Raw genomic sequence first — 72,089 nt, 5'->3', positions numbered from 1 at the left:
TTATTGTTTTTATTGGAGTTGGAAGGTCTTGAAGGAAGTAGTATATTGATTGAGTTATTATAATGTTTCTCAGATTGAATATGGAAATTTTTAGTATGGTTGTTGTCATTGTGTTGATAGTTTGGCCGGGTTGAATTCCCGGATTGTTGTTGATTAAAAATTGGCTAAGTTGAATTTTGGGGATGGTGTATTTACAGGGGAAGTGCTGCCGAAATTTCGGTAGACAAGTGTTAGCTTAAGATTCCACTTCTAAATGTTCTAATTAAGGTTTGGCAAATGTTACCAATTTGTAGATTTTGGCGGATTTGCAACTTGAATTTGGAGTAGCATAAGGAGAGGAAAAAGGTATGTAAGGCTTTACTCTTTCTTCTTTGGCATGTCTTAGACATACTAGGTTGGATACGAGCCTCGGGAACAGCTCTATTCTCCGGAATCCGCGCCTAAAGTTTCCCCTTTTTCATTCAGTAGAATTGAATTAGACCTTTCATGAATAGTGGGAAGAATTGCCTAGATATCTAGAACTTGTACAAATGAGACCCGACTACCTTAAAACTCTCACAAGTGACGTCATGGAATGTAATATACGTAAATTGTGTATGCCGCCTCATTTGATCCGAGGGGGCCCATTGTTCCCGGATTTTCTCAATTGTTCCGTTTATAAAACGATAAGTGTTGTAATTATTCTAAAGAGAATATGTCTATGATGAGTATGACAAGAATGATTGTATGTCTAAAAGTCTTAAGTGAAGGATTCAATATGAATACAAGAATAATGAACTAGTTCTTGAGTCCAACTTTATTCCTTTGCCATGACTCTATTTTCTAAAAGACTCTAAAGTACATGAAGTAATGTTTTATGAGTTTTACGATCTTGTTCCATGTTTTCCCTTAATGCTATTCTTCATTGATAGTCTCGCCTTATAATATTAGTTCCTTCAAGGTGAGACATGACGATCATGATTATTCCATAATGTAATCGGGGGCTACCGACCTTACGTCACTCCAACGCGAACATGCTTTTCTTGGACTCTCATGCATGCCGTATATATGTTATAAGTACATGTAAATGTATATGGGGAAGATGGGGAAAGGTAAGGCGCTATAGACGCATAGCCACCTGATCAGTTGGAGTATGGTACATGATATCGTCCCGGACGCGGGATGCCCGGACGCGGGATATATGGTTAAATGGATCGGAGCCGACGCCTCGGCAATATGATATGTTCTATGTTATATATATATGAAAAGAAATATTTTCCAAGAAAGCAAAGTATTATATGTATATGGATCGGGCTGCACGTGCCGCAGCAATATGTTATAGTATATGCTCATATGGATCGGGCTGCACGTTCCGCAGCGCTAAGCATGCATGGTATCCCCCAACGTGCACTTATATGTACATGTTATGTTTCTACCTCGTGACATGCGCTATATCTCTTTTATGTCATTATCCCTGTTCTATATTTTCCGTATGTTATTATTCATGCCTTACATACTCGGTACATTACTCGTACTGACGTCCCTTCTTGTGGACGCTGCGTTTCATGCCGCGCAAGTCAGCAGGTAGACAGATTTGACTCTTAGGAGCTCCATCAACAGTACTGTGGCAACGCTCCAGTTGTTCCGGAGCCTCAGTTTCTTGGTACTACTTTTGTGTATATATTCGGGCACGGTAGAACCGGTCCTTCTTGTATATGTAGATATACTTTGTTTAGAGGCTCGTAGACAGATATGTACAGTTAGATGTTTTGCACTTTTGTTCATTTTGGGGTTGTATAACATGCTAGCAGTTTTTGTTTTTTAAAAAGATACGGTATAGTCTATACGGCCCACCTAGTAGTAAAAGTACGATACGAGATAAGGGGTGCTCGGTACAAGTATCGGGTACCCGTCGCGGCCCCTAGTTGGGTCTTGACAGGAACTTTGGACAGTCCGTACATCATTCAAAACAGTCCCCTATTCACGGCCAAACAACACACACAACATTACCATTTTCAATTCGCAATTTTCCAACTTCAACTACAACGACAACAACACGTTTACAACATTACTTATACGATTATTGGAACTGTTTTATCATCATATTTATTCTTACAACAGCCCACAAACCATTTTAATTTTAACTTGAATCATTAAACTTCACTTTCACTATACGTTCATAACAACAATAAACCTTCAAAACGCACTAATCTACTCCTATCATTAAAACAGTCCACGGTTTGGACTGTTTTCCCACTTCAACATAATTCATTTCTTTTACACCTCAATTCATATATTCATAATGCATACAATACACAACAATGTCCATAACAACAACAATTAAAACATGACACAAAACAATCCATAACTTCTCCTAAAGCAGTCCCCTACACGACTCCAACACAACTACAACAACTTCATGATTTTCATCCATTTATCCATACTACAACACATTCAATTCATTCCCAATACATGTACAAGAAGATTAAGCATCATTTCACCTAGGTCTATAGCACACGGCCCACTTCAACTTCAAGAAAAACAGTCCAATACCAACATGCACAATCATAAACATTCAATTCACCATAAAACACATGGGAAGGGATCAATTCTTACCTTGTAACTAAACACTTCAATCGGCTAGCCCTTCAATTTCACTTTTTGAATTTTAACACTTGTTCTTGCTATACCAATGAATGCTACACGTTATTGTACACCTATAAGGGAGTTAAATTGCTTGAGAAACTGAAATTTCTTGATCAATTTCACTTCACCATTCTCGGCTAGCTCTAGCCGAGAGCCTCTCTTTCTATCACTAAGTTTTCTACTTTGTAAAGATGTAAATGACTTGTTTAGTAGATAATGAATCAGAATTCTTACATATATATGAGTTGCATGGGTTGGACAAGTGTCCCACTAAATATTTGGGTCAATTATATTTGACCATTCCATTATAACTTACACGGCCACTATGGCTTATTTAATGGACTGATTTGTTTTTTTTTCCACTTAATAATCTAATCATGGTTAATTTAATCCCAATTTTCCATTAATGCTTCTATACCAAACGAAATTTATAGGCATTTTGTAACTTGAAACAAAATCGGAAGTTAAAGTCTCTACTTCGTACCTTAAAACAGTCTCGTCTTTAACTTGTTGCGTTTAGTTTAAAAATGTCCAAATGTACAAAAATACGGGATATAACAATTTCAATTAGGTTAAAGTACTTATTTGACTGAAGGTTTTCATAATCTGTATAAAGATAATAACCTCTATTTGGAAAAGTTTCATGTTTTTAAAAGTTTTTGAAATGACAGATTTTGATAGAGCGAATGTCAAAGGGTTCGCTCGACTCTGATGAGAGTCGGGTGCCCATCACGCCCTATCAAGATTAAGGTGTGACAAAGTGGTATCAGAGCGGTTCGTCCTAGGGGTTGTCTGCAAAGTCGTGTCTAGTAGAGTCTTGTTTATTAGTGTGTTGTGCACCACATTTATAAACAGGGGGCTACGAGACATTAATAGGGTGTCATTCTTTCTTTCGTATCTAAGATCGTGCGATAGAGCCCAGTCGTAGGAAATGAAGTCCCTTGTACTAACCTTTGATTTCAGCTAAAGGACGATATCGACAGAAGAAAGCGACCGATGACATTCGCAGTTACAAAGTACAGTGATAAGTAACGATGCGGAAGAGGCATGTTGGATAAGGTAAGAATATTGAAATATGATTGAAATGTAAAATCGAGGGAATGAAAGCGAAGGTAAATATTAGGGATTGAAAAGGTTAAATTAGTAATTGTTAAGGAGAAAGACGTGTTACGAGAATGTCTCGGAATCTGTAAGACTTCGACTTGGTCCAGGTCATGTAATTAAGGTCACGCGAAGAGGGGGACGCGATTATATCGGCATTAATGCACTGGATTTCACCGAAGTTTCAAGGTTAAGCGTTCTAGGGCGAGAGACATTTTGGGATGGGTGACCCCTTGGGAAGTGTACTAAAAGTTCTATAAATGTAGACATAAGAGACAAATAGGAAGAACATGTGGGAGAATGAAGGACAAGGATAATGAGTTGGCGCAGTTGATTAGAAAACCCAGGACATGGAATGAGGATTCATGTGAAGACCGAGGAGTTCGATTATAAAGAAAACAGGGTAAAAGATAAGGAAGGGACATGAAGGAAAGGACAACTATAAGAGAGACCCTCCCGAAGTATTATAACACCCCCATAAGGCCAGTTGAACATTCTAGGACGAATGTTCTAAAGGGGGGGGAGGATGTTATATCCCGTATTTTGCGTATTCGGATAATTCGAGATAATTGCGGGAAGTTAAGGGCAAGGCTATATTTTTGACCTTTTTTAGCACACAAGTTGTTCATGAAAGTTTTATTGTGGAAATATTAAGAAAGACTAGGGGCAAAAAGGGAAATTCGCAAGATGGCTCATAGAAAATACGGAGGAAGGTTAAGGGAAAATTTGGAAATTGAAAAAAAATAAATTTTCATGAATTGCAAGACAAAATACAAAATAATAATAATAATAATAATAAAAGTCTTGCAACAAAAGGCCAGGTGGGCCGTGCAACATGGAGTGGGCTTAGGCCCACATAGAGGGTTAATAAAAAAAACAAAGGATGATTAATTATATCACATTTTCATCATTCTCATCACTTGGAGAGTTCAAGAAACTTGGAGAACACAAGAGAGGGCCATTCGGCCAAGCCATGCCAAAATTGGCCCCTTGAAAATCTTGATCAAAAATTATTTTCTTCTAGCATTCCTACCAATTGGAAGGCCCTCTTTAACATGGAGTAGTTGTTGGAGCAAGCAAAACACTTATTGTGCCAATTACAACTCTAGCCAAGTTAAGAAGTGAAGTGAGAAAGGTAAGGTCTAATCTTCTTTTTCATAAGTTATGAATGTTTTGTACATGTCGTAGTGTGTGGAAATGGATGAAAACCATGAAAATTGTGTGTTGGGGGTGGTGACCGAATATAGGCTACCTTGTATGGCAAAGATGAATTAATTCTATCTAGTATTTTGGTTGTTGTCGTCATGGATTCTATGATGAAAATTAGAGTTTAATGATTCAAATTGAAGTTGAAATTGTTGTGGGCTGTTTTGGAAGCCAAAGTGGATTGAATGTAGTCTTCTTGTATTTATGGAAAATAATGTTGTTAGCATGTGCATTATTGGTGTAGTTCATGAATTTGAAAGAAAGAAATGTGTTGTTATTGTTCTTGTTGAATTTGGAAGGTTTCGGGTAGTATGTTGGTTTGGCCGTTTGGAATGTAGAGCGGATTGTCGAAGTGTTCTTGAATATTGTTTGAATGGTTTCGGATTAATACTTGAATATGTGAGCAATTGTGAATTGAACATAAGTGAAACGCCGTTGAAGTTTGTAGAAAGAAGTTGCTAATGTTAGTATGCGTTTTGAATCGATTGTGGATATTGTTATAACAATTGTTGGTATTGTTGTTGATATTTTGGCTGAGTTAAATTCTCGGATTTGTTGTTGATGATTGGCCGAGTTGAATTCTCGGGGTTGTTGAATGTACAAGGGAAATGCTGCCGAAATTTCTGTAAATAAAGTGTTGGTTTAGAATTGGACTCTTAAGTGTTTATGGCTAATATGTGGTATATACTAATATTGTTGTAGATCTTGCGAAGACAAAGACTTAAGTTCGAATTAGCGTAGGAAGCGGGCAAGGTATGTAAAGCCTAACCTTTCTTTCTTTTGGCATGTCCTAGTTGCAAGTAAGCTATGATATGATGCGTATCTTGGGGTAACTCTATTCTTGATTCCGAGCTTGTTTATGATTCTTATTCAGTTCTTGATGTGAGTATACTTGTTATAGCCGAGCTTATTGTATGATTGAATAACAAGAAAAGTTTAAAGAGTTCTGTAAGTGGTAATGTCCCTAACTTTCGTAGACGGTCTCGGATTGCTTTAAAATGGTCGTAGAGGTTTCTATAATGAATAACGATACTTGAAAGGTACTTGGTATGATTGTTGCTTTAATTTTCCAAAAATAGCTTCTGAAACGTTCGTAGAAGGTTCTGTACTTCAAACACTCATAAATTTCCTATACTAAGTCGGATTGACCCGAAACGTGTTTATGATCGTTGACAAGTACGAAGCGTAACGATACCCCTAATGAATCCATTCCTAGATGTAGGATATCCTGAGTTCTTTGACCTCTTAAGCCCGAAGGGGCATTCTCAAGTTGTGCGACTTCATAATGTTGTCTAAATCCCGAAGGGGACGTTCATAAGGTCTTTCTCTTACCTATGCATTTTTTTTACATTAAATTTTTTAGTCTCGAAGGAGACAAATGAAAAGGGTTTTATTTCATACATGACGTCCATAATAGTTTTTTTTTCTATATGATTTCATGACGCGACTGAGCGTGTTGTATAACGTATGGCCTCGGCTTAAGTCTGAGTGTGCGATGGCCTCAGCTGATCACTGAGTGAGCTATGGCCTCAGCTTATGTCTGAGCGTGCTGTATGACATATGGCCTCAGTTTACGTTATGCCACTTGAGTTGTGCATATGGTTTCACTAATAATTTCGAGGAAATCAGTTTTATACTAAAGGAAACATAAAGTTAGATTTTCAAAACCACTCCGAAAGGGGTGCGAGATTTTACTATTTAGATTTTCAAAACCACTCCGAAGGGGGTGCGAGATTTTACTAATTAGATTTTCAAAAATCACTCTGAAGGGGGTGCGAGGTTTTACTACTTCATTTCGTTTACGACTTATGTTTACTTTCCATATCATTATTATTATTATGCCCGAAGGGGCCAGGATCATTACTATTATGTCGGGACCGGCATGCCCGAAGGGGCCAGGGTAGTGTTATGTCAGAACCGGCATGCCCGAAGGGGCCATCATTATTATTGAGCCGGAAGCGGCTGCCCGAAGGGACCATCATTATTATTGAGCCGGAAGCGGCTGCCCGAAGGGGCCATCATCATTATTATGCCGGAAGCGGCCGTCCGAAGGGACTATTATGTTATTATGCTGGAAGCGGCATGCCCGAAGGGGCCATCATCATTATTATGCTGGAAGCGGCCGTTCGAAGGGACTATTATGTTACTGTGCCGGAAGCGGCTGTCCGAAGGGACTATTGTGATACTATATTTATATTGTGTATTCTAGAATTTACGTATGCTGTATTTATATTGTGTATGCTAGAATCTGGGTAAAGGCCACAGGACTTGGTTCAGAATGTTGTTTCAGGTTACTTACAGCTGGGCTTCTAAACTTGTTTACTGCTGCACTTTCCTTGTTTATGATTCAGTAACGCTTTACATATTCAGTACACATTCCGTACTGACCCCCATTCTTCGGGGGCTACGTTTCATGCCATGCAGGTACACCCAGATGAGTAGACGACAATGCTAGAAGATGTTCCAGTGGGATTGGCGAGCTCCATTTCCTTCCGGAGTGTTGCCGAGTCTGAGTATTCATGATTATGGTATTTCGTCTATATTAGAGACTTTGCAGACAGCGTCCTGTGGTACGTTTGTCGAGATATCGACAGAATGATGTCAGCTGAACCATTTGTGTATGTTAAAAGAGTATGTATTTTAGATGATTTCAATTGGGTTAAAGTACTTATTTGACTGAAGGTTTTCATAATCTGTATAAAGATAATGACCTCTATTTGGAAAAGTTTCATGTTTTTAAAAGTTTTTGAAATGACAGATTTTGATAGAGCGAATGTCGAAGGGTTCGCTCGACTCTGATGAGAGTCGAGTGCCCATCATGCCCTATCAAGATTAGGGTGTGACAAAAGGTATATGTATAGCGACCCGTTTGGTCGTTACTTCACTTTTGACCCATTTACCCCTATTGACCCTTCCCGAGCCCTATTAGTATGATTTTAACCAGCGGGGATGGGTGGCATGGTCTCCAAGGTAATCGAGCGAGATTTATGATGGCTTTTGTGAAATAGAGTGTTAAAGTGAAAAATGTTTGACCAATAGTTGACTTTTGGGTAAACTGACAATTTTTAGGAATCTGCCAATTTTGAGGGGTCCAGATGGTCGATTATGACTTGGTTGGATATTCAGTTCAGTTCCCGAGGCACTCGAAAACATTTTGGGTTATTGGTTGGAAAGCTGGTCCTTGGCCATTAGGTGTAGACTCGGTCAAATAGACCTCCGTTGGGAATTTCAAAACCACGAGTGAGTCTGTAGCGCGTTTTTATGTATGGTTGCATGTCTGGTTTGTATCAAGTAGGTATCAAGTGATTGTTGAATTTTGGGATTGAGTTAGTGAAAAACCAATATTTTTCTGGTGTCTCGTGTCCGTCGTAACGGCACCATATTTGTTGTAGGGGGCCCGCCTCAGCAAAGCCTTGGTCGACTATGGCGAGTATGTGTCATTCGTAGCGAGGCACTACAGCGGACAAGGATCCGCTGTAGTGGACTCGTGATAGCGAGAGTAAGGCAGCGGGTGCAGACCCACTGTGGCAGAGGCTTGACCGCTCCAACAAACAACGCGGACCAGATTCCTATTTAATGCCTAGTTAAAACCTTTCTTTCCCTATTCCTTCATTCATTGTTCCTAAGCATCTTTGAGGCAATTTGAGAAGGTTCTTAGCTGATTTCTCTTAGGGTTAAGTTCCTAACCTAGATTTCATTCATTTACCTTCCTTAAGCATGATTCCATGATAAAAAATCTATATAACCTGAAAAGAAAGATGAGTTTTGATGTTTGTAACTACCCTTTGGTCGTTATAGTCTCTTCGGCATTTTCTCCAGTTTTCGAGCATTTATTAGCTCACTTTTGACCCGAGGGGACCATTGACACGCTTCCCGAGGTGTCTAGATCGGATTCGGGCAACTTTGGTAAAAATATAGGCTTAAAGTGAAAAAGGGTTGACCCAAAGTTGACTTTTGGGAAAACGGACCGTTTTCATAACTCCATCGATTCCGAGATGTTCGGATGGTCGTTTAGAACTTGTATGTGTATTTGATTCGGTTCCTTATGCATTCAGATGCATTTCGGGACATAGGATGTGAAATTGGAATTAAGGCATTGGGGGTTGACTTAATCAACGAGACCCCCGTTAGAAATTTTGAGACCACGGGCGCGTTCGCAGCATATTTTTGTGTGGGTCTGTGTGTTTGGATTGTGAGCAGATGGCCTCGGGAATAACCCGAGATTTCAATTGAAGACTTAGAAAATTCGGGAGATTCTGTTATCTGTGGTGTGTTGGCCGCTGGGGTGGCTATGAGAATTGTTGGCCATACCGTTTTGGCGGTCTCCCAGCCGCCGTAGCAGTGCCGCTGTAGTGGCATATCTACAGCCGTGGCAGTGACGGGCAGTTATATTTCATTAAATATATCTTAAATAAGTCTTAGAATCTCATTATTTCCCATCTCGATATTTGAGCGTGAGGAAACTGTTCTTGGAGATAATTTGGAGAAATTCTTGGAGGTAAACCTTGCCTAATCCTTCACTCTTCCTTAATTACAATCATCTTAGATTTCCCTCTTCCTTTTAACAATCCCTTAGAGATGGAATTTGAAGGAGGGTTTTAGGGAACTTTCCCTTAGGATAATGTATGATAAATTGATAATGGTTATGCTAAAATTTGATGAATCTAAGCTTATTAATCATGTGTCTTCCACTTTTAACGTTGAATTTCGAATTTGGAGATTTAGGGTTTATATCCAATTTGGGGGTTTTGTTTGAAATCAGAATTTAGGCTAATCCTTGGGCTAAATCAACAATTAATGGTTGGGTTAGGATCACCTAGTACTTAATTTGGTAATTTGCCTCCGAATTTCCCGTTTTGACCTTGTGGGCCCGTTTCCCCAATTTCTAGGGTTAAAATGGACCGAATTGAAAATAATATTAGTATCATTCTTCATGATTTCTAATATAGAATTCGATTATACTTAGACTACTTTGGTTCCGAGGTTTAGCAGAAGGGCAAAGCAAAGGAGTGACTTGTTGGTGTTGCTGTTCGGCAGTCCAGGTAGGTTATGGTTTACCTTTGGTGAGACTTCGTATAGCGAAGCACATATTTAGATTATAATATCGAAGACAGCATGTGAACCTTCGGGTATGAAGTCAGGTTAGATATTGCCTTAGGTTGGGCCCTATTGTGTGTTATGACTAGCCACCTCGTTATCTGTGCTTTGATTGTTCTATTGTGATGGTTTGATGCCATGAGTAGTTGGTAGATATTGGAATCTGTGTTATCGTCTTGATTGAGATAGAATTGACATATCTTTGGTTGGTATTTGAACGATGATACGTTGTGGGCGTACCAATTGTCGGTACTTGTGATATTGATATATTGTTGGTATTGTGATATGATACATTGTTGGTGTACCCATTGTGGTACCTGTGATATTGATATATTGTTGGCGTACCATTGTTTGTATTGTGATATGATACATTGTTGGCGTACCCTTCGTTGGTACTTGTGATATTGAACTTGATTGCTAATAATTGATATACGCATTGCACGCATTCTCACACATTCATAAAGGCATGGCCGATACCCGGTGATGATTCGGTATCGATGATTGAGTAAACTGATATTTTGATAAACTCTTTACTTGAGTGATTGTGAAAAGGCCGATGTCCGAAGATCAATTTCGGAATCGTTGATTGTATGAAAATTGATATTTGATAAACTGTTTTTACTTGAGTGATTGTAAGAATGCCGATGTCCGAGGTTCAATTCCGGAATCGTTGATTGTGTGAGACTGATATTTGACAGACTCTTTACTTGAGTGATTGCGATATGGCCGATGTCCGATGATCTATTTCGGCATCGTTTGTATGGTCGATTCCGATGATATCCCGGAATCTTTGTTAGTGCATGGACTCCGCGGGTCCCCCAGGGTGGTGCCGGTGAGACTCCCTCTGTGAGCAATTAGCCAGGGTCCAGTCTGTTTGTTGAGCTAAGATCCGGGTCGGGTAGCACTTAGACTTCGCGAGTCACACTGGGTTGTGCTACCGAGACGTCGATATTTTCGTTCAGAGTATATGTGTACACCTCATTTGCATGGCATAACATCACATTCATACCATTATTGCACTGCATTGCATTATGGCTTGATTAAGATGTTTGATGATTGGATTGTGATGATTGGATTGGATCGGATGTACTCAGACTTGACATATTCGGGTTTAGATGCTTTACATAGGTGATGACGTGTCACGACCCAACTAGGGGCCGTGACGGGTACCCGAGGCTAACCGCCGAGCACCGCTCATATTAATACTTCTTAGACTTATTAACAATCAATTATCTAATACATGCTCAATTTAAGAAGAAATCCGTTTACATTTAGAAACAAAATGATTTTATACACATAAGCTCTCAGGCTAGCAAAACAATATATATATATATATATATATATATATATATATATATATATATATATACATAAAGACCCTGCCATGAAACCACACGACCCACATCGAGTATCTACGAGCCTCTATCAGATGACATCAACAAATGTACACAAAAGAATCATCATAGGCACCTCCGGAACAATGGAGGGCTTTCAGTCAGCTAGCCGCCTCTAAGAATCCGGAGCAAAATCTCCTCCCTGTCTACCTGTGGGCATGAACACAGCGTCCAAAGAAAAAGGACGTCAGTACGAATATTGTACTGAGTATGTAAGGCAGGAATGAAATAAACAATACAAGGAAAAATCATGCGTCAGGAGACAAGGATATAGCCTGCACAGATATCATAGTCAACTATATTACTTACTTATATCCCCTTTTTCATAATCATAGTATACATGTTAACACATCCCACACATCATCGTATACATCATCGCGTCATCATCTGTATCGTCATCTGTATCGTTACCCGCGTTCGGGTAACCCTCATATGCCGCCCACTAATGGTGATCATGCCCGGCCCTCGCGGCTCGGTGTATAGCAGCCCGCATTAGCGGTGACATGCCCGGCCATATAGGCGCGGTGGAAATCATAGCAGCCCGCATTAGCGGTGACATGCCCGGCCATATAGGCGCGGTGGAAATCTCGTCGCAACATCGATCATAACACATTACCATTATACATCACATACCATAACATCATGTTTCAAGTTAGCATTATTCATTTTCTTATCATCCTAGCATATATTAGCATTAAGAGCATACCATGGGCTCTAAGGCAATCACACTATGTCGGGGTGACGTAAGGTCGTGAACCCCCGAATGTATTATGGACACTTATGAGTATCATGTCTCACCTTGAAGGGAAGTAAAACATAAGGCGAGTGTTAACGATAGTAACATCATTAGCATTATAGGGACATCGTATCACAATTTCGTAAATCTCTATACTTTAGTTCATCGACATCATTATCATGCTCATAGGTGATTCAATAGGTAGGATTATGGAAAACTTGAAAGATTCATGCCTTTGAAAGAAGAGTTAAGCCCCACATACCTTTCTTGTTTAAGCGATTTAGCGTTTGCGTATTCTTCTTCAATGTCGCGCCTCTACCTTCAAAAGAGGGGTCGTACTAACATTAGTCAATTTTCCATAAGAACGTACTACTATTCTAGAGAAAATTGGGCAGCACTTCCTTTGTTTATACTACTCTTCCCGTATTCCATTTCAACTCCCAACATCCACAACAATAATTCACAATGTCGTACTAACATTCACCATTTAATCATATTCGGCAATTCCACCATTTCTCTCAAATTTTCCTCCCATTTATGGTTATACCTCGTTATCGCATTTCCGCATACATAATACTCACTTCGTGACCTGAACATCATTAACAACATATTCATAATCCTAACACTTCCACACTCATGATTCAATCCCACTATCCTTCAATGGTGGCACTATTCACTCATTCAAGACCCATTGTTCATGTCTTTCTACAATTCAAGTTTCTTAGTCTTCTAATACTTTAAATAACATGATAAATTCATGAAACATACCTTAGATAGTAGTTGAACAAGTCTTGAGTCGGAATGCTTCACCTTGACCAAACCCTAGTTCCACCTTCTATGGAATTTCTTGCCTTAGATGATCCTTTGATGTGTTCTTACACTAGGTCTTTGTGGATTGATGATATTGATCCTAAATTCCCACTTGAAGTCTTGCTTTGGAAGGGTGTGGAAGGTTCTAGAGAGAGAGAGAGAGTGTCGTGAAGTGTGAATGGGAAATGAAAATAATGAAACTTGGATCATATTTTATAAAGTGCAATTCAGTCCCGTTGCCATTTTTACGGTCCATTATACGGTCCGTATAATTGACCGTAAAACTAATCCAGTGATCACTCTTCTCTGTGTCAACTTGACGGTTCGTTTTACGGACCGTCAAACCATTTTACGATTCGTATTACCTACCGTAAAACTCACCCTTCAGCAGCCTGTTCTGTGACACTTCTACGGTTCATTATACAGCCGTAAAACCCTTGTACGGTCCGTATAGTTGACCGTATAACTCACCAGTTCACTGAATCGTATTTTCTTCACCTCGTTTCACCTCCGATTCTCATGGAGCTTTCTTGACAATTGTTCAACACCTCGATGCCAATCTACGGGACGTTAACACTCATTTCCAAAACACCGCATACGCTACGTCCTTTGTTATCCTATTCACTGTACACTGACGGGAAAATTCCCGAGGTGTAACATGACGGATACTCGGTTGTGATTATATTATCTCATGCATGGTTGGTTTATTTTCTTATCTGCTTATTTATCTAAATTTTGTTAACTATGCTTAGTCCGCCGATAATGCCTACCAGTACTGTTGTTTGTACTGACCTGCACTTGCTGCATTCGTTTATGAATGCAGAGTACCATGTTGGATCCATTTCTGTGACACGTGGCTGATCGACATTTCAGCTTTCTCTCGAGTTTCCTGGGTGAGCATGGCATCCGTTGACCTTGAAGAATTTCCTATCATATGTCTTATTTTTACTTCTGAGACCTAGACATTATGTATTAGTATTCCAGATAGTATTATTCTCCTTAGATGCTTTTGTATTATTCAGACTAGACCCTGGGGGTGTTTATTGTCATCCACACTTTTACTACTATCTATATATATATGTCGTGAGACTTACGTATCTGTTCATTTCCGCTACTTAACTTTCGTCAATTTATGTATTGGTTCATTGTTGGGATGAGGGTTCGCTTACCAAGGTGGAAAAGTAAGTGCCCGCACGGCCTAGGCTAAATGGGTCGTGACAAGTTAGTATCAGAGCCCTAGGTTACCCTGTCTTTAATACAAGAGCGTGTCTAGTAGAGTCTCGTGGATCGGTTGATGAGCTCCGTACTTATCTACGAGAGGCTACGAGACATTTAGGAAATCTCACTTTCTTTTTTCCGTTGTGCTACTTTATTCAAATTGGTATCTGACTCTTATCTCTTCTCTCACAGATAGTGAGGACTCGAGATACTATTACCCGAGGTCAGGTGCCAGAGCCCGCAGCTACGGCTGGCACCCGAGGGCGAGTGACAGTCAGAGGGCGCGGTAGAGCGAGAGGCAGCGGGGCTGCCCCAGCCAGGGGTAGAGCTCCGGCGGTAGGATAGCGCCGAGAGAGATCTCCATCCCCCAAGCTTGAGGATATGGCTCCAGCTCGGACACAGCCTGAGGTTACTTCTGATCAGGCCATGCATGACACTATGGCTAGAGTATTGCTTCATCTTGATGCAAAGCAGGCGGTAACCGGTGGTACTACACCCAGAGGTGGTTCACAGACTAGGGATGGGGCGCAGACCCCTGAGTAGAGACCTGCGAGGGTAGTACATCCCGCTGCAGCTATGGCTCCTCGCATGGATGCGATACCCACTGCTGGTGATAAGATTAGGCGCATGGAGGGCGCTGTTATGACTACTTCTGATCAGGAGCTTGTACGAAGATTCAGGACTCTTGGCTTCTGATTAGGCACATGGTGGGCTCTCTATAGATTCCTTGCCTTCAGATAGAGTCTATGGGGTCTTCCGTCCAGTCTATTATTGAGCATGCTTCTATGGGTGGGGCACTAAGGCCCTTGCTTTTGGTGGTGGTGACAAGAGGCCACGTTAGACTGGCAGTTTTGAGGGTTCTGGTACGAGGGATGCTGGTCAGTTTTCGAGGCCACCTCAGCCCTATTCCGGTCATCCCGTGCATTCAGCATTACGGCTTCCTCTAGTGAGCCACCTAGGTAGAGAGCTCCTGAGAGTTCGTTCTCCAGAGCCGTGGACAGGGCTGCTTCATCCGAGTTTTCACCTTTCGTATTTCAGCACTCGATTCCTCTTAACTATTACTTTTGTGGAGAGATTGGGCATGTGGCCAGGAGATGTCCCCGACCTAGGCGAAATTATCAGTCGCCGAGGACTCTTGTACCATCTCATGGATGAGGTGGGACTTCTCAAAGAGGCGGTGCTCAGTCAGGTCGCGGTGCTTCCTATGGTTCTAGAGATGGGTCTCAGCCAGCTAGAGGTGGTACTTAGAGTATAAGAAGGGGATCTCAGACAGGGCGTGGTGGAGCCCATTGTTACTCATTTCCTGGTAGGCCCGAGGCAGAGGCCTCAAATGTTGTGATCTCAGGTACTATTTGTGTCCATCATAGAGCTGCATCTGTCTTATTTGATCTTGGATCCACTTATTCATATGTATCTGCATTTCATGCCGTTGGTTGGGATTTTCCTTGCGATAGCATAGATATACCTGTTCATGTGTCTACTCCGGTCGGAGATTCTGTGATTGTTGATCGAGTCTACCGGTCCTATTTGGTTACTTTTATGGGGTACGCCACTTGGGTAGATTTGATGATTCTGAATATGGTGGACTTTGATATTATATTGGGTATGTCCTGGCTTTCTCCTTATCATGCGATCTTGGACTGTCATGCCAAGACAGTCACTTTAGCCATGCTGGGCATTCCTAGGCTTGAGTGGAGAGGTACTCCTAGTCCCTCTCCGAAGAAGATCATTTCCTTCCATCGGGCGAAAAATTTAGTACATAAGGGGTGTTTAGCGTATTTGACACATGTTCGTGATACGACTGTTGCAACTCCACCCCTTGAGTCTATCCCTATTGTGAGCAAGTTCGCGGAGGTATTTTCGTCGGATTTGCCGGGTATGCCACCCGATCGCGACATTGATTTTTGTATCGACATGGACCCGAGCACTCGTCCTATTTCCATTCCACCATATCGGATGGCATCTGCCGAGTTGAGGGATCTTAAGGAACAATTGCAGGATCTATTGAGCAAGGGGTTCATTAGACCGAGCGTCTCCCATTGGGGTGCCCCAGTGTTATTTGTGAAAAAGAAAGAAGGGACCATGAGGATGTGTATTGATTACCGCCAGTTGAACAAGGTCACTATCCGAAACAATTGCCCTATGCCTCGTATTGATGATCTGTTTGACTAGCTTCAGGGTGCTTCGGTGTTTTCGAAGATTGATTTATGTTTCGGATATCACCAGTTGAAGATTAGGGCGGAGGATATTTCGAAGATAGCATTTCGGACGAGATATGGCCACTATGAGTTTTTAGTGATGTCTTTTGGGCTTACAAATGCCCCGGCTGCATTTATGACCTTGATGAATGGCATTTTTAGGTCGTTCCTTGATTCCTTTGTGATTGTGTTTATTGATGACATCTTGGTGTATTCCAAGAGTAGAGAGGAGCATGAGAGCCATCTTCGTACCGTTCTTGGGTTGTTGAAGAAACATAGTTTGTTTGCTAAATTTTCTAAGTGCGAGTTCTGGTACGAGTCCGTGGCATTCTTGGGTCATGTAGTGTCCAAGGAGGGGATTATGGTTGATCCACAGAAGATTGAGGCCGTGAGGGGTTAGGCGAGGCCTACTAAGGTTACTGCATGTTTTGTGGGTTTGGCCAGTTATTACCGTCGCTTTGTGAAGGGTTTTGCTACTATTGCTTCATCCTTGACTAGATTGACTCAGAAGGATGTTCCCTTCCAGTGGACGGATGATTGTGAGGAGAGCTTCCAAAAGCTCAAACTTCTTTTGACCACAGCCCTAATCCTAGCCTTACCAGTGGAAGGTAAGGACTTCGCTGTCTACTGTGATGTTTCCCCTATAGGTTTGGGTGCGGTGTTGATGCAGGAGGGTAGAGTGATCGCTTATGCTTCCCATCAGTTAAAAGTTCACGAGAATAATTACCCTACCCATGATTTGGAGTTGTTGGTTATAGTCTTCGCCTTAAAGATTTGGAGGCATTACTTGTACGGTGTCTATTGTGAGGTCTTTACCGATCACCGTAGCCTTCAGCATGTGTTTACCCAGAGAGATCTTAATTCCAGGCAGCGCCGATGGATGGATCTCCTGAAGGAATATGGCATCTCTATTCTGTATCACCCTGGTAAAGCCAATGTGGTAGCTGATGCCTTGAGTCGTAAGGCAGTGAGTATGGGGAGTTTAGCTCGATTGATTGATTCCGAGCGTCTATTGGCCATGGAAGTTCAGACTCTAGCCAACAGTTTCGTCCGTCTTGATATTTCAGCCCCGGGCAGGATTTTGGCTTGTATAGAGGTGAGGTCATCATTGTTGGATCGGATCAAGGCTCATTAATTTGAGGATGCTCAGTTGAGCAAGATCCGAGATAGGGTTTCGGATCAAGGCTCATCAGCTTGAGTACTATTGATTGATTATGTGGGCTTGTTGCCTCGTTATATTATGATTTGGCGTGTCGCCATATTTGCTATCTTTGTGACCTGTAATTGCATTCATCTCTCTCTTGATATCTCACTTATCATAAAAAAAGGAAGATAATGAAGTTAGGCTAGAATTCTAATGGGTGTGATATTAGACTTCATACTTAGCTTTCTTATTGTGATATGTGTCCATGTGTGGCACGATTGGCTTGATATTGATCCTGTTATTGTAATATGTGTCCATGTGCGGCACGATTGGTATTGATATGATTTCACTTGGAATTGTTATTATGCATGGCAAAAGACTTGGTACTGATGATGATGAGAAAGATGAGAGGCTGATGCCTGAAGTCTTTATCGGGATCGAGAGAGTGTCTGATGCCTAAGGTCTTTACCGGGATCGTGAGAGTGGTACATGGACTTTGCGGGTCTCCCATGGGTCATGACTGTCGAGGCGTAGAGGTATTCTGTCCAGCATGTATGTACGGAGATTACATTGGCCATTGCATTGCATTGCATCACTTGCTTTCATATTACATCCATTCGCATCCATGATTCTAGTTGTTGTATTTATTGTATTTCTTGGTGCGTTTCAGTCTTGATTCTTTGGTTGTTGACTCATTTCAGATGTTGTGTGCTTGTTAAAAACTTACCTAGAAACTTGATAGATTCGAGGACTAGAAGTCCTGCCTAGGCTAAGACTGTAGACTACTAAGATCTAGTGTGGTTCACATTACTGTAAGTCTTACATAGATGTGCTTAGTGATTACTTCATTCTCACACGTCATGTTCCGACGTGATACTTCTATACTTGAGTTGTTGCTTTTGGACTGTGTTGTGAAACCTTACTTGGGCTGTGTTGTGAAACCTTACTTGGTTTGTGTTTTAAAATCTTGCCTGGACTTGCTAAATTGGGGAGTAGAAGCTTCACCTAGACTATGACTGTTATTATCGAAGACTTACTATGATTCTGATCACTTAGTAATATTGTGGAATGCTTAATTTCCTACTTGTTATGTATTTCTTTTATATATGCGAACTAACTGTTGTCGGCCTATGATGCCTACTCAGTCGCGTTATTTGTACTAATGCTACCTTGCTGCATTCCTTTTCGGGGTGTAGAGTGTGTGACAGGTTTTATTTCTGACCCTCGAGAGTGTTTCCCGAGATGGTGTCGATGGAGACTTAGGGTGAGCTATTGCCAGATCTGCAGCCTGAGTTTTCATTCTTCATATACTTTTCATCTTCTTCCAGACAGTATTCCTCTTGATGTTATGAGCCTTGTATGACAACAGTCAGATAATTTTTATTATATATTCAGACCTATGTGTTTATTAGTAGCTCTTGTGCTGACTTAGACCAGATGCCTTGGGTAGAAGATGGTTTCCGCACTTATTCTCTTTTATTTGATATTGAGATTTATTATTATTTATATTATTCTTCCACATTTATAGTTTGTATGTTGGGTAAGGGAAGGGTTCGCCCACCAGAAGGGGTAGCGTGGTGTAATGACCCGTCGGTCGTTATTGCGTTTTGAACATTTTGCCCCCGTTGACCCATCCCTAAGCTTTATTAGTACAATTTTGACCCGCGGGCACAGGTGGCACAGTTCACTAGGCATGGGAGTGAGTTGTGATGTGACTTTTGGAAAAATTGGCTTTTAAGTGAAAACCGTTCGACTCATAGTTGACTTTTGGGTAAACGGACCTTTTAAATCCGTTGATTTTGAGAGGTCCAGATGATCATTTGTGACTGATTGGTGGGTTTGATTCGATTCCCAATGCACTCGGTTGCGTTTTAGGTCTAGGGTTGGAAAGTTGCTTTTAGGATTTTGGGGGTTGACTTGTTCAACGAGGCTTCTTTTGAGAATTCTGAGGGCGCGGGTGAGTTCGTAGCGCGATTTTACATATGTATGCTTATTTGGTTTGTGTCCGGGAGGTTCCGGGTGTCAATTCAGGTAGCCGCAAAAGCGGTGGCGGAATCGCAGTAGCGGTGCCGCAAAGGCGGCCTCTTGAACTCAAGAGCGGTGCCGCAAAAGTGGCCTGTTAACCACAAAAGCGGCCGATGGGGCAGTTTCTGATTTAAATGCCCTTTTAAAACCCTTATTCCTCCCATTCTTAATATAACAATTCCTTAGCATCTTGGAGGTGATTTGATGAGAGTTGGATCTGATTTCTCTTGAGGGTAAGTTCCTTAATCTCTATTCCTTTCATTTATCTTCCCAAAGTATGAATCCATGGTAGTAAATTCATAGAACATGATGAATAAAATGGGGTTTTCATGGTTTCTTTTTTAAAGGGTTTTAGCGTTCTCAATGGGAAATTGATGATGAAATTGGTTAGTTTAAACATAGGAAATTGAGGAATTCATTATTGATAAGCTTATACCTTCCATTATTGGTGATTAACTTGAAGATTAAAGGGGGTTTTTGGGTTTCTTCCTCTAATGAGTTTTTGATTATAAAACCTTGAATTGTTGGTGGATTCGTCTTGATTAAGTATGAAATTGTTGATTAGCAACTACACAAGCATGATTCCTTTATTACTAGTGACCAATTTGTGGGATTTTAAGTTAGGGTTAATACCAAATTTGGGGGTTTCATCTATAACCTGAATTCCCCTAATCTATGAGTTAATCTAGCTAATGTTTGATGAGAATTGATCACCTACAGTATGAATTTCATATTTAGCCTTCGAATTTCCTACTTTACCCTTGAAAGGCTCGTTTTCCCATTCCATGAGTTAGGATTTGGGACTTGAATAGAAATAAAGTTGTGAGTATTGATTCTTCTTGATTCTAATTCCATATTCGAATATGATTAGACTTTCACTATCACGAGGCACAAAGGAAGGGAAAGACTAAGGTTTGATCGTTTGACTTTCCAGGTAGGTTCCGGTTTACCTTATAGTGAGACTTGGATTAGCGAAGCGTATGTTTAGATGATATTATCGGAGAATGCATGTAAACCTTCGGGTATAAATTTTGGGATGGATATTGTCTTAGGTTGGGTCTTGTTGCATGATTTGGGGGCTAGCCACCCCGTTGCATTGTTGAATTATCTGTTCTATGTACTTGTTGGCTCGTCGCCACGTCGAGATATAGGATATTGGTGGTTAGTTATATATCATGATTATGATACTGTGGTACCTTACTTTGTTGATATTGAGATAAGAATTGTGAATCTGTTGTGGCTTATTGTGTAGCCTTATTGATAATATTACTTGTGTGCTCATGTGTGATACTGTTTGGGATTGATTTGGTTTATTTATATTAGACTTGTATTTCATTCATACTAATTTCCATGATATATTGATAGTGTCTTGATATGGCACTGATGATGGGAAATGAGAAAGAAGTACAAATGCATTGAGACATATTGATACGAGTCACCTATGGGCTGTGTGCGGAGTGACCAATATTCTTCCGAGACATATTGGATATTAAGTCATCTCTGGGCTGTGTGCGGAGTGACTGATATGGAAACACTTATCTATCTGACGCATATTGGATATTGAGTCATCTCTAGGCTGTGTGCAGAGTGACTGATACGCAAACACTTATATATCTGACCTATGTTGGATATCGAGTCATCTCTGAGCTGTGTTCTGAGTGACTGGTATTGCACGTTGAGTCATCCTTGGGCTGTGTGCTAAGTGACCGGTACATGGACTGCGCGGGTCCCTCATGGGTTGTGCTGCCGAGACGAGATGTTCCGTCGTCGGAGCACATGTGTGTGTGTATATACATTGCATACATATCATATACATCTTGCATTGCATCTTATCATCTTCCTTGGTTGATTATGATATGGACTTGTGATTGAAATCTCTGAGACTTGACACAATTGGGTTTAGATGAGTGAGATGGTTATGATTGATGGAATCGGAGTTGATATACCGAGACTTGTCATATATTTCTATTGCATTTTGTTGTCTCTCTTATGTGCTGAGCGTGATTTGGAATGTTGTTGGATTTGATATGGATTGTGCTGGGATCCTTGTATGTGACTAAATGGGGACGGGATACTATAGTCATAGTTTGGTCTTGGGTGATTATTCTAAAGCTTGGAACATTTGGGCTTAGATGCTATACATAGGTTGTGATTGGTATTGTGGATACTTGTCTAGTAATGACTTGCACTTTACTGTTTGCGTGTTATTCTTACTTTATTGTCTTCATATACGTTAGCTAGTCTTAGTCGGCCTATGATACCTACCAATACTTGTCGTATGTACTGACATACACTTGCTGCATTCTTTTATGAATGCAGAGTACTTGCTAGGCTTCACTTCTGTCATATCCCAAATTACCGATCGTGCCGGCACCTACCTTATTATCACTAGTAGGCGAACCTTTACCCATTAACCCATTAATCACTAGCCAATTTTAACTTCTTTAATCATTTATACTTAAACAATCAATGAACATGTGAATGAATAAATAGTCTACCAAGTCATAAATAATAAATAATACAAGTGTGGAAGTCTAACTATTACATCCCCAGAATCTGAAAGTCATTGTACAAGGACTCTAACCAACAACGTCTAAAGAATGAAGTATATCTCAAATATAATAACAAATAATGTCTAGAATGAAAGTAGACATCTTCAAAGAGAGATCTTCAGGTGGCATGTCATGGATAGAAGCTCACCCTCGGATCCGATCAAGCTAACTAGCTTCAAGCTAGAGATGTGGGCTGGATGAAATCTCTGGAACACAATCTGCACTCAAAAAGGGTGCAACAAGATAGTATCAGTACAAACACTATGTACCGGTAAGCATCATAGGCCGACTAAGATTAGTTCACACATATAAGTTTAACTAGTTCAGTTGAAGCCCGTGCCCAAGATTAAGATAATATGCACTTCATAATGGTTTTAATTGAAAAATAATAATTTGTGTACGTTTCTTAGGCACAACTTTTTAAGAGCACGTTTTGATGGGCTTATGGCTTTGGACTTATAAGTCAAAAGTAGTTAGGAATGCTAACTTATGACTTTTGGCTTATTTTTATTATTTTGGCTTAAAAACAAGTGCTTATAAGCATTTTTTTTATCTTACCCAAACACTACAAAAGTACTTAAAAGCACCTAAAATAAGTCAATCCAAACAGCCTCTAAGATAGTCGCTTCTTAATCATGTATTATTCATTAGTTAAGTGTTTTGATCAGACAATTAGATAATTTACTAAAGGAATTGTTATAAAAAAGCAAGTTTGCTAGGGATAAACATATATCAAAGAGACATAGATAACTTGATGTTTAGTAACAGAATTTAAAGTATGCAAAATGATATATTTCATGTGACATTTATTGATTAACTACTCATAATTTCATGTGACAATGGTTTATGCAAAAACAAAAACGGTGATTAAAGTCTAGGGTTAGATGAAATCCAAAAAAAAAAATGAATTCTTTGAAACAAAGTTTAAGAATTAATTTAGTTTGTCATTAACTCATTGATGCTTTATTTTTAAAAGAGAATTCCCTTACGCAACCAATTAAGGATTACATGATTTCTGAAAAATTAAATTGTTTGCAAGAAAAAGAAGGATGCAATTATCAATATTTAATAAATATGGGATTGAGGAGTTGATCACTTAGTAAGCATCTTTTCCTCTTTTCTATCCCACTTAATTAAGCAAATTGAATAAAATTTAAAGGTTCTTCTTCTTTTATTTTCCAAGATTTTAATCTATTAATTGTTACAAAGTTTTAAATTTTATCTACTATTGCATAATTGTGTTAAATCTTTAAATAAGATCAAGAGAATGTGACTTTATATTTTCAAAATATGTTTTTCACTAAAAATAAGTTTAAGAGAAATTTACTGATAGTTTAAGAATTACTAAAGAAACTTTGATCGACAGAGTACTCTTCCAGTACTAATGAGTTCTTCAAAGTCATTATCATCACCACCACCACCAACAACAACAACATATCCAGTAAATTCCCACAATGTGGGGGCTGGGAAGGGTAGAGTGTACGCAGACCTTACCCTCACCTTGAAAGGTGAGGAGGCTGTTTCCGAAAGTCATTATCATCACCATTTTAGATTATCTTTGAGCATAATTATTTTTATTTGATGTCATCATCACTATTCACAACTTTTTCTTAGCATTTTAAAGGGCTAAAAATTGATTATATCTACCAAATTCATTTTGTCAGCCTAAGTAAAATGAAATAAAGTAGGGGCAGAACTAAAACATAGAAAAAAGATATGCTATCAAAAAGGATTTGAAAATATCTTGATTTATTGGAAAATATTTTGGTACATGAAGTAATAAATAGCAAATCCAAGGGTAATTTTAAAGAGCAAACCATTTTGGTTGGGCGAACCAAATAGTTACAAGGTAACTAGGTACTACAAAACTCATTACATTGTCTCTTATATATAATAGTAAAATCAACAAGATAAATAGATAGGCACGTAATACTGAAATCCAAGTCACAGAACATCCCATAACTAAGTCTCAGCCTAAGATGAAGCTTATAAACCACAAGTCTGTCAAGTCTCAATAATCTCACCTGATAATCACGAGTTCAAGTTCCGACCCCAGGTAGAATCACTACCCCACAATTTCACTTAGTCAATGATCATATCTATATCATATAGCCATTCAACAACCATATCAAAATCACAACTAAACGAGCATATAATAATGCAGAATAAAATGTAATGATGTGCAATGAGAAATATGATGAAGTGCATTTAATGCAATGCAATGTACTGGCCAAATACCTCATTCCTCAGTCACTCATCACTCGTGTACACAAATTCTTTGGTGTCTTTGCCCAATAATCATGACCTGCAGGGGATCCACCCTCGCTTCGAAATTTTACCTCGGATCACGAGCCTTTAACTTAGGCCACATCCTCACCCTGTTACACCTCGAAAATTTTCGCGTCATTTGCATCGTGAGTAAACTAACGTAAGCTCGGAGAGGTCATGGAACCCATATAAGATTAAGGAATACTCTTAACAAGTGTTAACCAAGTGTCTAAAGGTTCTGGGATTGAGCAAATCGAAGAAAATAAGTTTGTCAAAAATTTGGGAAAAATTTGGCTGAATTTTGGGCAAAATCAGAAATTTTGGGTCAACTTCAGAGAGGTATATCTCCTGGGATATCAGGAGTTTTGAGGTGTTTCAATAGCCTAAAATGAAGTTCATCGAGTGTAGTTATCAATGCAACAAACTGTTCATCAATACAACATCAGACTAGGGAGTTATGAAAATTTTAAAATGGACTGTCAGAAGCCTGCGAACCTACGCGAAAATTCTAGAAACTACTTAAAAGGCCCACCAATTTCGACCCATCAGCCAAACCCGATTTGGACTAGTATATATACCCCCTTAAGTCACCTAAATCACTTAATTTTTCACCATTTCTCATCTCCATACCTCTCTAGAACCTCCCACAACATTCATCCAATACTAAACCCCTCTAAACATATCCCAAATCCTCTAGAACATTCCTCCAACTTCCACAACATGCACACATATTCCTACAAGTCTATATGACAATTTCGGTCATTTTTATTTCATTTTAACCTAGCCCCAAGTCCTAGGAAGTCCTAGAAACCTCTCCAAACATATTCCAACATATTTCCCAGCCCAAACCAATGATCAAAGTGAAGATTAAAGTGGTTAAGGGTTCCAAGTGAGGTCTACACTTGTCTCCTCTTTTGAAGATGTTTGGGTGAGTATTTTTAAGGTGGAGTAACCATGGAATTGAAGTGTTTTTGAATTTTGAGGTAATATTCCATCTTAGTTTCATGTTTACGAGTTTGTTTGGTAATTATGTTGAGATTTGAGGAGAAGAAAATTGGAGGAAAAATTCAAATATGCATTTGATGATCTTTTAAGTTGTGAATTAACTTGAGTTATAAAAGGGTTTAATTTGAAGGCTTAAGATAAGCATACAACGATAAGCCTAACAATTGTATGCATGGTTTTGTATGTAGATTGCTAGACCAGAAGTAGGTTGGAAAGTTGAGAAGTGAACTTCCAGGTATGTTAAGGTTGTTCCTTCTTTTCTTGGCATGATTCCATATATGGTAGGAGCGTAAAGAACCTTATGACTAGAGATTTGTCATATTGTGGCATAGTTTCTGAGTGTTATGTTGTTCTTTCTGAGGGGCCATATCCCCTCCCTATGTCCTTGAGTTTATAGAGAGACATAAGAGACATGTTACAGTATCAATGTTTTTCAGCATATGCATGATATACTGCATGATATACATAAATATATTTCTTTAGCCTGGCCACTTGGTCAGTGAGATATTTTTTTTTAGCCTGGCCACTTGGTCAGTGAGACAGATTGTTTGGCCTATGGGTCGATGAGACAGATTGCTTGGCCGACGGGTCTGTGAGATTTTTCAGTTGCCTGGCCACTTGGTCAATGAGATATATTATAGCATTATATTGCATTTCATATGAGACAGGTCAGGTGAGATATTTAGGGCATTCTTTGGCCTCCAGATTGTATTGTTTTCAGTTCAGTTTCAATTACCCTTTGCCTTACATACTCAGTACATTATTTCATACTGACGTCCTTTTTGCCGGGGGGTACTGCTTTCATGCCCGCAGGTTCTGGTAGCTAGACAGGAGATCCAGCTTAGTAAGTCTTCCGCTCAGCTACAGACAGTGTCCTCCACTTGGCTCGGAGCTGCAGTCCCTTTTGGTATGCCATTTTGACATATATATATATGGGTATGACAGGGCTTTGTCCTATTCTTTCTACAGCTCGTACTCCATAGAGGTCTGTAGATATTTGTATGTAGTTGAGATGTTATGTCACCTTGTCAGCTCTTATTTTTGTTGTACAACATACGTTGCAGCCGAGTCGGCTTGCACTGTTATCCTTAACACGTATGTTCATATATATGTGTTAGTTGTGAGTTTTCGATGCAGAGTCTATGGTATTAATCTTACAAGAGATGGTATAGCCTAGTTATATATTATTTATAGGCCACCAGGTTGCTCAGTAAGATGCAAGTACGAGATTAGGGGTGCTTGGTGGGTAATGGTCGGGCACTCGTCACGATTCATCAGCTTGGTTAATGACAGAAGTGGTATCAGAGCAGTTCTGTCCTAGGGTTTTCTGCAAAACGTGTCCAGTGGAGTCTTGTGTTTGGGTGTGAAGCGCGCGGGCATTTAGGAATCATTGACCTTCCTTTCTATCTTAGATCGTGCAATAGAGCCAGAGTCTAGAAAAGATCATTCCTGACCTTCTTTTCTTGTAGGTAAGTGCAGATTGATATAGATGTAAAGGTCGGCTTTTGATAGTGGGGGTGCAAGGAAGGCCCCCAGGGTGGACTCCGAACCACGAGAACCAGGACATATTAGGAGGAGTCTTATTTACTCCATTGAGACAGATCCTTCTGAGGATATTGAGACGATTCCTCCAGAGCCTATGACTCCTATGGAGGAGGATCCGTCAGAGGATAACTATGAGGAGGACCCGTCTGAGGGTTCGTATGAGACACCAGCGGAGCAGGAGGCTCCTGAGGCTACACCAGAATTGGCCCCTCCAGTTTCTCCTCTGATTGAGCATTATGTCAGAGCAGCCACAAATGTAAGTGTTACGGAGTATTCTAGCCCTCAGTGTTGGCCTTCAGTTAATCAGGAGTTGCCAGAGTACTCATATACTTCGAACTATGATGGGGGAGATGGGGAGGGTCAGACGAGTAAATAGTGGGATGATGATGAGAGGGATATTTCACTTTACAGTCTCCAAGACCAGGATCAGGACAGGCTGGTCACAGTTACGCGGATCATCTTACTAGAACTCTTTATGTTATGTGCGATTACTATGGGATATCCTCTAATGGTCGATAATCGGGGTTTTTAAGGAAATCAATAATTGAAGTATCTATGGGTAATTGCGACTAAGACATTTCTGCTACCACTAGGAACCTCGAGACTAGGAATGAAAGGCAGTCGCGTGTGTTGACTTGTGGTTACGACAATTTTCTAGATATTGGGAGTTCCAAAGGCTACGATGGCATTTATCCAACCAGGAGAGTAAAGGACTTTTCCAACCGTAGGGGGAATGCATTATAGAGTTTTATTTGGGTTTCCATTAGAATTTCAAATTGATTTTTAAAAGATATGTGATGAAAGACCATGCAGCAGTAAAAAGGACGGGTGTGATCCTTATAAGAAGGCTTACCTTGATTTTTCAGATAGATATGGTGAAGGTCACCTGACAACAGAAAAATGAGAGCGATGTCGGCTTATGAATAAAAAGAAAAGAAGAGTAGGTGTTCGAGAGGAGATCATTCGTTAAGTCTATATTGCTAGAAGCTCATAATTAGAAAATATGAGAAACCAGAATAACAGAGGGAAATTAGGAGCATATGAGCCTTACGATTGGAATTTTAAATGATCGTAAGCTATGAGTTTGATTAGCTAGGCAAAAAGAGGGGGAGGATCCAGCTTGAGCAGTCCTCAGAACCGTATCTATGCACTAGATGGATGACAGGATCTTGAGTCCTCCCTCGATGTTGGTACAGGTATATTGCCAGCATTTTCTGAAGATCTGTATGCATTGATTGATCCGAGCTCCACGTTGCTATATGTTACTCCTTATATTGCAGGTCGGATTGGCCGAAACTTGAGTCGATTAAACTTTTCAAAGTGTTTCATTAATAAGGTATTAGTATGACCAGATGGGGGTTGTAACTTCTTCTCGAAGTAAGAAGTAGAAGGGATAGGTATATGTATAAATATGACCCTTGATTATAAATATGCTAATGATTTTTGAGTATAAAGGGGTAGAAGAAGTAAGAGAACGATGTACGTTACTAGAAGAGCCAGATATCGACAAGAGCTTTTTATCGTATAAAGTATATTGGCAAGGATGTTGTACGGAGGTACCAGTATAAGGATATATGGATATAAGACAAAGTTAGGACTAAGGTACAGAAATATTCTTTTTCATAAATCCTTTTGACATAAGATTATTGAGTTAGTAACATAAGGCTGAATAGCTAATGAAGGATGTGAACAATGCTTTGAAGGAATCGGTTATATGATAGTAGATGAATGATTTGGAAGTCAGGAGTTAATGTAAGATGTAACCATCATTAAGGAGACGAATTTAATTTAAAAGAGGTTTGTCTAAAGATCAAGTGTTTATGTGGCAAAGATAAGAAGGAACATTAGAAATCAGGGCAGATTTTGAGAATAAAATTGGCGTTGATACCATCACAGTGATGAAATGGGGAAGAAAGGTAATCTTGGAAGAACAGTAAAGAAACTATGAAGATCCTTTTGATGAAAGCTTAGGACCATCCAGGATCAGTACATCTACAAGAATATGTGACTCGTTACAAATATGTGGAACTGACTAGATAAATTCAGACGATGAATAGTCACAACTAAGATTAGTTATGGATTCGTTGAGAGTATGTACTAATAAGGATAAGGATAAATCTAGCACCAAGATGGATACATTCATTTTGGGAGGTAACAGAACGGTATAGAATTATGTATCCCAAAGATAATACAAGTATATGAGAAGCTTGCCAAGATTATTATAGGGCTTCAACTGGTGAAGCGTAGCGTAGTCGAGGATAGAAATGGAAAATAATATGATATAAGTCAAAAAACTTGAGTAAAGATGTAGTATTCTAGATATGGCATATCTCTAAAAACCGAAGCTTGAAAGGGTAGTTAGAAAAAAATATCTCAGTAAGGTGGATTCCTAAGATATCAAGGTCGAGCCTATATCAAATGTAGCAAAGGTAGCTGATCTATTCAGAGGTAATAAAGATGTATCATGGCCTTGATGGATCAAAAGAAGAAATATTGCAGAGTTCATAGTCCGCTAATAAATAAACAGAAAGCCGGAAAGACCAAGGAACATATAGATATGTCATTGAGGAACGAAGGAATGATCAGTATGGATATTATAACTATAAGGAAATCGAGATAACCAATTAGTGTCTTCTAGTTACCATTCCAATATTCAGATCGCCCCGTATGAAGCTCAATATGGGAAAAAGTGTAGATCACTAATTGGATGGTTCGAAGTAGGAGAGACAAAGTTAGTGGGGCCAGATTTGATCCAGCAAGCAGTGGAGAAGATTAAGCTTATTCAAGACTGGTTATTAACAGCTCAAAGCCGTCAGAAATCCTACGCGGACAATCATCGACAAAACATGGAATTCAAAGTTAATGATTGGGTATTCTTGAAGTGTCGCCGATGAAAGGTGTAATGAGATTTGGCAAGAAGGGCAAGCTTAGTCCCCGGTATATTGGGCCTTACAAGATTCTGTGCAAGGTGGGCCAGATAGCTTATGAGTTAGATTTACCTTCAGATTTGGAGTCGTTCCACCCATTCTTTCATGTGTCAATGCTTCGTAAGTGCGTTGGAGATCCTTCCAGAATTGTGCCTGTAGATGATGTCCAAGTTGCTGAGAAATTGTCCTATGAAGAAGTACCCATTGCTATTCTAGATAGGTAGGTTCGGAGACTCAGAATCATAGACGTAGCTTCAGTTAAAGTCCTGTGGAGAAACTGTCGTGCCCCGAACCTGGGCCTGGACGTAACACGGCACCCTGTGCCTGACTGCATGTGACCGAGCGAACCAACTGGTTGACTGAATCAACATGTGATATCAAAACATAATTGAATGTGGAAACAACTAAACACATGCTGATATACTAAAGGTCTGACTGAAATCATAATGCGGAAATACAAAGACAATCTTAACATATATCTAACAGTAGCCAACATGGCTAAACCAAAACGACTGAACAACTGCCATCAAGGCTAACATAATAAATATTTGACTGTCTGAACTGTGTCTATGAATCCTCTAAGAGCACTGAATAATAAAACTGTCTATAAACTGAAATGACTGGATAGCTGACAACGCCCCGAAGGAATTTGGGGCTCACCAGTAGCTGATACGTGCTCCTAAATAGCTGAGTCGTCAAACTGTATATCATTGCCTGCATCACGAGATGCAGGCCCCCAAGCAATAAAAAGGGACATCAACACATTTGAATTGTACTGGTATGTAAAGCAACTGAAGCAATAAAATACTGAAACTCAAACTGAAACTGAAACTGATAACTGTAACTGTAATAGCAAGAAAGTAGAGATATGAATACTCCCTGCTCTGTATCTGAATCTTCTGTATTATCTGTGTTTGTATATGTGGGGCCTCGGCCTAATAATAAATGAACGCTATGTCCTCGGCCTAGTAGTGCGTCAGTCAATGGCCTCGGCCATGTATACGTATACACAAGACTGTGCTGTGCCCTCGGGCAAAATCACATATGTATAATTATGGTTAATTAATAAGGACTGAGACCATAACAACAAGGAACAATGCTGGACTGAAATAGGCATGCTAGACTGAATTGAAAACACTGACTGTTTCTGAGCATACTGAATTTCTAGACTGAGACTCATGTGGTAACAATACATAAGTCTACAAAGATTACGTGTTGAGTTCATGATATTCAAATTGATAACCATGAACGAATTATGTAACTGTAACCCTAGAAGATAACAGTTCAACAACATATCATAAAACTGGGCTAAACTATATTCTGAGTCAAATTACTAACAAGTATGAAGAATGAGGCGTAGGGAGAATCATGAACATTCCCTAACGTAGATACTTAGCCTCACATACCTTAATTCCAGCCTTTGAGCGTAATACAATGTTCGTCACCCCTTTCAACTTTGATCTATATCAATGCAAGTCAAAGGGATTCTATATTAGCAATAATATTCATGCTTTGGTCATCTAAGCATTTTATCAAACACTTAGTGGGCATAAAGCTCCAAAATCTCCATTAATTGTGTTTCTTCACCCAATTCCCATTCTATTACTTCTAGGTGATTCTGCAATCTCAATTAGATGTAATTAACATCATTCTCCATCACCTATATCATTATAACAATCTCAAGTCAACAATTCAAAACCCTACTATAGTTCGTGTAATTCTCTTTACTAAACCCATTTACTATTCTCCCAAGAACTCATAAATTCTCTATTATGAATGATTAGAGTGTAGAAACATTACCTTTTTGACATTCAATCCTCTTGAATTCAAGTTCTAGGGTTTCCACGCCCAACAATAATGTTCCACTCACAACTCTACTGATTAGAAGGGTTTACTCAAGTTAGAAAGAGATTAGGGACTTGAATTCAACCTAGAATCATGATAAAACTTACCTTGGAGGGTTCTTGAGGCTTGGGAATTGTTCCCTCTGACTTTAGGGTGTTTTTTCGTGACTAGGGGTGTTAGGAAAATAAACCTCAAGGTTAAATGTAACTTAAAACGCGAAATCCCAACTATTAACCTGAAATCGACCTGTTTTGCGATGGTTCCGCGATGCGGGTGCATCGCGCAACATTCTGCAGCTAAAACCTCAGATTTGCGCTATCGGTCCGCGAAGCGGGGCCATCGCGCGCTCTCCCACGGGCTCTCACGCGCCCCGAGAACCGACGGGTGTCGGTTCTGCACAGTATTCTGTTTGGAATCCATAATATACCGTTGGAAAGATATTTCAAATGGCTACAACTTTCACGTTTTAGGTTTCCTTAAATGCCCAACGGATTTTCACCAAATTGGACTGGAAGGCAGATATATCGAAAACTTAGCCGATTCTATAGAATTTTAAGTGCCTTACTATTATCCATATTGAGACGATCATATCTCCTTGCTCTGATCTCTGATTGGACTGGTCCTTATATTGTTAGAAAGGTATTTCTATATACTACAACTTTCATTAAGGGTACTTTCCTAAATTCCCAACTAATCAAGGAGTTATCACTGCCCGAAGTAGGCCTATCAACCATTTTCGCAAAACGTTCAAACCTTCAGTTTTTCCACTAAAACTCTAATGATATGAGTCCAAACTTAGTTCCAAGATACGGGGTGTTACATTATCTCCCCCTTGGGATCATTCATCCTCGAATGATGGTCTTGGTTATAATCGCGATTAAATCTGAGACTCTATGGAAGTTTTGCAGCGTTTATTCTGTAACTAAGATACCTAAAACTAACTGACTGAGCCACATGATCACTGAACTGACTGAATGAATACATGATTTCTAAACTGAATCTCTACTGAACTGTCTGAATACTGAAAACATGGAGATTATACTATAAGGATCTAAATAAAAAGGTTAGTTACCTTCAACATTTTATGCTTGCTCTTCAAAGAGATAGGGATACCTAGACTTCATGTCCTCTTCGGCCTCCTACGTAGCCTCTTCAACTTTTTAATTTCTGTATAGTACTTTCACTGAAGCAATCTCTTTAGTTCTCAACTTGCGGATTTGACGATCGAGAATAGCCATGTGATGTCTTCATAGGACAGACTATCTTTAACCCCTAGGATTTCTATAGGAACAACTAGAGACGGGTCTCCCATGAACTTCTTCAGCATAGATACATGAAATACTGGGTGTACAACAGCCAAATGTTGTGGCAATTCTAACTCATAAGCCACTTGCCCGATCCTTTGCAGGATTCTATATGGCCCAATATAGCGGGGGCTAAGCTTCCCCTTCTTCCCAAATCTCATAATGCCTTTCATAGGCGAAACTTTCAGGAACACCCAATCATCAACTTGGAACTCCAAGTCACTGCGCCGCATGTCCGAATAGGACTTTTAGCGACTCTGAGCCGTTTTCAAACGCTCTTGAATCAACTTGACTTTCTCCATATCTTGATAGACCAAGTCTGGCCCTAACAACTCTACTTCACCAACCTCAAACCAACCAATTGGCGACCTACATCTCCGCCCATACAAGCCCTCAAACGGTGCCATATGGATACTAGAGTGGTAACTGTTATTATAAGAAAACTCAATGAGTGGAAAATGGTCATCCCAATTACCTTTGTAATCTAAGACACATGCTCTCAACATGTCCTCAAGAGTCTGAATAGTACGCTCTGCCTGGCCATCTGTCTGAGGATGAAAAGTTGTGCTGAGGTTCACCCAGGTGCCCAATCCTTTCTGAAAGGATTTCCAAAAGTCCGCAGTAAACTGAGCACCACGGTCTGAAATTATAGACAAAGTAGTCCCATGCAATCGAATGATTTCTTGAATATATAACTTGGCATAATCTTCTGCCGAATCTATAGTCTTTACTGGTAAGAAGTGAGCTGACTTGGTAAGTCGATCTACAATCACCCAAATCGAATCATGCTTTCGAAAAGAGCGAGGTAAACCTGTTATGAAATCCATGTTAATCATCTCCCATTTCCAGACGTGAATGTCTATGTTCTGAGCCAACCCACCTGGCCTTTGGTGTTCGGCTTTGACTTGCTGGCAATTTAGACACTTAGCCACAAAATCTTCTACATTCTTCTTCATGTCATTCCACCAATAAATCTCCTTAAGATCATGATACATCTTTGTGGAACCTGGGTGAATGGAATACCTGGAATTATGGGCTTCAGACATAATCCGATCTCTGAGCCTATCTATGTCTGGAACGCATAGTCTGCCTCTGTACCTCAAAGTACCATCATCTTCCCCTTGTTCAAAGGCCGTAGTCTTGTGTTTGTGAATTCCCTCCTTCAGCTGTAATAGGCATGGATCACTAAACTATTTTTCTTTCACTTTTGCTACTAAAGAGGATTCAACCCTGTTCTGAACAACAACTCCACCATCTCCAGAGTCTAGAAGTCGAACTCCTAAGTTTGCTAAGCGGTGGACTTTCTTTGTCATAGTTCGCTTGTCTGCCTCGACATGAGCTAAACTTCCCATGGAACGCCGACTGAGAGAATCAGTGTTAGACCCCGTATTTTATACGTCGAGTTATTCGCGAAGGAATCGACGTGAGATAGAAACCTCGGATTTTTTATTTCTAAACTAGAACTAATCGGTTATAAATTTTACTTAGTATAAGAATGTTGTTGGAAAATTAGGAACTACTTAATTGTGGTGTTAAGTAAAAATTAGTGGCAACAATGAGCCAATATGAACATTAACATGCCATGTCCAAAAGACGACTCAAAGTCATCTAAAACAAGGCTATTATGGAAGACATAAAAATATACATTTAATGGTGATTCATCCACTACACTTTCATTATATTATGGACAACCAAATGGAAAGAAAAAGGGATGAGAAATTCGACCAAGATGGCTGAAAATAAGAGGAGAAAAAGTTGAGGCATGTATTTGAATATTGAAAGTATTCATTATTTTATGAAGGCATGCATTATTTTATGAAGGTATACAAGTTGGATGAGTCATTGCACATTTAAATATTGACCATTCATCTTTGTATGATTGCAATGGACAAGGTTAGTGTATGAATCATCCACTACACATGCAATTGTCTTGTAAACAATTAAATAGAAAGAAGAAGAAAGGAGACAAAGAAGTGAGGTTGGCCGAAAGTATAGAGAAAAAGAATTGAATTTTAGTGTAAAGTTAATTGAGTTCTCAATGTCATGAGTGGAGCATGTGTTGTGTCATGCCCGCAGGTGCAGATACTCGCTTTGGTGATCAGCCAGCTTAGGATTTCCCTTCTGCTATCTTGGAGAGTTCCGTTGTTCCGGAGCCCAGACTTTGGTATAGATCCTTTTTTATCTAAATATATGCATATGTTGTTTAAGGGTACGACGGGGCCCTGTCCCGTCATATTTCACTGTTGAAACTCTTAGAGGTCTGTGGACATATGTGTGGGTTGTGTATGGGTTCTGTTCAGCTGTGTCAATACGATGTGCTGTGATATGATGTTCACCTATAGTGTCAGCCTTGTCGGCTTGCATATGATATTGATATGTGATGGCAGCCTTGTCGGCTTGCTTTTATATGTATAATTATGCGACAAATTTGAGACCATGGTTTGGTCGTTATGAATTCTATATGGTGTTTGTTGTGGACTGAACATTTAACTAACGGGTGTGTATACGAGTGCCCAGTTCGGCTACTTAGTCACGGCCTACGGGGTTGGGTCGTGACAAAAGTGGTATCAGAGCAGTTCATCCTCGGAGTGTCTACAGACCGTGTCTAGTAGAGTCTTGTTTATCGGTCTGTTGTGCACCACATCTATAAATAGGAAGCTACAGGACATTTAGGATGTTACCTTTCTTTCATATCTGAGATCGTGCGATAGAGCCCAATCATAGGAAATGAAATTCCTTATACTAACCCTTGATTTCAGCAGTAGAACGGCATCGACAGAAGAAAGTGACTGATGATATTGGAAGTTACAAAGTACGCAGGTAGGCAACGGTACGAAGAATGTATGTCGGGTAAGGTATTTGAAGTACGATTGAAATATAGAGTTAAAGATTGAAAGGGAAAGTAAACAGGAAAGTGTAACAGGTGTAGTTTAGATTGGACATACGAGGTAAGTTCATCATTTTCATACTGTTGTTAATATTGGGAGCCCTCTGTGGCTATGATTTGATATGATGTATATATATATATATATATATATATATATATATATATATATATATATATATATATATATATATATATATATATATATATATATATATATATATATATGTTGGCCCTGTGAGGCATTGTTGGCATTTCCTGCGTGCAGGTTTTGGGATAGGGAGAAATACAGAGGAAACTCTACCAAAATTTTCCTAGAAATAAAAAGAGAATGAGGTATAAGTTTTTAATATTCTTGAAAGGTCGTGTCAATAGTGATGATAAGATTTGGCTAAGTCGCGAGTACGACCGACTTCGAGAGATAAGTTAACCATTGAATTGATGGTAATAGTGATTATGAGATCGGTATCAATATGGTAAAAAGGGAAATGCTGGGATAATTTGGAAAGGGCTTGTGACCACTAAAGGATGATTTAGGAAAAGGTGGCAAATCTTAAAAAAACATTTTTGAGGTATCGAGTGAACTGATAAGTAGGGATAGTATGATTGGGATAAAAGTACGAAGGAGGACGAATTATGACAAATATGAAGGTATTAATAAGACAGCTTGTGAGATATTAAGGATAAGATTGATCAGAAAGGGTGAAGGGTTAAGTACGCCTACTCCACAGAGTGTAATTAAAACATAGTAAGAATCGCGAATAAGGTTAAGAAGGGTTACACTATAGGATTGGTTACGACCAGAATATAATGCGAATATAATAAGGATTATTATGAAAATGAATGAAGCTTAGTGAGGAAGCGACTAAAAGATATGATGTGATCTATGTGACTAGAATATAAAGGTAAGTGTGAAATGGAAAAGCGAGTTATAGAGCGAATAAGAAAGATTTATCAAGTTGAAAGTTTAGAGTAAAGGTTATATGATAACGGAAATGATAACGAGTACAGGAAAAAAGTAATTGAAAGAAGGAGATAAGAAGGGAGCGAGATAACAGTATGGTAATAGGTCATGACATCTGTAGCCAAGCACCCGAGTACTATAAGTGACGGAACTGTGAAAGACCAAGTTATAGAAAAATGAGCAACGACGTAGAATGAATGCTAAGAAATGACTAGTATGACAAGAATAAACAGGGATGGACAAAATACGCTTTGAAAATAAGAAAGGGGTTATGCACAAGTGATATTTTCCGAAGGGTACAAAGGTAGCATAAGATTCTTCGTGCTCAGAATAAAAGATAGACATAGGCGGGAGAAATGATAAGGGAATTCTAAAGGAAGCACCTAAGATAGACATAATTAATTGAGAATTTGGAACGACTGCAAGTACTTATTAATTATTGATTGGGGTGAGTGGAATGTGGCCTTGGATGAGTTGCTACATTGGTCGCATTACTCGAGTACAGATTATCAGATGAGATCTTATACTATATATATAGAAAGGCTCTCGTCGCTTCATGATTTTTGTTAAGGTTTCGAATGTGGATAATCGAAGCTATAAATTATAAAGAAAGACATGGATATGGTACAGTATACCAAGCGAATTGAAAAAGGGATCAGATGAATTTGAGATTGGAAATAGGGACATAGAGCAGGATATAAATAGATAATGGTATAAGTACACCCTTAAGGGGGAAGCGGATAAGAGAAATGCAAGTGTGAGATGGAAACAATGGACACTACAATATATTTAATATGAATGCTTAAACCTTAAGTGAGATCCCTCGCTGGGACAAGTTAGTAAGATCTAAAAGCCAATAATAAATGGATAGAAGTCAGGATGGTACCTGAGGCAGTGCTGAGAATTATTTGTAAAGACCTTGGATAATATGACATTAGAAAGTGGATGCTTATGAAAAGAAAGAGAATGACAAGAGATATTATAAAGGATAGCAATGCTATACCGGATTAGAGGCCAAGATGTTGGCAATGGAGTTGTTCGTTATCAATATTGTGACTTATAAGTAGCAAAAGGAGAAAGGGTAGAAAATCTCGTATAGTAGGATACAAGAAAATCAAAGGGGTGAAAAAAGAAAGGAAAAGAAGTATGACAAGATAGACAACAAGTGAATCTTTGTACAAATAAGACATGCAAAGCAGAATGAACCAGGAGAATGAAAGACTATGATTAAGATTGGATATACTTTATACGAGTTGAACAGGAAGGTTATGCAACCTACGAATATTTGTATGCTAAATATACTTGATAAATAAATATACTTGATAAGAAAAGTAAGGATTCAGTAATAACCATGCGGTTGCGATATTCTGGACACATTAAGGAAAGGTGTAAGATGGTTTGAACCAAAGTACCAAGATAGAATTAGTACTGAGGGCAAAAGCCATAGTTGATCCCGATATCAATTGAAAGATATAAGAGAAGAACATAAGGTCTGCATAAATACTGATGAGACGACGCCAAGATATTTCTCAGGCTGATTTAACCTCCTTCGCATATTCTTGTAAAGATTGCAGCATAATGGGTAATAGGAAAACTAAAGACGAAAATCTAAGTAAAGAGGCAATAGAATATGCCTAAAGTGTTACAAGTCGGGTTAAGGGAAATTGTGAAATGGTTTAAGTAAGACGATCAGAATGAGCTGATTATTAGAAGACGGTGAATTTAGATGTCAGATTAAAAAAAATTCAGAATTATACCAGTTAATAATAGTCAGATCACAGAGAGACTATGTAGAGTTACTATAAGAGGAAGCTCCAGCGCTACTTGATAGCCAACTCTAAAGATTGAGATCAAGAGCGAGAAGCAAAATGATAGCTAAAATCTTTTAAAAAGAAAGTCGAGGAGTGACACATGATGCGGAAGATTCCAGAATATGGACTTCATTATAAGCTTACCTCGCACTCCACTGAAGTATGACTCTATATGAGTTATTGTGGATAGGCGGACAAAATCAGCCCATTTTCTGCCAGTCAGGACTACATATTCAGCAGAGGATTATGCCAGGTTGTACCTTAAGGAGATAGTGAGACTTCACGGGGTTCCCACAGCTATTATCTTCGATAGAGGAACCCAGTTTACAGCTAACTTCTGGAGATCCTTCCAGGAGGGATTTGGGACACAAGTGAGTCTCAGCATGACATTTCACCCTCAGACTGACGGACAGGCCGACGGTACCATTCAGACACTACAAGATATGTTACGGGCTTGTGTTATGGATTTCCGGGGTAGCTGGGATGATCATTTTCCACTTATTGAGTTCTCCTATAATAACAACTACCATTCGAGTATTCAGATGGCACCGTGTGAGGCCTTGTATGAGAGGAAGTACAGATCACCTATTAGATGGTTTGATGTTGGTGAGACCAAGCTGATAGGCCCAGATATGATTCAGCAGGCTGTAGATAAAGTGAAGCTTATCCAGGCGAGATTAGTGGCAGCCCAGAGTCGGCAAAAATCATATGCAGATAACCGACGACGACACTTAGAGTTTCAGGTTGGTGATTGGGTGTTCCTGAAGGTGTCGCCCATGAAAGGTGTCATGAGATTTGGCAGGAAAGGGAAGCTAAGCCCGAGATATATTGGACCTTATCATATTGTCCGTAGAGTAGGCCAGGTTGCCTACGAGTTAGATCTACCGGCTGATTTGGAAGCAGTGCATCCAGTCTTTCACGTGTCAATGCTTCGCAAATGTATAGGCGATCCTTCCAGAGTATTCCCCGTAGATGATGTCCAAGTGACAGAGGAATTATCTTACGAGGAGCAGCCTATAGCCATACTTGATCGACAAGTTAGGAGGTTACGAACTAAGGACGTGGCTTCTGTCAAAGTATTATGGCGAAACAACAATAGGGAAGAGATGACTTGGGAAGCCGAGGAGGAGATGAAATACAAGTATCCTTACTTGTTCTCTACGCCTACAGGTAACTTCGACTCCTCACTTGATTATATTGATTGTCCGATAAGACTCTATGTTATGATGATAAGGGAAACTTTTCAAAAACTTCTTATAGGACCTTACGGGACCAATTCGACATTCGAGGACGAATTTTCTAAAGGGGAGGGGGGGAGAATGTTAGACCCCGTATTTTATACGTCGATTTATTCGCGAAGGAATCGACTTGAGATAGAAACCTCGGATTTTTTATTTCTAAACTAGAACTAATCGGTTATAAATTTTACTTAGTATAAGAATGTTGTTGGAAAATTAGGAACTACTTAATTGTGGTGTTAATTAAAAATTAGTGGCAACAATGAGCCAATATGAAGATTAACATGCCATGTCCAAAAGATGACTCAAAGTCATCTAAAACAAGGCTATTATGGAAGACATACAAATATGCATTTAATGGTGATTCATCCACTACACTTTCATTATATTATGGACAACCAAATGGAAAGAAAAAGGGATGAGAAATTCAGCCAAGATGGCTGAAAATAAGAGGAGAAAAAGTTGAGGCATGTATTTGAATATTGAAAGTATTCATTATTTTATGAAGGCATGCATTATTGTTTGAAGGTATATAAGTTGGATGAGTCATTGCACATTTAAATATTGACCATTCATCTTTGTATGATTGCAATGGACAAGGTCAGTGCATGAATCATCAACTACACATGCAATTGTCTTGTAAACAATTAAATAGAAAGAAGAAGAAAGGAGACAAAGAAGTGAGGTTGGCCGAAAGTATAGAGAAAAAGAATTGAATTTTAGTGTAAAGTTAATTGAGTGCTCAATGTCATGAGTGGAGCATGTGTTGTGTCCAACTTGTAGTCATCTTAGTTTAATCAAATGGATGACTAAGGGAGCTCATCTTCTCATTTCAACTTCACAACACAAAAATAGAAAGATTGGAGAAGGAGAGAAAAGCTCTCGGCCAAGGGGCTGAATTTTGAGCTCTTTGTGTGTAGATCAAAAAAATATTTCTTCAAGCATTTTAACCCTTTAGAAGGTTCCTAGAAACGTGAAGATAGTCATTGGAGCAACAAGAACCATTATCATTTCAATTCACAAACTCTAGCCAAGTTGAGAAGTCGGATTGTCAAGGTAAGATCTAACTTTCTTTTAACACACGGTGATGTAGACATGTGAATATAAGTTTCATGCATGAAATGATGTGTGTTGATGTTGGAACATGATAGTAGACATGAACTTATATATGTTGATGTTGAAGTATGGTTGTAACTTGATGAACATGAATTGCATGCATAAGATCGTGAATGTTGGTGTTGGAATGTTAATGTGGCCGTAGGGACTGTTTTAGTGGCCATGGTGGACTGATTTTCTTTAGTAATTATGGATGATGCTATCATATATTTCATGGTAAAAAGAATGAAAATAATTGGAAGGTTAAAGGTGAAGATGTGTTAGTATGAATCTAAATTGAATCCATGAAATCTTGTGTGTGATGTTGAAGCATGTTGAAACCGTGTAGGGACTGTTTTGTGTGGAAGATAATGAACTTATTTTACTTGATATTTTGATTGTTGTTGTCATGAATTTTATGACGGGAATGAAGGTGTTTAATGGTTGGAGTTGGAACAAAAATCGTTTGTGGGTTGTTGTAAGGATTATAGTGATGACAAGGTAGCTTAGTTGCGTATGAAGTGATGATGTACATGTCGTGTGGTTGCTGGTCGTAACTTACTGAAATTATATGAAAAGAAGACATGAAATAAGGTGTAAGAATCGTATGTGGTTCGCTTAATATGTTCGTAAACGTTTGCAAGAATTCCGCGCATCTTTATGTTGTTGGATTGGGGATTGTTTTGGACGTGTTGTTGTTTTTGTTAAGTTGGAAAAACTAATTATAATTAAGAGTATACATCATGTTGTCATAGTAATTGGGCTGTTATAGAATCATTTTGATGAAGTATTACGACTATAGACTAATGAGAATAAAATAGAGGTGTCATAACCGCATGTAAACTATTATCGAATGTTGTAAGGAATGGATTGATTTGAAATCGCATACGGACTGTTTTGACACGTTGTTGTTGTTCTTATTGAACTTGGAAGATTAATGATAATTAAGATTATGCATTGTGTTGTATGTTGAATGGGCTGTTATAAAGTTGTTACATGCAAACGTTAAGGCTACAAACTATTACGAATAACTTGAGAATGTAGTAGCCGTATGTGAATCGCTATTGAATGTTGTGAATGCGGACTGTTTGGAATGTTGTGTGGGCTGTCCGGATTGGTATTGAATGTATAATTATTGATGTGGGATTGGTTGTATGTAGTTGGTTTGGCTACAAGAGAAAACGTTGTCTAAACATCTAGAAAGGAGTTACTAACGTTAGAATACGTTTTGAATCTCCCCGTAGCTTAACCGTAGTTGTTGGCGTCTTAATATAGGTTGAAGTATTATTGGGCAGCGTATACATATTGTGTGACAAATAAGCGCAAAAGGTATGTGAAGCTAAACCTTCTTTCTTTTTGGCATGATCGTTGTGAAATGAATATACGATATATATACGATTCCAAAGGAATTCCTATTCCTAGAGCCACTAGGATGGCTAATGATCTTGATTCTCATAACTTACATTTGATATATATATTTTGATATGTACATATGATTTCAAAGTTCCATTTTGATATAATCCACAGGGACATCAGAAAGGTAAATGATATGACTATTATTTGAAATTGCGAACGATGGTTCGTGTTGACTATTCTATTGAGTCCTTAAAAACGTTTTGAATTGCATATAGTTTCTCATTACTCTGCTCGTGCATACCTCAATATATCTTTCACCGAGTCCCGGGCCGGGTATGTTATCGCGCACACTTCCGATTGCATTGTTCACCGAGTCCCTCACTAGAGGGCCGGGTACGGTATATATATATATATATATACATATGGTGTTATGGTGTTATGATGTGTTATGGTGTTATGCTGTGTTACGGAGTTATGCTGTGTTACAGAGTTATATTATATTCTGGAGTATGCTGTGTTATGGCGCCAGAGACGGGGTAGCGACCATGTTCACCGAGTTCCATAATGGGGCCGGATATGATATATGATATTGGCATGCATGAGTTATGTTTCAAAAGCAAGTATTTGGTATTCTAGTTATTGTACTCGTTTCCTATACTTCTTATTCAGTTATGATCCTGTTTACTGTATTTCATGCTTTACATGCTCAGTACATATTCTGTACTGACCCCCTTGCTTCGGGGGGCGGGGGGGGGGGGGGGGGGGCTGCGTTTCATGCCCGCAGGTGCAGATACTCGCTTTGGTGATCCGCCAGCTTAGGATTACCCTTCTGCTATCTTGGAGAGTTCTGTTGTTCCGGAGACCAGACTTTGGTATAGATCCTTTTTGATCTAAATATATGCATATGTTGTTTAAGGGTACGACGGGGCCCTGTCCCGTCATATTTCACTGTTGAAACTCTTAGAGGTCTGTGGACATATGTGTGGGTTGTGTATGGGTTCTGTTCAGCTGTGTCTATACGATGTGCTGTGATATGATGTTCACCTATAGTGGCAGCCTTATCGGCTTGCATATGATATTGATATGTGATGGCAGTCTTGTCGGCTTGCTTTTATATGTATAATTATGCGACAAATTTGAGACCATGGTTTGGTCGTTATGAATTCCATATGGTGTTTGTTGTGGACTGAACATGTAACTAACGGGTGTGTATACGAGTGCCCTGTTCGGGTACTTAGTCACGGCCTACGGGGTTGGGTCGTGACAATCAGCTACAATATTCGCCTTCCCTGGATGATAGAGAATATCCACATCATAGTCCTTAAGAAATTCGAGCCATCTTCTCTGCCTAAGATTCAACTCGCTTTGCTTGAAAATATATTGCAGGCTTTTATGATCGGTGAAAATATCCACATGCACTCCATATAAGTAGTGCCGCCATATCTTGAGTGCAAAAACCACAGCTACTAACTCTAAGTCATGGGTTGGATAATTATTCTCATGAGTCTTAAGCTGTCTGGACGCATAAGCAACAACCTTACCATGCTGCATTAAAACACATCCTAGACCAACTCCCGAAGCATCGCAATAGACAACAAATCCCTCGGTTCCCTCTGGTAGTGTCAAAACTGGAGCAGAAGTCAATCTCTTCTTCAACTCTTCGAAACTCTGCTCACATACCTCTGACCATTGGATTTTGACTTTCTTCTGAGTCAGCTTAGTCAGCGGAGCTGAGATAGAGGAAAATCCCTCAACAAAACGCCTATAATAACCTGCCAGACCCAAGAAACTTCGGATGTCTGATGCTGAGATGGGTCTGGGCCAGTTCTTGATAGCGTCAATTTTCTGAAGGTCCACCTTAACACCTTCACCTGAAATTACATGGCCTAGGAATTCCACTGACTTGAGCCAAAACTCGCACTTTGAGAATTTTGCATAAAGCTCACGATCCTTGAGTGTCTGCAACACTATTCTGAGATGCTCTGCATGATCTATCTCACTACGGGAATACACCAATACGTCATCAATAAATACAATGATGAATAAATCAAGATAAGGCTGGAAGACTCTGTTCATCAGATCCATGAAAGCTGCTGGTGCATTCGTCAACCCGAACGACATAACAAGAAATTCAAATGACCATAACTGGTTCTGAAAGCAGTCTTCAGAATGTCAACTTCTTTAACTTTTAACTGATGGTAGCCTGATCTGAGGTCAATCTTGGAATAACACTGAGCACCCTGAAGTTGATCAAATAGGTCGTCTATTCTGGGAAGAGGATACTTATTTTTAATGGTGACCTTGTTCAACTGGCGGTAGTCTATACACATACGCAAGGATCCATCCTTCTTTCGGACAAACAAGACCGGTGCGCCCCAAGGTGAGACACTTGGCCTTATAAATCCCTTATCAAGAAGATCCTTCAACTGAACTTTTAACTCATTTAACTCTGCTGGGGCCATCCTATACGGTGGAATAGATATCGGCTTAGTGCCGGAAAGTAGGTCAATTCCAAAGTCAATTTCCCTATCGGGAAGGACTCCGGGTAGGTCATCTGGAAAGACTTCTGGAAATTCACTGACAACTGGTACTGATTGAAGAGTTGGAGCCTGGGCATCTGTATCCCTGACTCGAACTAAGTGGTAAATATACCCCTTGGAGATCATCTTTCTAGCTCTAAGGTAGGAAATAAATCTACCCCTAGGTGCTACTGAATTACCTTTCCATTCTATAAGTTCATCGGGAAAATCAAATGTCACAGTTTTGGTTCTACAACCCACAGAGGCATAACAGGACTCTAACCAATCCATACCCATAATTACGTCAAAATCCACCATCTCCAATTCTATTAAGTCTGTTATGGTGCTGCGGTGGTAGATTAATACTGGGCAACGCCTATAGATACGCCTAGCTATAACTGATTCCCCAACCGGTGTGGATACTTCGAAATATTCATGCAACTTTTCGGATTCTATCCCAAATTTCTTAGCAATATACGGGGTTACATAAGATAGAGTGGATCTTGGGTCCATAAGAACAAATACATCGAAGGTGAAGACTGTTAGCATACCTGTGACAACATCTCCACGAGCCTCAGTATCCCGCTGACCTGAAAGTGTATACAGACGGTTCTGACCACCGCCCGTATTACCGGACTTTGTTGCTCCGCGCACCTGCTGGGTTGGGGAATTTCGGGGAGCTGTTGAATTTGTGGACTGAGCTACATTACCCCCAGTATTCTGTCTTGCAGATGGGCAATCCTTCAGATAGTGGCCCTGCTGACCGCACCTGAAACAACCATCCGTGCCCGAACGACACACCCCTGGGTGTCTCCTCCCACACTTACTGTAGGGAGGATATGTAGTTGCTCCAAAATTTGGACTATTCTGGCTAAACTTGGACCTCTGAGATGGGACACTAACTGTAGACTGAGCAGGTCCTGATGACCTATTCTTGAAGAACTGGCGGTTTCCTCCTCCCTGAGTTCCTTCCTGACTGAAATTTCCTGTAGACTTAGCCTTCTTACTAAATTCCCTATCTTTCTGCTTCTGCAGGGCTTCTTCTTCCTTCAGCGTAGTCTCATTACCTTGCACGAATGCCAGTATTTTGGAAATAGTCATCTTGTCATTCTGAGCAGCTGTATTGGCATCCCTGTGCAACTCGGGTTTAAGCCCAAGTACAAATCTTCTAACCACAGCCCTCATATCAGGGACCATGTGAGGAGCATGTCTGGACAATGACACAAACTTGAGGTAATAATCCTGAACAGTCATGTCCTTCTGCCTTAGATTTTCAAACTCTGTAGCCTTGGCTTCCCTGACCTCAATTGGCATGAAGTGCTCAATGAATGCGTCTGCAAATTCATCCCAAGTAGCGGAAGGTGCATCCTCCCCTTGGGACCGTTCCCATGTCTCATACCAAATATGGGCCACATCTTGCAGCTGGAAAGCTCCTAGTTCTGCTGCCTCTGTATCCGTAGCATGCATCACACGAAATATTTTCTAGAGTCCATCAATGAAATTTTGGGGGTCTTCCTAATGCTTATTTTACTCATTAAATACTTTTTCCGGCTTCATTCGCATAAATACCCTGTGAACACTGGCGGCTTCATTCGCATAAATTCCTGATTCCTAGAACTGTTTGACCCACTACTAGCACCTGAGCTAGGGGCCGTTTTGTCACGACCTGGCTAGGGGCCGCGACGGGTACCCGGGGCTAGCCGCCGGGCACCGCTCTTCTTAATGCTTATTTTACTCATTAAATACTTTTTCCGGAATTTTAGACGAAATATATGAAAATCATACTTTACAAAGAAACATAATTGCTTTATATACATTTTCCATACGGCTACCAAAATAACATATACATATAATAATATCTTGTGGAACCATCTAACCCACACTGCGCATCTACGAGCCTTTACTGACATACTATACACTGGACGGAACAAGACTCCGTCATGCCTAAAATGGATATATATATATATATATATATATATATATATCTATATATATGTACACAAAGGAATCATAAGCACCTCCGAACAATGGAGTGCTCTCCACAGCTGACTGCTACTATGGATCTGGATCTAGCTCGCCTCCCTGTCTACCTGTGGGCATGAACACAGCGTCCAAGGAAAATTACATCAGTACAAATATTGTACTGAGTATGAGAGGCATAATCAATGAAAAGAGACATTAATAATGTAGTGGAAACACCAATACGAAACATCAGGATCTGACTGATAATCATAAAAGAAGTAATTCATGCTGTCTTACTCATATTCATCATCATAACATGTATGCATCATATGCAAGCTGCCCGTTCATATCGGAACGGTGTAATAATCAATAATGTAAGCCCGCATCCAGGCCTCCCGCGTCCGGGGTACCATCTCATGCCGCCCACTAGTGGTGTTTGCCCATGCCCAGAAGGGTCATGGTGTATCCGTATAGCTGCCCGCCGTAGCGGTGACTGCCAGGCCAACTAGGTTCGGTGTAATGCAATCATGACATGCTTATCGTAAAATACTTATAATCATATGCTTTTCAAAATATGCTTATCTTGTCATAGTATATACATAAGTCCATGATCAACTGTACTCTATCGGGGTGAGGTAAGGTCGTGATCCCCCGATCCCATTATGGAGTAATTACTGACATTCTGCCTCACCTCGAAGGAATTAGTACATGAGGTGAGTGTAAGCAATGAAGACATAATCATCAATTTAGCATCATTATATCGTATCTCTTGGCTTATATAGATAGTCATGAATATAGGCTTCTATATCATCGGAGTATAAAAACTAATGAAAAGAAAGGGATTCATGCCATTTGGAAGAAAGGACTAGCCTCACATACCTTGGTCGCTTAGCTAAAATATCGTTCACTTGCTCTTCTGCAATATCGCGTCGTTACCTTTATAATAGAATTCGAATTATCATTAGTTAATCGACTACAATGACGCATCGCTAATTCTAGGAAGAATTGGGTAGCACTTTCTTTGTTTCTACTACCTTCCCCATGTCAATGTCGACTCTCAACATTCATAATATTACTCACAATATCACAATCAACAATCGTCATTTACATACCCTCATCACATTCCACCAATTTCCCCATATTTATCCATATGGCTTATTATCGTGTTTTTGCACCTTTAATACTTATTTCATGGTAAAATCATCATTTCTAGCATATTCATAATCTTAACACTTCCACTTCTATGATTCAATTCCATCATCATTCAATAGTGGCACTATTCACCCATTCAAGACCCATTTTCTATGTCTTTCTACAATTCAAGTGTCTAAGCTTTCCAATACTTCAAACAACATGAATTAATCATGAACTTACCTTGGATGATGGTTGAACAAGTCTTGAGTTGCAATTCTTTACTTAGACCAAAACCCTAGTTCCACCTTCTAGGGAATTCCTTGATTTAGATGACCCTTTGATGTGTTCTTGCACTTAATTTCATGAATCTAGTGTTGATGATTTAAGGTTTCCTTGGATTTTCTTGGTATTCTTATGGTTGAAGTGTTGGAAAACACACTAGAGTTTTCTTGAAGTGTTTGGGTGAAAAATGACGTGAAATGGGCTTAGATCTCTTTTTAATAATCACAAAACTGGTCTCTAATGAATCCTCGTCGGGATGAACAGTGTTCGTAAACCACCATATATGGACTGTATTCTGATTTACGGCCCGTCCATTGTGGTCGTTTTTAAGCATATACAAAACAGAAAGTTTTGGCTAAGGAGCATGGTAGTTTACGACCTGGTTTACGGTCCGTAAACCAGTTTACGAGTCGTATTCTGGGTCGTATTTAACCATGTTACACTGGACAGAAAGTTGAATCTTTGGAATGATGGAAGATGATTGCACTATACGGTCCGTAAATCACTTTACGGGCCGTATAGTGCCATATATGACCACTGGGCTGAAAATTTTCCACGACTTTCTTATTTCCAAAAATTCATACTTAGCCACTCCCGACTTAGTAAAACATCATACACTCAATCTCTTCATCTTTCTACTCGTCACACGAGTACGGAAAAGTTTTCGAGGTGTAACATTCTTCCCCCCTTTTGGAACATTCGTCCTCGAATGTTCGACACTCGGGAATTCTAGAAAATTTTGGCCAGAGTTTCCCTTGTAATGTGGACACTACCTTTCTGCCGCAATAACCCACAATATCTTTGCCTCACAGGGCTATATCACAATATCAACCCATCTATAGCCACACACGACTAAAACATGAAAACTAAAACATACGTACCTTATATCGTCGACGTCTCATCTTGAATCTCCTCTGGGGATTGGAATAAACGGGGGTACATAGATTTCATCTTCTCCTCTGCTTCCCAAGTCATTTCTTCCCGATTATTGTTCCGCCATAGAACTTTGACTGAAGCAACCTTTTTATTTCGAAGTCTTCGTACTTGTCTATCTAAAACCGCAACAGGCACTTCTTCGTATGTCAACTTCTCTATTAATTGCACATCATCAATCGGAACTATCCTTGTGGGGTCTCCAATGCACTTGCGGAGCATCGAAACATGAAATACTGGGTGAACTGCTTCAAGCTCTGAGGGTAGGTCCAATTCATATGCTACCCGTCCCACTTAACGGACAATATTATAAGGTCCGATGTATCTTGGGCTTAACTTTCCTTTCTGGCCAAATCTCATCACCCCTTTCATCGGCGATACCTTCAAAAATACCCAATCATTTACCTGGAATTCTAAGTCCCGTCGGCGGTTGTCTGCATAGGACTTTTAGCGACTTTGAGCTGTTAACAGTCGGTCTCGAATCACTTTAACTTGTTCCACTGCTTGTTGGATCAAATCGGGGTCTACCAATTGTATCTCTCCGGTCTCAAACCATCCAATTGGAGATCTACATTTACTTCCATATAATGCTTCATATAGGGCCATTTGAATACAGTAATGATAACTGTTGTTGTAAGCAAATTCAATAAGGGGTAAATGCTCATCACAACTACCACCAAAGTCCAACACACACTCTCGTAACATATCCTCTAGGGTCTGAATAGTGCGCTCGGCTTGCCCGTCAGTCTGTGAGTGAAATGCCGTGCTGAATTTGACTTGAGTACCTAACCCTTCTTGAAAGGATTTCCAAAACTTGGCTGTAAACTGGGCCCCTCTATCTGTGATGATGGCCAAGGGAATTCTATGTAGTCGCACAATTTCTTTCAAATACAACTTCGCATAATCTTTCGCCGAATACGTGGTCCTGACTGGGAGGAAATGAGCTGCTTTCGTGAGTCTATCCACGATCACCCATATGGAATCATACTTCCCTCGTGAACGGGGTAATCCCGCAACAAAATCCATATTAATGATTTCCCACTTCCACATAGGAATTTCCATCTCTTGCAACAAGCCCCCTGGCTTCTAATGTTCTGCTTTTACCTGTTGGCAGTTTGGGCATTGTGCTACAAAATCTGCTATATTCTTCTTCATGCCACCCCACCAGAATAATGACTTGAGGTCATGATACATCTTAGTTGCACCGGGACGAATAGAATACCGGGAATGGTGCGCTTCTTCTAAAATCCGTTGGCACAAATTTGCCACATCCGGTACACATAGCCTGCCTTGATATCGAAAAACTCCATCTATAGAAACTTCGAATGGAGACTTTTCCTTCTCATGAGATAGGTCTCGGTAACGGCTTAGCCAAGTCTTGCTAATCGATAAAGCTCGCGAACCATTTATTTCTTTTCTGAAGGAATTCCACATAAACTACCCGTTGTTCGACGGCTAAGCGCGTCGGCTACCACATTCGCCTTTACGGGATGGTATAAAATGTTTACATCATAGTATTTCAACAATTCCAACCACCGCCTCTGTCGTAAGTTCAACTCCTTCTGCTTAAAAATGTGTTGAAGACTCTTGTGATCTATATAGATATCAACGTGCACACTATACAAATAATGCCTCCATATTTTTAAGGCATGGATAACCGCGGCCAATTCGAGATCATGAGTCGGATAATTCTGTTCATGTCTCCGCAATTGTCTCGAGGCATATGCAATGACCTTGCCATGCTGCATTAATACACATCCTAATCCCACACCGGAAGCATCACAATACACCACGTACCCATCCGGTCCTTCTGGAAGTGTTAACACTGGAGGTGAGGTCAATCTGTCTTTTAGCTCTTGGAAACTACGCTCACAAGCATCGTTCCACTGAAATTTCGCCGATTTCTGGGTTAGCTTCATTAATGGGGCGGAAATAGAAGAAAATACCTCTACGAACCTTCGGTAATAACCTGCCAAACCCAGAAAACTATGAACTTCTGTAGGCGTCGTCGGCCTTGGCCAAGTCTTCACAGCTTCTATTTTCTGAGTGTCGACTCGGATGCCATCATCTGAAATAATATGGCCTAAGAACGCCACAGAATTAAGCCAAAACTCGCACTTTGAGAACTTGGCATACAATTCTCGAGCTCGGAGAACACCAAGGACAATTCTTAAATGATCGGCATGTTCTGATTCTGTGCGATAATATACCAGAATGTCGTCGATAAACACTATCACAAAGGGATCCAAGAATGGCCTGAACACATTATTCATCAAATTCATGAACACTGCCGGGGCATTTGTTAACCCGAACGACATCACTCGGAACTCGTAGTGACCATACCTTGTTCTGAAAGTAGTCTTGGGAATATCTGCTTCCCTGATTCTCACCTGATGATAACCCGATCGCAAATCTATCTTGGAGAACCATTTAGCACCTTGCAGTTGATCAAACAAATCATCGATTATGGGAAGAGGGTATTTATTCTTTACTGTCACCTTATTCAATTGCCTGTAGTCGATACACATTCGTAGAGATCCGTCTTTCTTTTTCACGAATAAGACCGGTGCTCCCCACGGTGATGAACTAGGCCTTATAAACCCTTTCTCGAGTAGATCCTTTAATTGTACCTTTAGCTCTTTCAATTTTGTTGGAGCCATTCGGTACGGAGGAATAGAAATGGGCTCGGTATCTGGTAATACATCGATAGCAAAATCGATCACCCTTTCTGGAGGAAGACCTGGGAGTTCGTCTGGAAATACATCCGGAAATTCGTTCACTACCGGAACAGATTGGAAGGTTGGCGGCTTTGCTTCGGTATCGTGAACCCGAACTAAATGATAAATGTAACCTTTTGCTATCATCTTCCTCGCCTTGAGGTAGGAAATAAACCTACCTTTTGGGGATGCTGTATTACCCTTCCACTCAAGTACGGGCTCTCTCGGAAATTGAAATCGAACTACCTTTGTCCGGCAACAAACATTGGCATACCACGATGCCAACCAATCCATACCCATAATCACATCAAAATCTATCATCTCCAGTTCGATCAAATCAGCCTTTGTCTGACGATCATATAATTACTACACAATTCTTATACAATTGTCTCGCTATTACGGGATCACCAACCGGAGTGAATACCTCAAAAGGTTTAATCGGCTCAGGTTTCACCCCAATACAACCAGCAACATACGGAGTAATATACGAGAAAGTAGAGCCTGGATCAATCAAAGCATACACGTCACGGGAAAATATAGTTAGTGTACCTGTGAAAACATCTGGGGAGGACTCAAGATCCTGTCGCCCGGCCAAAGCATATACGCGGGGCTGAACAACACCAGAAGTAGATACTCCCCCTCTACCTCTGCCTCTACCTGCTGCAGTCTGAGAAGTCTGTGTTGTCGGGCGTACCGAAGAAGAACTCACTGCTTAACCTGTGGGCTGAGTCCCCGTTCTGCCTCCCGCGGAAGGACAATCTCTCATAATGTGGCCAACCTGCCCGCAGGCGTAACATGTGTCTGAACCCTGACGGCACTGCCCAGAATGCAACCTACCGCACTGGCTGCACCGCGGTACTGGAGGTCTCCGCTGACTGAAATCTCCCCTAAACTGGGAATCTGAGGCCCTCGAACTCTGGCCCTGTCCTGGCTGAAAAGAACGATCAACCCTCCTATCTGGGAACCTAGGAGGTGCACTGGTCGCTGACTGACCTGAGTGCCTAGAATGCATCTGTCTCGACCCCCCTCTATATTCGCTGCTCGCTCCCATCGATCTAGCCCTCTTTCCTGGTCTCCTGTCACTGTCATGATCACCTCTCTGCAACTGTCGTCGTTCCTCAAGATTTTGTGCATGGGCCTGTATCCGCGAAATATCCATCCCGTCTTGCAAAGAGGCCGTTAAACCATCTCTAAACAGATGTGACCCCAAACCACTCACGAACCTGTGTACACGATCGCCCATATCGGCTACTATACTCGGAGCATACCTTGCCAGAGAATTGAATTGCATACTATACTCTCGGGCACTCATGTTCCCCTGCTTCAAATTCAAGAACTTATCCACTCTAGCTCGACGAGTCTCAGGCGGCAAGTAATGACGAATAAAGGCATCCACAAACTCTTGCCAAACTGGAGGAGATGCATTCTCTCCCCTTGATGCCATCCAGTTGTTATACCATAGCACCGCCACGTCGCGGAGTCTATAAGAAGCTAGCTCCACTGATTCAGTCTCGGAAGCATGAATAATCTTTAAAGTCCTCAACATTTCATCAACAAAGTTTTGCGGGTCTTCATCCGGCTTAGATCCAAAGAACTCTGGGGGATTTAGGGTCATGAAATCACGGGCTCTCGTACTAGTTGAACGATCACTCAGGCCCGCACTCTGCCGTTGTGCCTGGGCGGCAACCAACTGTGTCAATAAGTGTATGGCCTCGGTCACTGGTTGACCCGAAGAAACTGGTGGAGGGATCGGAGCCGAGGCTCCTCCTTGCCCCTCTACATTAGGCGAGGCCTCATTTTGTGATTCACCTTCCTCTACATTCGCCGGAGGATCTCTTTCCGCCCGCTTTTTCGTTCTAGCCTTGCCCTTCTAGGCAGCTGTAGCTTTCCCCTTTGGCGGCATTCTGAAATCATATCGCACTTTTAGAAGAGAATAAAATCCTACACATGGCTCTATCGCACGATCTATGAAAAGAAAGATGGTCATTTTCCTAAATGACCTGTAGCCTCCTGTTTATTGGCATGGTGCGCTACACACCATAAACAAGACTCAACTAGACACGGCTCGTAGACACTTACTAGGACTGAACCGCTCTGATACCACTTTTTTCACGACCCGGCTAGGGGCCGCGACGGGTACTCGGGGCTAACCGCCGAGCACCGCTCTTCTTAATGCTTATTTTACTCATTAAATACTTTTTTCGGAATTTTAGACGAAATATATGAAAATCATACTTTACAAAGAAACATAATTGCTTTATATACATTTGCCATACGGCTACCAAAATAACATATACATATAATAATATCTTGTGGAACCATCTAACCCACATTGCGGATCTACGAGCCTCTACTGACATACTATACACTGGACGGAACAAGACTCCGTCATGCCCAAAATGGATATATATATATATATATATATATATATATATATATATATATATATGAGTGTGTGTACACAAAGGAATCATAAGCACCTCCGAACAATGGAGTGCTCTCCACAGCTGACTGTTACTATGGATCTGGATCTAGCTCGCCTCTCTGTCTACCTGTGGGCATGAACACAGCGTCCAAGGAAAGGACATCAGTACGAATATTGTACTGAGTATGAGAGGCATAATCAATGAAAAGAGACATTAATAATGTAGTGGAAACACCAATACGAAACATCAGGATCTGACTGATAATCATAAAAGAAGTAATGCATGTTGTCTTACTCATATTCATCATCATAACATGTATGCATCATATGCAAGCTGCCCGTTCATATCGGAACGGTGTAATAATCAATAATGTAAGCCCGCGTCCAGGCCTCCCACGTCCGGGGTACCATCTCATGCCGCCCACTAGTGGTGTCTGCCCATGCCCAGAAGGGTCATGGTGTATCCGTATAGCTGCCCGCCGTAGCGGTGACTGCCCGGCAAACTAGGCGCGGTGTAATGCAATCATGACATGCTTATCGTAAAATACTTATAATCATATGGTTTTCAAAATATGCTTATCTTGTCATAGTATATGCATAAGTCCATGATCAACTGTACTCTATCGGGGTGACGTAAGGTCGTGATCCCCCGATCCCATTATGGAGTAATTACTGACATTCTGCCTCACCTCGAAGGAATTAGTACATGAGGCGAGTGTAAGCAATGAAGACATAATCATCAATTTAGCATCATCATATCGTATCTCTTGGCTTATATAGATAGTCATGAATATAGGCTTCTATATCATCGGAGTATAAAAACTCATGAAAAGAAAGGGATTCATGCCATTTGGAAGAAAGGACTAGCCTCACATACCTTGGTTGCTTAGATAAAATATTGTTCACTTGCTCTTCTGCAATATCGCGTTGTTACCTTCATAATAGAATTCGAATTATCATTAGTTAATCGACTACAATGATGCATCGCTAATTCTAGGATGAATTGGGTAGCACTTTCTTTGTTTCTACTACCTTCCCCATGTCCCATGTCAACTCTCAACATTCATAATATTACTCACAATATCACAATCAACAATCGTCATTTACATACCCTCATCACATTCCACCAATTCCTCCAATTTTCCCATATTTATCCATATGGCTTATTATCGTGTTTTCGCACCTTTAATACTTATTTCATGGTAAAATCATCATTTCTAGCATATTCATAACCTTAACACTTCCACTTCTATGATTCAATTCCATCATCATTCAATATTGGCACTATTCACCCATTCAAGACCCATTTTCTATGTCTTTCTACAATTCAAGTGTCTAAGCTTTCCAATACATCAAACAACATGAATTAATCATGAACGTACCTTGGATGATGGTTGAACAAGTCTTGAGTTGCAATTCTTTACTTAGACCAAAACCCTAGTTCCACCTTCTAAGGAATTCCTTGATTTAGATGACCCTTTGATGTGTTCTTGCACTTAATTTCATGAATCTAGTGTTGATGATTTAAGGTTTCCTTGGATTTTCTTGGTATTCTTATGGTTGAAGTGTTGGAGAACACTCTAGAGTTTTCTTGAAGTGTTTGGGTGAAAAATGACGTGAAATGGGCTTAGATCTCTTTTTAATAATCACAAAACTGGTCTTTAATGAATCCTCGTCGGGATGAACAGTGGTCGTAAACCACCATATACGGACCGTATTCTGATTTACGGCCCGTCCACTGTGGTCATTTTTAAGCATATCCAAAACAAAAAGTTTTGGCTGAGGAACATGGCAGTTTACGACCTGGTTTACGGTCCGTAAACCAGTTTACGAGCCGTATTCTGGGTCGTATTTAACCATGTTACACTGGACAGAAAGTTGAATCTTTGTAATGATGGAAGACGATTGCACTATACGGTCCGTAAATCACTTTACGGGCCATATAGTGCCATATATGACCACTGGGCTGAAAATTTTCCGCGACTTTGTTATTTCCAAAAATTCATACTTAGCCACTCCCGACTTAGTAAAACATCATACACTCAAGCTCTTCATCGTTCTACTCGTCACACGAGTACGGAAAAGTTTCCGAGGTGTAACACGTTTCCTGTCTCTGGGCCTGATTTGTCAAAATTTGAGTGAGCAGCTGAATAGCTCCTCTAACATCTGCATCCAAGCGTAGCAGCGGTATTAGCTGTGGCGGCTGCCTGGGCCTGAGTGCCCCCTTCTGTTGTTGCATCAACGGTAGCCCTCTGGCTAGTAGCCGTATTTTTCTTGTTGTACTTCCTTTTTGGAGCCATTTCTGAAATACGTAATTCGCACGAGTTAGAAGAATTCCTAAAAGCATTACTCTATCTGCACGAACTAGAGTATGAAAGAAGTGAAACAAATCCTGAATGTCTTGGTGGTCAACTGTTTATATGTGTGGGGCCTTCACACATATAAAAGAGACCCCACTGGACACGGCTTCATAGACTCCCTAAGACACTTGAACCTAGGGCTCTAATACCAAGCTTTGTTATGCCCCGAACCTGGGCCTGGACGTAACATGGCACCCGGTGCCTGACTGCATGTGACCGAGCGAACCAACTGGCTGACTGAATCAACATGTGATATCAAAACATAACTGAATGTGGAAACAACTAAACACATACTGATATACTAAAGGTCTGACTGAAATCATAATGAGGAAATACATAGACAATCTGAACATATATCTAACAGTAGCCAGCATGGCTAAACCAAAACGACTGAACAACTGCCATCAAGGCTAACATAATAAATATCTGACTGTCTGAACTGTGTCTATGAAGCCTCTAAGAGCATTGAATAATAAAGCTGTCTATAAACTGAAATGACTGGATAGCTGACAACGCCCCGAAGGAATTTGGGGCTCACCAGTAGCTGATACGTGCTCCTAAATAGCTGAGTCTTCAACCTATATATCGTTGCCTGCATCTCGAGATGCAGGCCCCCAAGCAATAAAAAGGGACATCAGCACATTTGAATTGTACTGGTATGTAAAGCAACTGAAGCAATAAAATACTGAAACTGAAACTGAAACTGATAACGGTAACTGTAATAGCAAGGAAGTAGAGATATGAATACTCCCTGCTCTGTATCTGAATCGTCTGTATTATCTGTGTTTGTATATGTGGGGCCTCGGCCCAATAATAAATGCACGCTATGGCCTCGACCTAGTAGTGCGTCAGTCAATGGCCTCGGCCATGTATACGTATACACAAGACTATGATGTGCCCTCGGGCAAAATCACATATGTATAATTATGGTTAATTAATAAGGACTGAGACCATAACAATAATGAACAATGCTGGACTGAAATAGACATGCTGGACTGAATTGAAAACACTGACTGTTTCTGAGCATACTGAATTTCTAGACTGAGACTCATGTGGTAACAATACATAAGTCTTCAAAGATTACGTGCTGAGTTCATGATATTCAAATTGATAACCATGAACGAATTCTGTAACTGTAACCCTAGAAGATAACAGTTCTACAACATATCATAAAATTGGGCTAAACTATATTCTGAGTCAAATTACTAACAAGTATGAAGAATGAGGCGTAGGGAGAATCATGAACATTCCCTAACGTAGATAGTTAGCCTCACATACCTTAATTCCAGCCTTTGAGCGTAATACAATGTTCGTCACCCCTTTCAACTTTGATCTATATCAATACAAGTCAAAGGGATTCTATATTAGCAATAATATTCATGCTTTGGTCATCTAAGCATTTTATCAAACACTTAGTGGGCATAAAGCTCCACAATCTCCATTAATGGTGTTTCTTCACCCAATTCCCATTCTATTACTTCTAGGTGATTCTACAATCTTAATTAGATGTAATTAACAGCATTCTCCATCACCCATATCATTATAACAATCTCAAGTCAACAATTCAAAACCCTACTATAGTTCGTGTAATTCTCTTTACTAAACCCATTTACTATTCTCCCAAGAACTCATCAATTCACTATTATGAATGATTATAGTGTAGAAACATTACCTTTTTGACGTTCAATCCTCTTGAACTCAAGTTCTAGGGTTTCCACGCCCAACAATAATGTTTCACTCACAACTCTATTGATTAGAAGGGTTTACTCAAGTTAGAAAGAGATTAAGGACTTGAATTCAACCTAGAATCATGATAAAACTTACCTTGGAGGGTTCTTGAGGCTTGGGACTTGTTCCTTCTGACTTTAGGGTGATTTTTCGTGACTAGGGGTGTTAGGAAAATAAACCTCAAGGTTAAATGTAACTTAAAACGCGAAATCCCAACTATTAACCGGAAATCGACCTGTTTCGCGATGGTTCCGCGATGCGGGTGCATCGTGAAACATTCTGCAGCTAAAAACTCAGATTTGCACGATCGGTCCATGAAGCGGGGCCATCGCGCGCTCTCCCACGCGCCCTCACGCGCCCCGAGAACCGACGGGTGTTGGTTCTGCATAGTGTTCGGTAAAATGGACATAACCTCTTGTACAGAGCTCTGTTTGGGCTCCACAATATACCATTGGAAATCTATTTCAAAGGGCTACAACTTTCATGTTTTAGGTTTCCTCAAATTCCCAACGGATGTTCACCAAATTTGACTGGAAGGAAGACGTATCAAAAACTTAGCCGATTCTATAGAATTTTAAGTGCCTTACTATTAGCCATATTGAGACGATCATATCTCCTTACTCCGATCTGTGATTGGCCTGGTACTTATATCGTTAGAAAGGTATTTCTACATACTACAACATTCATTAAGGGTACTTTACCAAATTCCCAACTAATCAAGGAGTTATCGCTGCCCGAAGTAGGCCTATCAACCATTTTCGCAAAATGTTCAAACCTTCAGTTTTTCCACTAAAACACTAATGATATGAGTCTAAACTTAGTTACAAGATACGGGGTGTTACAGAAAAAATAATAGGGAAGAAATGACTTAGGAAGCTGAGGAAGATATAAAGTTGAGGTACCCACATTTTTTTCCAATCCCAGACAGAGACACCATTATCCTCAGGTATGTAATGCTTCTTTGAATGATTTCTTGGTCGTGTGTGGCCAATATGGATATTGATGTTGTAGCCCTGTGAGGCACTGTATATTTTGGATTCTGCGACAAGATGGTAGTGGTAAAATTATAGGGGAAACTCTGGGGAAATTTCCGTAGCATTCCTAAGAGCTTAATATTCGAGGACGAATGTTTTTAAAGGGGGGAGAATGTTACACCTCGAAAATTTTTACGTCTTTTGCATCGTGAGTAAACTAACGTAAGATCGAAGAGGTCATGGAACCCTTATAAGGTAAAGGAATACTCTTAACAAGTGTTAAGCAAGTGTCTAAAGGTTCTGGGATCGAGCAAATCGAAGAAAATAAGTTTATCAAATATTTGGGAAAAATTTGGCAGAATTTTGGACAGATATTTTGGGTCAACTTCGGAGAGGTATATCTCTTGGGATATCAGGAGTTTTGAGGTGTTTCAAGAGCCTAAAATGAATTTCATCGAGTGTAGTTTCCAATGCAACAAACCGTTCGTCAATACGACATCGGAGTAGGGAGTTATGGGCATTTTAAAACGGACTATCAGAAGCCTACGAACATACGTAGAAATTCTGGAAACTACTTAAAAAGCCCACCAATTTCGGTCCAACAGCCCAACCCGATTTGGATTACTATATATACCCCCTTAAGTCACCTAAATCACTTAATTTTTCACTATTTCTCATCTCCACATCTCTCTAGAACCTCCCACAACATTCATCCAATATCCAAACCCCCCTAAACATATCCCGAATCCTCTAGAACATTCCTCCAACTTCCACAACATGCACACATATTCCTACAAGTCTATATGACAATTTCGGTCATTTGTATTTCATTTTAACATATCCCCAAGTCCTATGAAGTCCTAGAAACCTCTCCAAACATATTCCAACATATTTCCAAGCCCAAACTAAGGATCAAAGTGAAGATTAAAGTGGTTAAGGGTTCCAAGTGAGGTCTACACTTGTCTCCTCTCCTTGAAAATGTTTGGGTGAGTATTTTTAAGGTGGAGTAACCATGGAATTGAAGTGTTCTTGAATTTGAGGTAAGATTCCATCTTAGTTTCATGTTTACGAGTTTGTTTGGTAATTATGTTGAGATTTGAGGAGAAGAAAATTGGAGGAAAAGTTCAAATATGCATTTGATGATATTTTGAGTTGTGAATTAACTTGAGTTATAATTATTAGTATGTTTTGAGTAATGGGATAATAATGATGTTAAGGAATTGTCGTATACGAGTGTATAAGGGGTTGTATGAAGTTGTTGTTATGGATTGATTATGAAAAGAAGTTTTAGGATTAAATTGAGTATAGTTTGAATGTAATCTTTTGATTATGGAATTGTTGATGCTTTATTGTGCTTTGGGGGTTGTTTTGAAGATTGGAGGGAGTAGAAGATACAGGGGAGATGCTTCCTAAATTTTGGCAGATTCTAAAAAGGGTTTCATTTGAAGGCTTAAGATAAGCATACGACGATAAGCCTAACAATTGTAGGAATGGTTTTGTATGTAGATTACGAGACCGGAAGCAGGTTGGAAAGTCGAGAAGTGAACTTCTAGGTATGTTAAGGTTGTTCCTTCTTTTCTTGGCATGATTCCATATGTTGTAGGAGCATAAAGAACCTTACGACTACAGATTTGTCAAAGTAGAGCTTGTCATATTGTGGCATAGTTTCCGAGTGTCATGTTGTTCTTTCTGAGGGGCCATATCCCCTCCCTATGTACTTGAGTTTATAGAGAGACAGAAGAGACATGTTACAGTATCAGTGTTTTTCAGCATATGCATGATATACATATATATATTTTTTAATTAGCCTGGCCACTTGGTCAGTGAGACATTTTCTTTAGCCTGGCCACTTGGTCAGTGAGGCAGATTACCTGGTCTACGGGTTAGTGAGACAGACTGCCTGGCCTACGGGTCAGTGAGACAGATTGCTTGGCCGACGGGTAAGTGAGATTTTTTAGTTGCCTGGCCACTTGGTCAGTACGATATATTATAACATTATATTGCATTTCATATAAGACAGGTCATGTGAGATATTCAGGGCATTCTTTGACCTCCAGATTGTATTGTTTTCAGTTCAGTTTCAGTTATCCTTTGCCTTACATACTCAGTACATTGTTTCGTACTGACGTCCATTTTTTTGTGGGGGCGCTGCGTTCATGCCCGTAGGTTCAGGTAGCCAGACAGGCGATCCAACTCAGTAGGGCTTCCGCTCAGCTACAGATAATGCGCTCCACTTGGCTCGGAGCTGCAGTCCCTTTTGGTATGACATTTTGACATGTATATATGGGTATGACAGGGCCTTGTCCTATCCTTTCTACAGCTCGTACTCCATCGAGGTCTGTAGACAGTTGTATGCTGTTGGGATGTTATGTATCCTCGTCATCTCTTATTTTGGTTGTACAACATACGTACCGGCCTAGTCGGCTTGCACGTTATCCTTAGCACGCATGTTCATATATATGCGTTGGTTGTGAGTTTTCGATGCAGAGTCTGTAGTATTAATCTTTCAAAAGATGGTATAGCTCAGTTATAAGTTAATTATGGGCTACCAGGTTGCTCGGTAAGATGCAAGTACGAGATTAGGGGTGCTTGGTCAGTAATGGTCAGGCACTCGTCACGACTCATCGGCTTGGGTCATGAAACACCCCTCGTTGAATGTGCCCAAAATCTAGGTCACATCTTCACCCCCTTTCAAATGTGCCTTTTCATATACATATATATCAAGTAGTATATCATTTTCATCAAGAAGATCATATTAACTTCTCACCACAATTGTCATCAAATAGTATCATAAGTTCAACAAAAATATTATATTAACTTCTTCACTAATTTCATATCACAATGTATGTCTCAACGTATTCCAGTTCATTAGTATGTATGGACTATGAACAATTAGCAATATCAATGTCAAACACAAGGCATCATGCCACAAGTCTTTCATAAATCATTTCCATCATGTTTAAGTGTATGAATTCTTAAATGAGTGTAAACATGGTAAATCAATGCAAACCAATAAAGCAACAGTGATGGTACAAGTCACAAAGCCACAAGTCAAATAAACTTAGATCAACTCAATCATGAAATGAATCATACAAACCGTCTCAACCAACATAAGAGTCTATGTCTCTCTTTACCTCCACATATAGCAAGTAAGCCTCACAACTAAGTCTTGTATCACCAAGGTGCTCTATTTTTCTATATATCTTCATCAACAGTAAATCATACATCAAGTTTTCTTCTGAGTAATATCTTATGTATATATCACGATTCAGGTCTAAACTCATTATCCTTCCTTTCTCCAATGATATGTGTCACAATAAGAGAGAATTGGGTGCAACACGTATTACAACACAACAATTCAGGTAACAAGTCTAATCACAATAACAGGGCAACAAGCTACCATCAACAACAATCAACCTAATATAAATCCATCGCCAATCACCACAGTGATAATACAACTACACCTCATATTTCAGTACATAAAGTAATGGCGACGAGCCAACAAAATCAGAAGTCATACCAATCTAGCTAATATCCAACCAAAACGCCATGTCTGAAGACCTAATCATGCTTTCTCCCATCAATTCTACACAATACATACATTTCGCTAATCAAAGTCTAACTAAAGTAAGCCGTAACCTACCTTGAATGCAGAGCAGGAGCCACGAACTACTCCACACGAACAGTCAAAGTCTAACAATATGATGCTGAGTAAGCAACAAACCATGCATTTAAACAAGAACAACAATTTGGGGAAGAAGACCCACTTAATTCTACCCTTTTCAATGGATGAAACCATCCTTTAATGGTGAATTTATCGTAACTTCTATCTCTACAATCATTAACCTTCAATTCATGGGTTTCTAATCAATTATACCCTTTCAAACAGATTTAGGAAAAAGTTTCCATTTTTATTAGAACTCCAAGTCTCAACATGTAATTTCAACCATAAGAAATCAATTTTCCTTCCTAGAAAGTGATAATCTATACTCCTAGATGATTAATCAACAACCCATCAATTATTTAAGGGTTTACTAATTCTAGTGTTCTAGGATTTTCACCCACCATTGATGGACCTTAAACTAATCATGGAACTTGAAGAAGAAAGGAGAAGGAACAAATAAAGGTGGGGACTTACCCTCCAAGATGCTTTCACCAATGAATGGAATGAAGTTTGCCTCTTTCTCTCTTGAAAGCAGACTTTAGGGTCTTATGGGTAATGGTTCGGAGTTGGAATATAAAAATAGGTCTTTCTTCCCCGGTCAGTTGTTGCGGCTGACCGGCTATGGTGGCCCTGAGTCCGCTACAACGGACCTGCTAGAACAGTTCACACAAAAATGGTTATAACTTCCTCATACGGAGGCGAAATGCGACGATTCTTTTTGCTATAGCTTCGTAATTATACAGATCTAAGGTTCAATCCTCACACAAAACAAAGGTTGTTTGATCAATAAGGATCCCTTTCTAGCCAAAGACCTAACACGAAAATATCGAATACGAGCGCGACAAAACCCAAGCCCATCTGAAACTCTTCGGAACCTCACCAAAACTTGTGGACAAGTCCAAAATCATCATATTAACTTGTTGGAAATTCCAAACATTGACACGAGGTCATCCTAACCCGACGTTGACCATGGTCAATTCTAACTCGTTAACTTAACTAGCTTCTTCATCAATGACTCAATTTACACTCGAACCTTGTGGGAACCAACCCAATCACTTCATTATGTCATAGATCATACTAACGGGACTTGGGGAAGGGTCAATAAGGGTAAATGGGTCAAAAACACTATAACGACCAGGCAGGTCATTACATCAGATACCAATTTACCAATTGTTCGTCCTCGAACGAAGAAGGGGAGTAAGAAGGCTGACGATAACCCAAGAAGATATCTCAAAACAACACAAACCTTTAATTATAGACACAATTATAGCCCACTCTGAACCAGTAAAATACTCTAATTTCGCTAACCTATCTTTCACCCTTAGAGCCATTCTTAACACCATGATTTTCTAGAACCACGTAAACATGCACTATAAGCTCGAAACCAATCACATTCCTATCACCCATATGGGACGACTAATTCTAGACCCTTATATTCTAAAAATGCTCACTCAAGCTATCCGATTAGTAATACCCATCACATAACCCACTACCACGAATACAACCTCATCTCAAAAATATAACCCTAACCTTCACATTATAGGAATTTCATAAACCCTCTCATTTAACCCACATTAACTCATTTACTATAAAGTGTTACAAAACTATCAATCTGCGAACCACACAAACCATCCATCTGCGAACCACACAAACTATTTCCTTAAGCCTTAACACTTCAGTTACCTGAAACTTGCTTCTCACTAGTCGCTGATCACGACATGAACCCTCACGAAACTATGTCATATCACCTAGTTCATTTTGTAGATTCCTTTCCTTAAGCGTACTAACGATCATACCTCGTCCGAAATATGTAATACAACAACCCCACAATCTACCGTAACCTAAGTCATCCCGATTTCTAATCAAATCACAATCATCGTTACCATCTAATTATTTCTCGAACCCCCTCAATAGGATACCACAAATCACAAGTCTTCCAAACTAGCCGAGTTAATCCTGGAGATAGTAGCATGCCACCCACTCTACAGCCTAGAGTTCCCTTAGCTCACTCAACTCTAAAATTGAAAACTTTCTTAATCTAGACTACCACATATACCGTCCTATTACTGCTCTGACGTATATACCAAGGTGCCTTTGCTCGAATTCCTTCAATCTAAATTTCTAAAATGCTCTCTCCAACTCGATTTGATTCAACCTTCATCACTAATTTACCACTACGATGCCTTACTTGTCTAATAACAACACCCTTAACCATTCGCGCGATTATCCCTTTTTATGCGATTAACTAATCGAGTAGTAACACCAGTAGCAGTAGGAACTAGCCTAACTTACACAACAGGTACAAAGCTCTCAAAAATCCCCCAAGTATGCTTAGAGATGATTGAAGGAATGACAAGGATTTTAACTTAGGAAGTACGAAGAAAACTGCTCGTCGTCCGCTGCGGCAGCCGATGGTTCGCTGCGGAGGGTCCCGCTGTGGCGGATAGCCCAGCGCTACAGTGGACCCCATCACACCTGACTACCCTAGCGGTCGAGTTGTGCCCGGCTTTGGCAGACTCGCTATGGCGGAAGCCCTTCCGCTGCAGCGGTCGCCCATTAACCAGTGTGTTCGATTTTCCACCAAGTTTCCACTCCCCATCCTAAATATTCATCCGAGGCCCTACAACTACAAACTAAACATGCAGGTCAATGTAAAAACATACTACAGACTCACCCGTGGTCTCGAAATTTCTAGCGGAGGTCTAATTCATCACGTCACCCCCTAGCGGTCACTATACTTTTGTCAAATCCGAAGATCCCTACCTAACTTACACGTGTGCCACACCCCATCAGAACACCCCAACAAATTTTTAAGCTTACACCTCAAACCAATCATATCACTAACATATCATACTTGTTTAAGATTTAAAAGCACTTATGCGACTTCTGAGCAACCCAACACTGAAAACATGGTGACCATGTAACCCTTCGTACCATCTCTCCCATTTCAAAAGAAAACCCATACAATGAACGAGTCTCAACCACCATTCCACACAACGGAAACCTCAAATCATAACTGAATACTGAACTGAGTCATGCGTCCGAATCAGGAAGACACATTTGGTACCATATCAACTCATGTCATAATGAAATCGCTCGCATGAGAGTCAAGGAAATGAGTTTCCACCATACGTGAAAGAATAAGACAAGAAAGTACAGATACCAAATGGAATCGACTAGATACCAATTTGAATGATGTAGCATGAAAGAATGAAAAAAGTCGAACATTCCTAAATGTCCTATAGCCTCTCGCAGATAGGTACGGGGCTCTTCGTACCGATCGGCAAGACTCTACTAAACACGTCCTTATCAAATGAGATTCACGAACCTAGGCTCTAATACCAACTGCCACAATCCAAATTACCAATCGTGTGGGCACCTACCTTATTATCACTAGTAGGCGAACCCTAACCCGTTAACCCATTAATCACTAGCCAATTTTAACTTCTTTAATCATTTATACTTAAGCAATCAATGAACATGTGAATGAATAAATAGTCTACCAAGTCATAAATAATAAATAATTCAAGTGCGGAAGTCTAACTATTACATCCCCAAAATCTGAAAGTCATTATACAAGGACTCTCACCGACAACGTCTAAAGAATGAAGTATATCTCAAGTATAATAACAAAAAATGACTGGAATGAAAGTAGACATTTGGAAAGAGAGATCTTCAGGTGGCATGGCATGGATAGACGCTCACCCTTGAATGCGATCAAGCTAACAAGCTTCAAGCTAGAGACGTGGTCTGGATGAAATCTCTGCAACACAGTCTGCACTCAAAAAGGGTGCAGCAAGGTAGTATCAGTACAAACATTATGTACCGATAAGCATCATAGTACGACTAAGATTAGTTCACGCATATAAGTATAAAATCAACAAGATAAACAGATACGCACTTAATACTCAAATCCAAGTCACTGAACATCCCATAACTGAGTCTCAGCCTAAGATGAAGCTTCTATACTATAAGTCTGTCAAGTCTCAATAATCTCACCTGATAATCACGAGTCCAAGTTCCGACCCTAAGTAGAATCACTACCCCACAATTTCACTTAGTCGATGATCATATCTATATCATAGTAGCCATTCAACAACCATACCAAAATCAGAACTAAATGAGCATATAATAATGCAGAATAAAATGTAATGATGTGCAATGCAAAATATGATTAAGTGCATGCAATGCAATGCAATGCACTGGCCAAATACCTCATTCCTCAGTCACTCATCACTCGTTTACACATATGCTTTGGTGTCTTTTCCCAATAGTCACGACCTGCAGGGGAACCATTGTGTCCATGTGCCCTCGCTCCGAAACCTTACCTCGGATCAAGAGCCTTCAACTTAGGCCACATCCTCACCCCCCGTCAAATGTGCGCAAAATCTAAGTCACATCCTCCTATTATCAAGTAGTATATCATTTTCATCAAGAAGATCATATTAACTTCGCACCACAATTGTCATCAAATAGTATCACAAGTTCAACAAGAAGATTATATTAAATTTTTCACTAATTTCATATCAAAATGTATGTCACAACGTATTCCAGTTCATTAGCATGTATGGACTATGAACAATTAGCAATATCAATGTCAAACACAAGCCATCATGCCACAAGTCTTTCATGAATCGTTTCTGAATCATTTCCATCATGTATGAGTATATGAATGTATAAATGAGTGTAAACATGGTAAATCAATGCAAACCAATAAAGCAACAGTGAAGGTACAAGTCACAAAGCCACAAGTCATATAAAGACTTAGATCAACTCAACCATGAAATGGATCATACAAACCGTCTCAACCAATATAAGAGTCTATGTCCCTCTCTTTACCTCCATTTATAGCAAGTACGCCTCATAATTAAGTCTCGTATCACTAAGGTTCTCCATTTTTCTATATGTCATCATCAACAGTAAATCATACATCAAGTTTTCATCAGAATACTATCTTAAGTATATATCACGATTCAGGTCTAAACTCATTATCCTTCCTTTCTCCGATGATATGTGTCACAATAAGAGAGAATTGGGTGCAACACGTATTACAACACAACAATTTAGGTAACAAGTCTAATCACAATAACAGGGCAACAAGACACCATCAACAACAATCAACCTAATAGAAATCCATCCTGAATCACCACAGTGTGAATACAACTACACCTCATATTTCAGTACATAAAGTAATGGCCCACAAAATCAGAAGTCACACCAACCTAGCTAATATCCAACACAAACACTATGTCTGAAGACCTAATCATGCTTTCTCCAGCCAATTCTACACAATACATACGTTTCGCTAATCAAAATCTAACTAAAGTAAGTCGTAACCTACCTTGAATGCAGAATAAGAGCCACGACCTACTCCACACGTACAGTCAAAGTCTAACAATATGATGTTGAGTAAGCAACAAACCATGTATTTAAACAAGAACAACAATTTGGGGAAGAAGAACTTACTTCTACCCTTTTCAATGGATGAAACCATCCTTTAATGGTGAATTTATCGTAACTTCTATCTCTACAATCATTAACCTTGAGTTCTTGGGTTTCTAATCAATTTTACCCTTTCAAACAGATTTTAGGGCAAAGTTTCCATTTTTATTAGAACCCTAAGTCTCAACATGCAATTTCAAACATAAGAAATCAAATTCCCTTCCTAGAAAGTGATAATCTATACTCCTAGATAATTAATCAACAACCCATCAATTATTTAAGGGTTTACTAATTCTAGAGTTCTAAGATTTTCACCCACCATTAATGGACCTTAAACTAATCAAGGAACTTGAATAAGAAAGGAAAAGGAATAAATAAAGGTGGGGACTTACCCTACAAGATGCTTTCACCAATGAGTGGAATGAAGTTTGCCTTTTTCTCTCTTGAAAGCTGACTTTAGGGTCTATTGGGTAATGGTTCGGAGTTGGAATATAAAAATAGGGTTTTATACGCCCGTCGGTTGCTGCGGCGAACTCGCTACGGCAGCCCTGAGTCCGCTATAGCAGACCTGCTGGAACAATATCCACAAAAATGGTCATAACTTCGTACGAAGGCGAAACACGACGATTCTTTTTGCTATAGCTTTGTAATTACGATACGGATCTAATGATTCATTCCTTACACAAAACAAAGGTCGTTTGATCAATAAGGATCCCTAGAGTTCCCTTAGATCACTCAACTCTAAAATGGAAAACTTTCTGAATCCAGCCGACCACATCTGACATATATCTACCAATGTACCTTTACTCAAATTCCCTTAATCTAAATTTCTGAAATGCTCTCTACAGCTTGAGTTGATTCAACCTTCATCACTAATTTACCACTATGATGCCTTACTTGTCTAACCAAAACACCTTTAACCATACGCGCAATTAACCTTTTTTATGCTATTAACTAACCGAGTGGTAACACTAGTAGGAGTAGGAACCAGCTGAACTTACACAATAGGTACAAAGCTCTCAAAACCCCCCAAGTATGCTTAGAGAATGATGGAAGGAATGACAAGGGTTTTAACTTAGGAAGTACGAAGAAAACTGCCCGCCGTCCGCTGCGGCTGTAGATGGATCGCTACAGATGGTCCCGCTATGGTGGACAGCCCAGCGCTACAGAGGACCCCGTAACACCTAATCACCCGCACAAGCGAGCTTTTCCCCGCTGTGTCGGAAGCCCTTCCGCTGCATCGATCGCCCCTTAACTAGTGTGCTCGATTTTCCACCAAGTTTTCACTCCCAATCCTAACTATTCATCTAAGGCCTTAACTCTACAAACTAAACATGCAGGACAATGTAAAAACATACTATAGACTCACCCGTGGCTTTAAAATTCCCAGTAGAGGTCTAATTTATCACGTCACCCCCTAGCGGTCACTATACTTTTGTCAAATCGAAAGATCCCTACCTAACTTACAATCACGCCACACCCCAGCAGAAAACCCCAACAAAGTTTTAAACTTGCGCCCCAAACCAATAATATTATTAACATATCATACTTATTTAACACGTAAAAGCACTTATGCGACTTCCGAGCAACCCAACACTGAAAACATGGTGACTATGTAACCGTTCGTACCATCTCTCCTATTTTGCAACAAAACCCACATAATGAATGAGTCTAAACCACCATTCCATACAACGGAAACCTCAAATCATAACTGAATACCGAACTTAGTCACGCATCCGAATCAGGAAGACACATCTAGTACCATATCAACTCATGTCGTAATGAAACCGCTCGCATGAGAGTCTAGGAAATGAGTTTCCACCATCTGTGGAAGAATAAGAAAAGAAAATGTCGATACCAATTGGAATCGACTAGATACCAATTTCAATAATGTAGCACGAAAGAATGAACGAAGTGGAAGTTTCCAAAATTTCCTATAGCCTCTCGTAGATAGGTACGGAGCTCTTCGTATCGATCCGCAAGACTCTACTAGACACGTCCCTGTAAAATGAGATTCACGAACCTAGGCTCTAATACCAACTGTCACGACCCAAATTATTGATCGTGCGGGCACCTACCTTATTATCACTAGTAGGAGAACACTTATCCGTTAACCCATTAATCACTAGCCAAGTTTAACTACTTTAATCATTTATACTTAAACAATCAATGAACATGTGAATGAATAAATAGTCTACCAAGTCATAAATAATAAATAATTCAAGTGAGGAAGTTTAACTATTACATCCCCAGAATCTGAAAGTCAATGTCTATAGAATGAAGTATATCTCAAATATAATAACAAATAATGTCTGGAATGAAAGTAGACATCTGGAAAGAGAGATCTTCAGGTGGCATGGCATGGCTAGAAGCTCACCCTTGGATCCGATCAAGCTAGAGATGTGGTCTGGATGAAATCTCTAGAACGCATTCTGCACTCAAAAAGGGTGCAGCAAGGTAGTATCAGTACAAACATTATATACCGGTAAGCATTATAGGCCGACTAAGATTAGTTCACGCATATAAGTATAAAATCAACAAGATAAATAGATAGGCACTTAATACTCAAATCCAAGTCACCGAAAATCCCATACTGAGTGTCAGCCTAAGATGAAGCTTCTAAACCAAAAGTTTGTCAAGTCTCAGTAATCTCACCTGATAGTCACGAGTCCAAGTTCCGACCCCAAGTAGAATCACTACCACACAATTCACTTAGTCAATGATCATATTTATATCATAGTAGCCATTTAACAACCATACCAAAATCAGAACTAAACGAGCATATAATAATGCAGAATACAATGTAATGATGTGCAATGCAAAATATAATGAAGTGCATGCAATGCAATGCTATGTAATGCACTAGCCAAATACCTGATTCATCAGTCACTCATCACTTGTGTACACATATGCTTTGGTGTCTTTGCCTAATAGTCATGACCTGCAGGGGAACCATGGTGTCCATGTACCCTTGCTCCGGAATCTTACCTCGGATCACGAGCATTTAACTTAGGCCACATCCTTACCCCTCGTCAAATGTGCCCAAAATCTTGGTCACATTGTCACCCCCATTCAAATGCGCCTTTTCATGTACATATATATATATATGTAAGTATATCATTTTCATCAAGAAGATCATATTAACTTCTCACCACAATTGTTATCAAATAGTATCACAAGTTCAACAAGAAGATTATATTAACGTCTTCACTAATTTCACATCAAAATGTATGTCTCAATGTATTCCAGTTCATTAGTATGTATGGACTCTGAACAATTAGCAATATCAATGTCAAACACAAGGCATCATGCCACAAGTCTTTCATGAATCATTTTCGAATCATTTCCATCATGTATGAGTGTATGAATGCATAAATGAATATAAACATGGTAAATCAATGCAAACCAATAAAGCAACAATGAAGGTACAAGTCACAAAGCCACAAGTCATATGAAGACTTAGATCAACTCAACCATGAAATGAATCATACAAACTGTCTCAACCAACACAAGAGTCTATGTCCCTCTTTACCTCCACATATAGCAAGTACGCCTCACAACTAAGTCTTGTATCACCAAGGTGCTCCATTTCTCTATATAT

This window comes from Lycium barbarum, chromosome 8 (genome assembly GCF_019175385.1).
Source record: "Lycium barbarum isolate Lr01 chromosome 8, ASM1917538v2, whole genome shotgun sequence".
NCBI lineage: Eukaryota > Viridiplantae > Streptophyta > Magnoliopsida > Solanales > Solanaceae > Lycium > Lycium barbarum.
Note: the sequence above shows the minus strand (reverse complement) of the source record.